We start from the raw sequence: 72,089 nt of genomic DNA on the forward strand, positions 1-72,089 counted from the left end.
TGTGCCACCTATTTGGGACAATCCTTGACGAAGTGTCCAAACTCGCCGCAAGATATGCATGCCCTGGTATCCATCCTGCACTTGGCCTACCCATGCGATCTCCCGCATCTAGGGTACTTTCGCTCTCTACTACTGTAGTGGATTGTTGCTGGAGTGTGTTGCCTCCATGTTGGTACCATGGTTTTTTGGCAACTGGTTCTCGATTTAGACCTCTAACCGCTCTACGAATGCTATTCTTGTCGTCACTCTTCTTCTGAGATCTTAGAGACTGGCTTTTCTTCATAGCCTCCCAATCTGCTTGTAGCAAATTTGCCATCTTGATTGCTTGGTTCAGACTTTGAGATCTACTCCCAAGCACTCTATTTCTCATACTGTCTCTAAGTCCCTACACGTACTTCCTGGTATGGGATACATTGGTGGTATAAGTATTCGAGCAATACTTCTCGAGATGCCTGAATCTCGTGGTGTACTTTGCAACTGACAGTTCATCCTGCTTTAGATTCAGGAACTTCTGCATCTTCTAGTTTTGGGCAAATTGAGGAAAGTAGGTCTCCATAAAGACTTTAGTAAATTGCTCTTAGGTCAAGGCTTGTAGCTACTTCAAGGTGTAACGAACCTTCTACACTGTGTCCCACCAGCTCTTGGCATCCTTTTCAGTCAATAAGTGCCAAACCTAACTTTCCTGGCCTTCAGAACCTCCAAGATTTTGATCAGCTGCCGGATCCAACTCTCAGCAGCGTCTGTATCCTTCTTGCCCATGAATGACAAAGGGTCCATGTCCATGAATCATTTATAGTTCACCCCTTTGCCAGGGTTTTTGTTTCCCTCATTATGACTATGTTCATTGCCATTTCCTCCAGTATTGGTGAGGTTCTGGCACGTCTGTGTTAGTGTGTGAAGAGCTCCTATCATAAAGTCTCTGTGCGGTCCAACCCTGTGGCTGACATCTGGCCATCTATAAAATTAAAATTAACAATTTTATTTAATTTATAGATCCTCAACTATCTACTGGACTTTGACTAACTTGTTTTGCTTGACATTGATCAATTTTAAGATGGCTCTGATACCAAAACCTGTAATGACCTTGATTTATAACTCGATTTTTCTAATAAAAAATTTTTAAACAATGAAATATACAAATCAAGATTGTCACAGTTATTGTATCAAACCATACACTAACTAAAATATAGAAATTAGAGTACATCAATATCAATTGAATTGAATTAAAATAAAGTTCACATTATCCAATTGTCTAGTTACGGAACCATTCCTAAAATCCAATGTCAAAGGCAACAAAACCCTCATAAAATAAAAACCAAAATCCACCACCTTGACATGTAGTGTACAAAGTTCAAGAATAGCTGAATATCATAGGATGACTCAGCCTCCTCAAATCCTAAAAATTATTCAAGTAAAGGAATCAAACAACCCAAGTCTGAATAGGCAATAACATATTTATATAATATACGATATCATAATACATTCAAATACATCCTCATAAATCAATCATGTGACATATCTTAACAAACAATAATATAAAATCATGCTAACAATTAAAATAGCAGGTCAGTTTAATGCACACCCATTCATGCTAAAATTTGCATCAATATAATAAATTATGGACATGCATGAACATTAACAAAATACATAAACTTACCATTTTAGTGTTGTGAGTCCTTCATGCATGAATAAGTTATTATCTTTAATTATCATTTTCTTACTTAAATGATGCATGTTATGTTATATCTATACACAATTCATATTCTTGTTTCACTTGCCATTATATATTTGTGGATACAATAGAGTCTCTCTTATTTTGGAGGTATGACTCAAGTTTGTATTTTCAAGTAATTGTGTCTTATTAACTTGCGTGATGCTCCAACTGTGACTACTCTAGAAAGAGAATATAATTTTATAGATAGAGTTCCCAACTCTTACAACACGATATATCCGATTTTTTTCATAAGTCTTACCTACCACACTGCAGACAAATAATGGTAGTTTCCCTGGTTACGGGTCCTATGGATGGAAAAATAAAATCAAACTTCCGTGCTAAAATAATATCCCACAGAACTGTCAATACTAAGCTTACTCTCTCAATAAGTCATAAGAGAATAGTTTGGATTTGTAGGGAAAAACATCCTCATGAACAATAACATTCCTACTAATGAAAATTTCTTGTTTTGCAAGATAAAAAACCTTATATCCTTTTTCTCCTAAGGGGTAACCCACAAATATATATTTACGAGCATGTGGATTAAACTTGTGCTTTTAATGTATATTATGAGCAAAACAGAGAACTAAAAACCTTTAAGTGAGAGTATTTTGGCTTGCTTTTGTGTAACACTTCATGAAGGGTTTTATAAAACCCATTTTCTAAAGATGAAGTAGGGATATGATTGATAATGCAGGCAACAGTGAGAATGCATTCTCTCCAATAACTTGTAGGTAGATTTGCTTGAATCGTCAAGGTTCTTTCCATCTCAAGTGAATGCATATGCTTTCGTTCCACAAGTCCAGTTTGTTGGGGTGTGGCAACACAACTATGTTGGTGAGAAATCTCATTCTTTTTTAAAAATTGTTAAACATCATGAAAAAAACTCCAACCCATTATCAGATCTAATGCTCTTCACTTAAATTTAGAATTGGGTTTTCACCATCATGATAAAATATTGCAAGCAACATTTCTTTGGTTTGAGACTTAAATCACATTAAAAACACCCATATGGCTCTACTAAAATCGTTAACCATGGTAAAAAAATAGTGAGCTCCCGATTGCGAATGAATGGAATATTCATCCCAAATATCAAAATGCATCAAATCAAAAGGATGAGTAGATCAAGTTTCACTAGTGAGAAATGGTAATCTAATATGCTTGGCCAAGGGATAGATTTCACATAAGCGATAATTAAAAAAATTAGAATCACAAGTGTGTGACAAGAGTTTTAAATGATCAAAAGAAATATGGCTCAAACGCCAATGCCATAAATCAAAATGAATGGACCTATTGGTAGAAACAACTCCCACTTTATTTTTGTCCAAATCAAGATAATAAAGCGCTCCATGCACTCTACCTACTCCAATCGTCTCCATCGAGTGAGAGTCCTGGATATGACAATAAGGATAAAATGTCATGATGTAATTCAATGACTAGATGAGTTTGTAAATGGATATCAAGTTGAATTTGAATGACGAAATACAAAGGACACTATCCAGTTTAATCTTTGATGTCACGTTAACCGATCCCATGTGAGTAACTAGACTATACAATTCATCTAGAAGTTTAACAGGTTTCAAAAATGAACGAACATCAAAATGAGAAAACATAGAAGGGATACAACACATATGGTCGATCGCTTCCGTATTTAGGATCAAAATTTGAGATTGAGTAAGAATGGAATAACCAAGAGGATTACCTATTACATTAGCCATTGGAGATGTTTTACTTGATGACACACAAGAAATAAGGTGAGTGTATTGTTCCATAGTTAACTGAGGTACATTGTTACCTATCGAGCTTTCGCCTCTTTGCGTAGCATTAGTTTTGGTAGGATACCCATGCAACTCGTAGCACCTATCCTTTGTGTGACCCAGCTTTCTGCAATGGTCACATTTTAGACGTTCTTTAAATGTTCTGCCTCGACCTCGGCCTTTCCGTATGAACCATCTACAGTTGCAGCCATCATGGTCATGTCTTTCATGGATCGACTTATGGAGTTATCAACTGCAACAACTACATTAACTTCAAGATTTGGAGCAATTTGAAGTTCTCTTTGACGTTCCTCTTGAAGCAATAGGTTATAGGCCTTGCTAACAATGGGCAAGGTATCCATAATAAAAAACTGACTCCAAATAGTGGCATAAGATTCATTCAGTCTCATTAAAAACTTTATCAACTTTTCTTATTGATACAATTCTGAAATGGCTTTGGACGCCCCACACGTGCAGGTAGGCAAGACAATGTGCATTGCCAAGTCATCCCAGAGGACCTTTATCTTCGTGTAGTAGGTGGCGATCACGTGATTTTCTTGATGAAGCATCACAATGTCATGTTTGGTCTAGAAAATACGTGGTCCATTTGATGGAGAAAAATGTTCCTTCAGATCATTCCAAACTTTTGTTGTTGTTTCCCTGAAGATGACACTTTCGAAAAGCTCGTGTGATAGGGAGTTCAACAATCAAGAGAGGACTATGTTGTTACACCTAGTCCATGCAACGAGTTTGGGCGATAATGTATCCGGTTTGATCATAGACCCATCAATAAAACCCTTCTTGTTCTTGGTCAATAGAGCCATTGTTATCGCTCTACTCCAAGATGGATAATTATCCCCAATCAGAGGACTAGAAACAAGAACCTGACCTGGGTTATCTGAGTGATGTAAAAAGAAGGGATTGTCACTCTATTCACCATTACTAGATCCATTAGATGAGGAACCGATATTCTCGTTAGACATGATGAAATGCTAGGATACAATAGAGAAATGTAGGAACAACCCGCATGACAAGATAAAGGAAAAAATAGTGTGAGGTTGTAAGACTGCTCACTACTCTGATACCATATTGAGCATAGAATGACTTGAAATTCAATATCTTGATATCGTTACATTGGCTCCAAGCTAGTATATATGTGATGTTACAAGCAAAGAATAATTTCCTTGAAAGTAGGGATCCATAAAAGAAAAAAAATAGGAAAGATAACAAAACAAACAGATATAACAAAACAAAAAGATATCCTCCTTAATTCAAGGAGGTTGTTTATTTTGTGGAGGTTGCCCATTACGTCTAACTTTATCTTCATGATAGCCAGACATAAGCGGTTCATTTGGATAACTTTCAACATAGCAAGTCCCTAATTTAAGATGTGCTTGAATCTCAAACATCCTTTAGACTTATCAACAATTTCTAATTCAATCAACTAATTTTGCCAAACTGTGTTCGAGTTTAATGCAATAATTATGATGATTCACTAGATCATGGAGGCCTTAAATTTGTGCAATATAGGTTATTGATTATTAACCATGATTAATGAGTGGTTGTAGATTTATTAGTTATGCTAAAATCTATTGGAACCCATGTCAAACACGTTCATGGTGTGGCTAGATCTAGTTTATAGTGTCAAATGCAAGACCTTAAACTCCAGTCATATGTTGGGATCTGAGATCCAACGATTTGAGGTCATAGAATGGGAGCGGTTTGAGGCAGAAACAACGAATTCTCACATGGGGATTTCATGTCCTCTCTCTCTCTCTGAAAAAAAAACTTTGATATGAGATCTTGTATTTGATACACCTTGGATCTTGGCAGGGGGGGCATGTCACCTTAGATCATAGGGTTTGAGATCTAAAATCAAATGTCGAACTACATCACCAAGTTTCAAGAGTTAGAGCACTACTGCCCTAATGTATACACTATGGAAGCAAAATGTGCGATGAAGTTTGCACATGGGTTGAAGCAAGCATTGAAGACCAAGATCTACATGAGTGGACCAAAGACTTTGGATGAGGCCATCGAGGTGGCTACTCTCTTGAACAGTGATTGGATAGAGTCACAAATGACCCAACCAACCCGAAACATGCAACAATAAGGTGGCCAGAAGAGCTGGCTCAAGAGGAATTTCTTTCAGAAAAAATATGGTGAAAAGAAGTTCACCCTACCTGCAAAGAAGCAACGATTGACTACCATAAGTTTTAACTCAATACCAGGTAGGGGTGGGCAAACAGCCTGATGGGCCAAGTTGACCTGGCCTTCCATGGGCCGGGTTCGGGCCATGATTTTAGCCCCGGGGCCAAAACTCAACCCATTATATACGTGGGCTTGACTCAGGCCGACCCAATGGGCCTGAGTTATTTATTTAATTTTTTAATAATATAAAAATTTTAAAAATTAACTATTACATAGTAACTTGGATAAGTATTAGTATTTACCTAATTAGTTGCATGTGAACTTGCTATTTGTTAATTATTATTATTTACTTAATTAATTATACTAATTAGGAATTAGTTGCATGGGAACTTGCTATTCTCTTGTTAACCTATAATTTTGGTCAAGTATTTATGCATTTTAAGATTGGGTCAAGCCGGGCTGGGCCAGATCCGGCCTGCTTCATATTGACCCGTTGGGCCAATTAATGGGCCGGGTCATGGGCTTCTCTTCAAACCCGAGACCGTTAAGAACTGGGCCAAAACTCGGCCCATTAGTAAATTGACCAGGCCAGCCAAATGCCCACCCCTAATACCAGGACTCTCTCTCTCTCTCTCTCTCTCTAGATCGAGCATTTTTTCACGAATAACGGTGAAACCACCCTCGAGGTGAGAGATCTAGTCACATTGGCTAAGTGCCCTACTCACAGTTGCTTTCTCCACAATGTAAATCCGTGGCAGACCCCTTGGCCCCTAGGTGATGCCTTGCTTTGGCTGGAGCAACCTTTTGTACAAAACGTCCATGAGAATGAAATCCTAACCACCCATCTATCAGCCAAGGCACCTCTCGCAAACGGGGCTTTCTTTGAGCAAGATAGTGATGTCATAAGTTGGCTTTACCAATGACTGATCTGACGTGAAAAAAAAAATAGCGTTCTACAAGAGCGTGATTTTTGCTAAAAGGTTTTGCCCTGGTTGGTAGCGTTCTACAAGAGCGTGATTTTTGCTAAAAGGTTTTGCCCTGGTTGGTAGCGTTCTACAAGAGCGTAATTAGCACCATCAAGCTCTTCATTTTGAAGAATGACCAAATCTGAATTTCAAGTACAATGACTTATAACTACTCTCAAATTTTTTTTAACTCTAAAAAAAAACATAATAACTTATATCAGAGATGTGATGAAAATATTGGTAATCATCCTATTTAATGTAATAGAGAAATTATCACAATATTTTGAAAATGTCATGATATTAACGCAATAAATATACTTTTGAAAACATTGTATATTATCTTTGTATGTTTCATATTTGATATCTTTTGTACTTTTATATGAGCCAATAATTGTCTGCAATTCTCCCTACAAAGCAAGAGTTTTAACTTATAGTGAGTTTTTTCTCACTAAGAAAATCTCGATATTGAGATTTGCGAGTTGGTTTCAAACTATGTGAAGGATAACAATTATATTTTGAAAACGTTGTGATTTGTTGCAATATTGCTTGAAGACAATATAATACCGAAGTGATCTTGGCCATATTTTGATATTATCACGATATTAACATGGTAAAACACATTTGAATTCATCTTTATATTTTCTTTGGTATGTATTTTTTTTAGTTTTATGTTTTATATAATTATATTTTCCCATACTTCTTCAAAAAATTAATTTATCGGATGATTTTATCCCTGGATTAAAATGTCCCGTTACCATGATGCGTGAGCCTACCTAACCTTTTGACAAACTTATGCATAGTCATGTTATGGTGGGTCCCATGTGTCAAACTTTTTATGTCGAGATGTGATCAGGTCAGAGTGTACTGTGATGGTATTACCGTCAGAGATCTTTTGGATGTCGTTGATCTCAAGATCCAATGTGGTAAGCGGGGTCCTGTGCCAAGCTTAAGGCCCAGGTCTGCTACATGGGGCTTAAGAGATATCTATGGGGTCTGACTAACCCAGCTTGCCTTTAAAAAAGAAAAAACACTCGGGTCAGGTCAGATATCTAGCACAAAAGTTGGGTCAGATTAGATATCTGGCAAAAAATCATAATCCAAAACTGACCAGCATAATACTTGGATCGGGTTCAGGTCGATAAGTTCGGCTCAACATTTGTTATGCCCAGATCCAGAAATTAGGCTTCTAGTTGGGCCGAGTACCCGATGCAAACCCAATCCATTGACAACCCTACTTATTAGGAAGCCACCATCTAGGAGAACTTGTCCTGAATAGTTTTGTTCTAGACAAAAGAGTTACACCTCTTGGTGTGCGACCTTTTTTTATTTCTCAAAAAAATGGGTTCCTCCCCTGTTGGTCCACACAGAAAAGGACACATTGGTCCTGTAGAACACTTATGTTCCACCAATCAAAGATTCCCTTAGGGCTTGTTTGATGGTTTGTCCATGAAATTACGGAACAGAACAAAATAAACAGAACACTTGTTATGTTCGTTCTGTAACAACTGTACAAAGTCCAATGTTTGTTTAGACGGTACATTGAAGTTGTGTTCCAAAGTCCAACGTTTGTTTTGCACTGTGTGCGGACAACATGAACACACATGGAAAAACTGTTCTTCTCATTTCTTGCAGCATTAGTCCCGAAACGCAAACCGTGATTTCGATCAGCTGAAGAAACGAAATCATACACAATTCATAGATCAGAACTCCCTAATAACTACACCCAAAAGACCACCATCCAAATTCTAAAAGAAAAAACCCCCAAAAAAAAATAGAAAGAAGATCAAACGCCTCCCGTTCAAAATGGTAAAAACTTTCAAAACTTAACATCTTTGAAAAACAAGAATAACTAGAATCAGAACGACCATCATCCAAATTCCAACAGAAAAAGCCTCCCCACCCCACCCCACCCCACCCAGAAAAAAAAATAGAAAGAAGAACCAAAACCTCCCGTTCGAAATTGTAAAAACTTCAACAACTAAACATCTTCGAAAAATGAGAATTAGGGCAAGAAGGGTGATGGTCTCAAAGGGGAGAAATCTGAAAACCTTAATTTTCAGGATTGGGGGCGAGAGAGAGAAAGGCGATGGGGAAGGGAAGAGAGAGAGAGAGAGAGAGAAATGGGTATCTGGAGAGAAGGAGAGAGAAATGGGTACTTGGAGAGAAGCAGCAGCATATCATTGACGGCCAAGGACAGCAGAGAGAGCAATGATGGACGGTTGTCCTCGTCTTGCTCCATGCTGGCTTTGGTTTCGGTGTTTAGGCCCTTGCCCGATGGCAGTAACGACCGGAACAACCTCGCCCGGCTGCAAGAGAGAGAATCGGGGGACCCTCTCCCCCCCATTTTTTTTTTTCATATTTCATTCTGCCCCTTTCCGTTCTCAACGTAATAGGGGATGAAACAAAAATTACATTGAAATAAGGACGACACGCAGAACGCCGCATCAAACAAACCCTTAGGGTTTGGTTTAAGAGCCGGTGTTAAAGCTGAGTATTAAGTGGGACCCACAGAGAGGTGGGGTTTGTGAGATTGCAGCGTTTTATAGGATCCGCTCTATGAGATGAGAGAGGTGAGGAGAGCGAGGATGAAACGAGATTGGATCGGAATATGATGAGTCCACCCATTTCTGGTGGAGGCCCAACCTGTTGGCAGGCACCCTTACAAAGGAGCCCAAATCCAGTCTGCCTCAGGTCCATTTAGCAACCCATACTTAAATTTTTTCTCAAGGTTCATGTGTCAAGCTGAAGGCTCAGGATCGAATCCCTCAGCTCTTGTTCTGGTAGGGTCCTCCTAACCCGGGCTTGCCTTTAAAAAAAGTATGTTCGTAGCTGTAAAGGAAAGGCTTTATTTATTAAATAATATTGACCAAAGACTTTCATTTCGAAAGGGTCCCTGTCGCTTTTAAGGAAGGAAAAGCCAACATAACTTTTGGGCCCTTTTTTAATGAACACTAGTCAAAGTGGACTTGGGCATCATCTGATTTCTACGGTTGGCAATAATGCGTTTCATAGCAGCCACGGGTTCACAATTATGTCACAGGGACACGAAGTTTCGTGTCCGTAAGCACTGCATGTACATTTTTAGTGGTTGTTTGTAATCAAACATTTTATTAATAGATTTTATACAATCATCTATGTTTTACATAAATAAAGAAAAACCACCTCACCAACAGTGCGGGGGAGGGAGGGCTCCGTGTGGTTTGTAGGAGCTGTCAGTACCCGTCTCCTTGTGGTGGGACGTTGCAGGTTCAAACCTCAGTGGTACGTTCAATAATAACTGGTGGGGTCTGCCTAACCCCAGTTTGCCTTAAAAAAAGAAAACCTCCTCACTCATAGAGTTCATTGGAACTCGACTTCAGCCTTGCAACAAAGGATGCAAACTCATAGGTTTCGAACTCTTGATGTTTTCCCCCCCATCAACTTGATGACATTCATGAGTCGCCCCTACTAGATGAGTGAAGTGCTGGTCTGGTTGTATTATAATTATTAAGAACTTACATATATATATATATATGTTCTCATTTCTTCATTTCATGAAAATCATGTTTTGGTACTTCGAATCCGTGTCGTATGCATGTGTCAACTACATAGCTGGTTGGTAATTCCTCCTAACCCTTGTCTTCATCATTGGACACATAACAATCGGATGGTGTTAGGTTTATCTACACCTACCAACCTCATTTTTTTTTAATGGTAACAGGTGATCCATAAAACCAAAAGTCAAGTTCTATATTCTAATTATCCCAAAAAATATTTAGTTGGATTAGACAAAAAAATAACATCTAATAATCCATCAGATTCTGATTTGGTTTCTAGTTTTTCATTCAAATCCAAATCCGAATTCCTGTTAATGTTCAAATTCTTAATTTATTCTAGAGTAATCACCATATTCACGTTGCTTTAACGAAGGACTATTTTTTTTTTCTTTTTTTGGATGGCGAGGAAGCTGCTTAGGAACAGAGGTTATTTTAATGATCCTCCCCAATGTTGTCAGTATCGGTATCGGCCCTGAATCGTTTTGCCAATGATTAAGGTGAATCGGCCCACAACGATTCAAGTGAATCGGCTAAAAAATAATTAAAATATTTTTTGTGTTAATCGACACATGTTAAAATCATTAAAATAATATTAAAAATTAATTTTAAGTATTTTTTATATTTATTAAAAAAATAGCTGATTGGGGTTAGCATAGCCGATATGCACCGATACTGACAACATTGTTAAATAAAGAAATTTTATCCAAAACAAATATAAAAAAATGATCTCAAATAATCTAATATGGATAATAAAGGATGAAATCTCATCAAATCTTGAAAAGATTATTACAGATGTCTCGTTGTAGTGTTATCTGTTCAGACTAGTTTTCGCTGTCCAAAAGTCAGGTATCCGGCCCATTTGAGTATGTATCCGAAATCCGACCTGATAACATATAGTCAAGTTCAGATTTGAGTTCGCTTATGTCATGTCAAAAAAAAAATGAGAGACTGATCCGACCGATTAAAATACTTATTTTAATATTTTTAGTCTGACCGTAATATTAAATACTTGGCTAACGCGGTTTCTTCACGTTATAAAATCCAAAAAAAAAAGTGCAGTGCCTTGGACTCACATTGATACTGAAACCGAACAGCAATATTGGCCCCAAACTATCCTTGTGGATTTGAGTCTTCTTGGATCAGATTTGGTAGGATTCAAAGCCCACTTCACTATATTGCTATAGGGGATTTCCAACATTGGCCTAGATCCAACTCACAATTTGGCTTCATTTATAGGCATATACTTTGAAAACGGGAGCATGGGTCCCTTTTACTGGTGGGATCCGTAAGGGTTTGGGTGTTGGTGACCCACCCTGAGATTATCTGATTTGGCGGGGAACTCCGTCATCATAATAAAATGAAGCCCTAGTAAGTCATACTTGTGTCATAGTGAGTGAATCTGGACCCCCAACATATCCAGTTGGATTTGAATCCCAACCCTTTTTACATCCAACCCATTTAGAACATGGTCATGTGAATGAATGGAATATCAAAATGTGGACGGAACCAATTGGTCAATGCAAATTTGTTGTTATATAATCATGCAGTTAATTCTCTTGGACTCTTGCTAAATCTTTATGATTTAAATTTATTATAATGTCGCTATGTTGGTTGGTGGTTGATGTCGCAAGAGTCATAAGCTTTGATTTAGTAGGCGGTGCAACATCCCATCCAAATGTCCAGCAGAAAATGATAGTATTGTCCTTGTAAAATGGTACAATTTCGAAAATACCTTACAATTTGCAGAAATCATTTTCATGCTCAAAATTTTGATTCTAAACTTTTTGAAGATATTTGTACCTTTTCGTTACATATTTGTGCATGCCTCGTGACCTTCATACAAATATGTTGTGACGTTCGCACAAATATGTTGTGAACCTCCTTATAATATCTCATAATTTTTTCATATTTTTAAGCTTAAAAATATTATTTTTAATTAAATATATATATTTAATATATCCAAATTACTTTAAAATCGTTAAACATAGCTGACGTCAATGGGGGCCTGGACCTGGTCGGGGCCCCCTTTAAAGATATTTAAATATAATATATAAAATATGTGAAATCTATCTATTTTAACTTTTAAATTTGAGCAAAATTCAGGTTAAATTCAAGCAAAATTCAAGAGTAAAATAGATCTAGGGTCGTAGTTAGATCCGTTATGGAGCGTAGATTTCGTAGGAGATTCATTTTATCGAATTCGGATATAGGTTGATTCAAAAAACACATTTTTTTTATTTGACCAACCTCTATTCTTAAGTCTTTTTCGATTTGGATTGGTGTTAACCCACTCTACTTACATTTGGGATGATATTAATGTGGATCTGGACCTAGTCCAGGATTCATATTGACTAGTACTCATGAATAGGTTGAGATCCAAATGGATATAGATTTGGATTTGGATCATGAGTCCAACTTAGACCCATAATCCATCCATACCTTTTTAAAACAAAAATGAATTTAAACTTTAAAAAACATATAAGTAAAATATATATATATATTTGTTTAAAGATGATATGATAAGGTAGAGTTCTATCTTGGGTCAAACTCTATTCCACTTAATACTCTTTTAAAAGGAGGTGTCCCCCCTAATGTGGAAACTTCTACAAGATAATAAAAAAAATAAACATATAAGATAAATAAAGATAAGAAAAAGGTAGAGGTAGAATTTTACCTTGAGACCTCTCAATTATAAGATAGAGTATCTCTATCTAAAAATGTCACCTAGAGAGAAAAAAAGAAAGAAAGAGAGAAAGAGAAAGGCATTACCTTCTCTACCATCTTCTTCTTCTTCCTCTATTCTTTTGTGTATTTTCAACAAACAAGGTACAAGTTTCTCTTTTTTTTTTATAGAACAAGGGTTAAACATGCCTTAAATCATATGGGTTTAAGGACCGAACATGTTTGAAAATTTTGCATATTGTTTATGTTCTTGATGCTTAAGTCCATGTTTTCGCATCCATAAACATGTTTGAAAAATTTTGCATGCATATTTTGAATATTTTCATCGTTCTTGATTCTTAAATCCATGTTTTTGCAACTCAAACCATGTCTGAAAATTTTTGCATGCATATCATGTATATTTTTTTTACTTTTTTATGCTTAAATCCATGTTTCTGCATTCTGGACCATGGCTGCAAATTTCTACATATATTTGTTGCATGCTTGATGCATAAACATGTTTATTTTTTAAGTATGTTATATTATAAATTATTGCTCATATATATGTATATATATACAAATCTTTACGCAATCTGGTTTCCAATTACAGTACAAATATGTATATATATGCAACGCCAACATGCATATATATATATCGCTACTCATATGTATATATATGTAGCGTCAGCGATGCCTGTCATTACATATCGCTGCTCATATGTATATATATGCATTATCAGCAATGCCTGTCAAATAAATATATCGTTGCTTATATATATGCAGCGACAACAGACATGTATATATGTATCGCTGCTTATATATATATATATATATATATATAGTGACATCAAGCATGTTGTATACATATCGTTGCTCATATATATAGGCAGCGATAGTAAAGCATGTCATATACATATCGCTGCGCATATATATGCAGTGACAGCAATGCATGTCATATACATATCGTTGCTTACATATATGCAGTGACAACATTATCTGTCATATATATATATATATATATATATCGATGCTTATATATATGTAGCAACATCAAGCATGTATATATATATATATATGCAACGACAACAAACATGTTGTATACATATCGTTGCTCATATGTATATATATATATATATGCAGATCTGTACGCAATCTGGTTTTCGATTGTTGTATAAATATGTACATATATACGGTGGGCAACAAGTTTTGTTATGTATCATCGGATGTGTATATATATATATATATATATATATATATATATATATATATATATATATATGTGTGTGTGTGTGTGTGTGTGTGTGTATAGTTTTGGTTACGCAACTCATGCATATGTATATCTGTTACGCATAGTTTGATATGAATTCGCTAAATCGCAGTGATTGTATCATGAATTATGAACGTAAAAATTTGATTGTCTTATATGTGTTTCATGTTCACTGAAAAATCTTGCAATGCTAATTTATTGTGGTAATGTTTGATCCACTGATAGGCCATTAAGGGTTGTGAGCATATGTTGCTTACAAAGTATTAGATTGTGATTTTTGTATTGCAAAATGATTTTTGTTGGAAATTAGTTTTCCTAAGTTAATTAACGTATTGAATTTGATGGGGTAAGGGCACTAATTTGTTATTGCAGATTGATTTGCGTAACTGTTTTTGTGTAAAGAACTTTTAATTGATTTAAGATGGTAAAAGTGACCAAACAGTATAATAATTTTTTTTTACCTGATGTCCTTTTAAATAGGTGGGAACCTTGGATGGCGATCATGGAAGACAGTGAGGATACTAAATACTATATGCAATTATTATCCCAAAGAATCTGATGTGTGGTTAGTGTTCTCAACCACGGTTGTAGGAAACTGTCAGCTACGTTGCTTGGAGGTAGTATTGTTGACTCAACTGTAGTTATTGGTATACCAAAAAAGTGGCATCAATAGATGATGATTTTCTTGATGTTTTGGCATTAGGTGATGATTTCTAATCTTTCGATTGATGGTGATGATTCTTGATATCGGTCGGAGAACAAGTATAATACCTAGTAATTAAAATACAAATTATGTTTTAAGCTATGAACAAATATAAGAGTATAGAAAAGTAAAGTGAGCAATTATTTTAAGTTTTCGATTGATTACCAAAAAGCCTATCAGGTATGTGTAGGCCCTCTACGAAATATACTAGACTACTCAAGTATTTATTATGATATATATTTTAATTTCTCGAGTAACTAATTAAGTCATTCCCCAGGAGCGGAGTCAGGACGAGAGACGTAGCAGCGTGCATCGAGAGACACTATCTTGGAAATGACTTTGTGCTATATGGTGATCGATCTCTCACTTGTGCAGAAGACTCAGAGACATGCCCACCTAGGACAAATTGGCAATCCTGACCCTCCTAAATTCTCTAGGCTGGGGACTGATGAGGCATTGCCTCTCGAAGCATAAAAAGAAAAGGGCCTAAAGAGTTTCATATCACCTACCCTCTCTAAGGTAGACCAAGGGTCATTCCAGTTAAGCATACTTCAATAAAGGCATACCTGAAATCCTACTTAGGATTATCTTATTAATTAGGCCATGGGTAAATGCATCTACCATTTAGGCTAGTGCTTTGTCATCTCATTGTTCTCTTTTTAGAACCTTAATTCAATATTTTATTGAGCATCCATATGTTCTTTCAACCCTATGGGATTTCTATCATCCAGAATGCATTTTATAAATACTACATCATATAGCATCACATGCATTCTCATAAACAATGAATCATGTAAACATGCTATTTAATAATTATTCATGCAGTATCACATAATTTCAATAAATAGAAATCAGCATGCATCATCATTACAAATATACATAATTCTATGAATCATAGTTTAAATCATTGTTAAGTTGTTCAGGTCTCGTGGTTAGAGTAGTCTGAAATTGCAACAACTGAAACATATTTGGTTAAACACATTGCAATCAAACATGTTCGGATTCATTAATCACATTCATTGCAGATAAGATTATGATCATGCTCAATTTATTATAAAATAAATACAATAAAGTTGTCATGAATAAATTTAATCATTAACATCAATCACAATTTGCTTAGAAACCTATTTTTCTGAAACAAGGCATTCATATACTTACCAATCGTGATATAACTCACCTTCATATCAATCATAAATATTTATATTAGACCTGATATAATTTAAAACTGAATTTATGAAATTTTTTAAAGAAACATCAATACATTATTAGAGTAACAAAATCTGACTTTCCCGATAAAAGCTTCCATAAACCCTTATTGAGCAAATCTACATGACTCTAATTAATGTATTGATTTGCAGTACCTCAAATTATATTAGACTTAATTGAAACATCAATGATAACAGATAAAATCAATGAGTTTATTACAACTTACCCATAACCAAAAACACATAAGTTGGTTTTCTAGTCAAGGCCCCCATAACCCAACTTAGAAGACTCATATATTTTTAATTATGTTCAATTGTAGCCAAGCTTACCTAAGGTAAATACACATAATTTAATTCAGTTCATGCTGCAAATAACTTAAAAAAATCAAACCACAACAGTATATGAATTTATAAAAATTGAATTTCAAGAAAAAACTCAAAATCCTAAATCAATTTATAAGAAATAAGGGTTTTGATTCTATCAAATACAAACCATTTAATTTTCATTCAGTCAAGCATAATTTCAGTTATTTAACAAGCTACACATGATGAACACAATCATACATATGAAAATACACTTCTTTGGAATCAATTAAACAATTAACTCGCATAAAAGTCAAACTTTTACAATATCTTTCAAACACAAACTACAAAAATTTGAATTCAGATCTTTTTCAGTGTTTGGGTCTATGCTCATGATTCAGTAAGATGCCTTAATACTGATAATATGTTGAACATGACATAAAAATAGTGAAATAACAAGATTGATACACATTACTACCTAATCACAAGTACAAGTCATCGGGAAAATTTGGATCCCTAATAACTCATTTTTATAAAATCCATCAAAAATTGTAGATCGCATATATAACCATTAAATTTTTACTTTCGCTTTCTTTACTAAACTATGTTCTAATAGAGTTATAAAACAGATTCTGAAAACCGCAGTATTTTTTTCAAATTGAAGAATTTCTTGAGATTTATAGAAAATGTTTTCAGCAAAACTCTTTTTACAGAGTCTTGTATTATATGTTGGACTTCACCCAAAATTTTCATAATTTATTCAGAGTGGTTTTGCATAGGCTTCTATACTTTTCAAAAAAATAGGTCAAAACAGTCTTTTAGCCAGATACTAAAACTAGAGTGTGTGGAAGGGGGTTTATATAGCCCTCTCTCACTTGGCCCAATGTTCTAACTTGGTTAGAATTTTTTCCTCCAAAAACGTGTGGAGGGGGAGGAGTCCTAGCCTAGTTCAAACTCTATATCTCTAGAGCTCTTTTCTTAATTAGTTAATCAACTTCTTTAAAACTCTAGTTAATTAGGACTCTAGTTGTTTAACTTTTCCACAAGCTAACCACTAACAATATTCAATGTATCTAATTGATCCAAGAAGTGTGGGGACATCCCACCCCCTTTGTTTTCTTAGTTAATAATTTAATTAGATTTTTAGAGAAACCTATTTTATTAAATAAAGTCCTAATTATTTTTTTTCAATTAGAACTAAATGAGATTTTAAACTACATGGACTCTTGGATCCAAATGGGATCAACATAAGTCATCTCATATGAGGGTCTAATCCATTGGTATTGGATCAATTAATATTTTAAATTAGATCCAATCCAAATATTACCTCAAAAAAATACTATTTATACTACGAAAATTAAGTTATGTTTTTTTTTCAGAAAACTCTAATTTATTTTAAAAATTTTCAAAACAATGCTTCTGAAAAAACGTGTTTTAGAAAAATACCTTTCCAAAACTAAATAAAATATGACTTAAACACTTCTAAGATAATTAGAACACTAATTAAAAAATCCTAACCAAAATTAAACATTGAAAAACGCAAGAAAGTATTTAAAAAATATGATTTTTTTCTTTATTTTTAATTTAAATGCAATTTATCAAAAATACCAATAAGACTGGGTTTTTAACATGATTTTTCAATGGATCATGCATAAAATTGAATGGATAAAATGCAAAATATATGCATGATCAATGTTTGTATTTTGTTTTTCACTATGAGCAGTACACTATTACAAGGTTGGAAGGGGTTTCGTCTAACCTTAGGCTAGCTTACAAGTTTTAAAACCAAAAAATAAGTGAGCTTCACTCACAACGTGAATACAAGAGATGCCACTGCCTTCAAGGCTACATAGCCAAAATACACTAATCTTCCTCACACTTGACAATTCAAATAGATTAATAATGTTGTTCAGTTGAGGGAGGTTCACAGTCTACTTCAGACTGTGTTGCACCTGCAGACAGAGTTACTGAATATGCAACAGACTGTGGCTAGCACCTATTGCTACGCAGGAGATTTGCAGGTGGCGCAGGGAATGGTGCACTGTAGTGTATTATCTGCTATGCACAAGCTCACTGAAGCGAGCAGTGTGGAAGCAGCACTTGTGCCTTGCTGATGGAGACATCGTGCGGTTGATGCGGCTGAGTGCAAGGATAGAATGCACATGCTGAAGGATGTGCGTGCAAAAATGCGGATTGCAGGAGGCGGCATGGAACCTGACGCGCAATGCAGGATGCACACACAGTCTAGCGCACGATGCAGGAGGCGTGCGCGGTCAAGCGATGCGCAAGCGAACGCGTGCGTGAAGCTACAGAAGTGTTACAGTGTGTTGCACTTGTCCCTTGCGCACAGGCAGAGTGCGTAGGGCGATGATCCACGATCCTAGGCTTGTGTAAGCCCATGGTTGTAAGCTGATGTGCTGAAGGCGATCAGCCTTCAGATCTCCATGCGCTGAGGCAACTCGAGCCGAGAAACCTCCTTTCGCCTAGATAGAATGAGAAAGGCCTCCAGAGTTGATCCTCTTGTGCGGTAGCCGTCAACAATCGTCCAAAGTAAAGATGCAGCACATATAGAAGATGATGAATCAGTGCATGCACCGAATATAAGAGTCACTAAAATTGCAAAGTATCGTCAAGTACTCACCTTTGTGAGAAGGTCAGCACTGCATTCTTGATGTCTTCACTTCAATGTGATGCTTCAAGAGAAATTCGCAAATCACCGGACGTGCAATGAACTCGATCTAGGCACTAAACACTTGATCGAGCTCGAATCCAATCTGATTAGTTTTAAACTAATCGACCTTGGCCAAAAGGAACATGCCTAAGCATAATCCTCCAAGAAAATCCCCGATTAGGAGATCCAAATGCCCTAAGGCACCAAAGAGAGAAACACTCTTTCCAAAAGACCAAAGTCTCCAAATTCTATTTCAAAATATTCAAAAGGTATAAATGGAATGACAATGGCACCTATTTATAGGCCATACAAAACCATAAACCAGCTTACAAAACCACTAGTTGTTTCTTCTAACTGTCTCAAGTGGTCCCATGCGCCCAAGGCTCTCATGCATTGAATCTGGGCTGCTAAAGTGGCGCCCAAGGCTCCCATGCACTGAACCTGGCCGATTGATGTGGTGCAACAGACTTGCGCATTTGGTCAGGCCATTAGGCCTTGCTGTCAGCCTGCTGAAAGTGGCAATGCACTGATGTGCATCATGCGCTGGCCGCACGCCCTGTACAAGAAATCCCACGCTGGCAAGTGAGGCCTTCAGTTGCGTTAGCTGCGCTCTGCGTGACTGATACAACCGCATACCCAACTGCTTACTGCAATAACCGAATGGATTCACTGTGAGACGCATCAGGTTGATACTAAGTTCACGATAAACTGAGTAACTAGACCTCGTCTCCGTCAAAATTCTGCTTGACCTCGTTTACTCATAGAGCGAGCTGTATTTGGGCTTTTAAACATAAACTCGATTAAGTAAACAAGCTCGAGCTCAATTGCCAATTTTAACTTTTAAGGCTTTACTGTACAAGTTTTGTTTATCTTAACACTACAAATACAAACGTGTTTGGTGCGGTGCTTTGTTGGTATGTTGTGAAACAATTGTCACAGGTTCGAGCATGTCCTTTTGCTTTTACATGTTATTAAAAGAAAGAATAAAAATTTAAAAGGCCTTGGCTATCCGCACTTTCTTTGTCCGATCGAGAAGTGAGAAAGCCAAGGTTAGTTTCAGAATATAGACTCTGGACTATCAAAACACACTCGTGTTTCTCTAACAGAAAATCTATGGTGTCTATCTTTATGATCGAGTAAGCCAAAATTTGGTTGGTGACAAAAACATTCATAAAAAAGTATTTGTACCAACATGGTCTATTTTGAATTGTCTTACATCATCACTTGAGTACCTTTTGTAATACAAAGCAGATCAGTGTTCGGGCCGGAACACTTACATAAGTGTAAGTGTTCTGCCCAACTAGGGGGAGCTCATGGGCGTTGTTGCACCTCTGCGCAAGCCAACGCATAGCATAGGCCACGGGGGCAGGGGTCCTCCTCGGAATTTTACACTGCCGGCATGACATCCATAGGTATGGCGGGCTGAGCCAGCTCAACCAGGTCCTATCCAGGTGCGGTTTCCTCGAGTTATAAATTCAAAAAACCAAGGGGAGCTGCCCCCCTTGAAAGTGTTTTGCCTCAAACACAACCACGCCTAGGAAGAAATTGCATATGAGCTTTAGAGACTCTCATGACTTGAGCCAAGAGCGAGAAGCCTTGGCAAAACAAACAAAACTGATTTAACTTAATTGAATAAGTAACGAAAGCCTATGAAATTGACATCCATGTCCAAGATAATCTACGTGATTAAGATATACCTCATAGGTAAGTTGGTATCCACCAAAATCCTATCGTTTTGGTAAAAAACCACAATTTTTAATGCAAAACAAATAATTGCTTTAAAATAATTATTTTATTATTAAATAAAAAAGATGAAAATCACCCTCTAATTTTATCGAAGATAAAACATTAATAATGGAATTTAAGTTATTCGGGTAAATAGATGATGGTACAATACGGTACATGTGAAGGGGGTCGGGATCGAATCCTGCTGGGTAGGAGCGTGCCCTGTTGCTTTCTTGAGGTAGGTCCTGATGCCCAAACCAGTAAACCCATGGTCCAATACATGATGTTAGAGGACCCAAAATACCACTCGATAACAAGCCTATTACAAGTGAATTGTATCTCGGAGCAGTATACTCCAGATTATCAGATCCACCCATACAAAACTCAAAATGGAAATTTTCGCCAATATACTGAAATGACAATAAATGAAAGCCAAAATGACGAGAATAAAACCAAAAAAAGGTAAGAGCCCCACCAGAAATAAATTTGCTTTATATGAACAATAAATCCATGATGCCGCTTAATATTGATGCATGAAAGATAATATATACACAATTACCATCTAAAATGGTAACCAATTTAGTAAACCATGTAATTCCAACTTAAAAAAAGTGCAATTCGAGTTTAGATGGCCTCAAATCAGCGGAATTAACTCTCAAGTAAATGAAAAAACAGCCAATGGATGAGTAAGACATGACAAGAAGATTTTAATATATTAGAGCCCTGAACAAGATTATTATGTGCAAATTGTAGTACTCTTAAGTAGGCATTGATTTCTGAGTACACAGCAACTTCTTCTAAACAAAAGAAGCGAGCTTTGTGTGCTTTCTTGGATCCGAAAGGAGAAATTCTTCCAATCGGCCATCACATTCTTTTCGGATTTTATTCAATTCAGCCTCACCTTTCTCTTTTTCTATGACCTCAAAAATAGTACCAAGAACAACGGATGCGATTCCAGTTTCCATAAGGCAACCAGGCTCTTCACCTCCTTCACGTATCAATCTTCCTACATCGTTTAAAGTAACAATCTTTCCCAAAATTACTTTGGCAAGAATACCACCGAGGAATTCAGGTGCTTTGGGTGCATCATATATGGCATCTGCCAAGGTAGCAAAAACAGACTCGAACCTGGAAAAGAAATAAGTTAAGATACAATTTCACTAAAGAATACTCAACATGCAGCATAATGCAGGTTGCTGAGATCCTTGACAGAATAGGGCTTCCGAGCAACACAATTCAGTGTCCTGAATAGTTACCTAACAAAGATATGTAAATTTGACAATCAAGTGTAGGGATTAGACTCACATCAAGCTGGATTCCAGAAGGAATATGTGTTACTCATCAACAACTGCACTAATGAGTAACCCAAACTCCACACGAAGTCTTGATTCAAGAAAGCAGCTCAAAGTACTCGACACAATATTCACTCAACCAATATTTCATCTAGACATATGGCTCTAAATTAGACTACATACCCTTTGATAATCTGCACTTGACTCAGCAAGTTATTCCTTGTTCTGGAAAGGAAAATAAGAAGCGTTGCTAATCGATCCCTCTCCATATCCCTTCTTTCAAAAGAATCTGTCACCCAAAGCGACACCATTGTGGGGTAGAAATTTGGAACATTTAATTCTTTGATACATGTAGCAACTTCTTCCTCATCATTTGCACTGAAAGTAAGCCCATTAGGAGGTTACAATAGAATCAAAATCAAGAATCTGCTTGATGCAAGTATGACATGAAAAGAGCCACATTCAGGAAAAAGCTACGCAACCTGGGTACACCTGGAAGGGTCCCATACTCATGTCAACACAGGTACGGGCACACATGCCAGGGTGTGGGTCTGACTAGATCAGGTCAAAACCAGACCAGACCCAATAATGATGACCCTTTTTTATTCAAAAGCATGTTTTTTTATTGAAATTAATTCCTTTTGTTATGTATTTTTAATGCTAATTTTCAATACATATATATATATATATATATATATATATAAAACCGTACCCCTACTTTTAGAAATTGTTGTGTCATATCCTTTGTACTTGTAACTATACCTGTGCAACATATGTAAAAAGTATGAAATTTTCAACCTTACAACTATCAAGTCCAATATACTCAAATTTTTTTTAAGACAAAAGTAGAAAACATGAACTTTCCTATCATCTTTATGTGTCATGATTCAATGACGCCATAAACCATAACCAAAGTACAAGTTGTCAAAAGAAAATTGTCCTTTGTTATCCGGTCTCAACAAAAAAAGTTGCATTATTCAAGAGAACCTTATAATAAGTGGAGGTGGAGTCCAATACTTGTTATTCTGCCCAGTGCAGTGAAATTGCATGGACTTAGCCACTGCTAGCATTTGAATGTGAAACTATGAAGGATTTAAAATGGCTTATCACAGAAACTAGCTGCCATGTAGTACGCCCCATATCAACCAATTAACCTAAAACATCTAGAGATAAATTCTTAATTGTTTCCCTTTAACACCCAGTCATGATGAAGAACCTTCTCTACAATAAATAAAAACAGAGAGAAAGAGATCACCTTATTCCTAAATCTATAGCCATTCTTGTTTTTTTTTTTGGTAAGTAAGCCAGGGAATAACCCCATGGGATTCAAACCCTCAGTTATGAGGGTGTGAATGAAGGCGTGACCTAACTATCCAGCTATTCCATTCGACCCTACCTATAGCTATTATTATATAGGGTTATAAATAACAGATAAAAAGACCGCCAAAATTTCAATTGAAATATTCAAAACAAACAAATAAATGCATCATACCTATAAGTACAATCTCTAGCCTTTTGACAAAGGAGTACATCAAAAAAACGATATAAATATTAAAAACAAACAGAAATATGTCACACAGACACCTCACTTAGCATGTGCATCCTGTATGGACACGACATGACACTTGGACACTTCACGGAAATGATATGACACTTCATCTACCTAGTCAAACCAGTTTCACGCACAGTCAACATTGTGTCATTAACTTTATCTATTTCTTTTATGATCTTATTTACTTATTTCATATTCACTTTGAGTTATTTTTCTCATAAAATTTGTCATCAATTACATTACATTTCAATTTCAACTTAATTTCATTATTTGATGTTCTTAAATGTAGTGAATTAAAATTGTTGTTTTATACTTACACACACATCCGTGCATCTATGTGTGTGTACGGCCATGTCCATCAAGAAACTGGCGGGATTGTTCCGTCAAATCGTTCATTCGAATGAATCGAGGTGAATCGTCCCTTCACTCTGATAGAATCCTCCCTTGAACTTCGCAATAGAACCAACCTATGGCTCTTATACCGCTTTGATGTAAATCGAGTCCTTTTGGTTTGCATCAAAGTGGTATCAGAGCCATAGGTTCGCTCGCCTCCTCCATCGCTCGATTACGAAGTTTGAGGGAGGATCCTGTCAGAGTGAAGGGACATTCACTTTGATTCTTTCAAATGAACAATTTGAAAGAACAATTCCGTCAATTTCCAGATTCATCCAAGAATTCAACCCAGGGAGCGATATCACTTATCAGTTACATGTCTTATAACTTACCCAGATCGACAACAAGAATGGCCATCAAAAAGTGGTGTTGCATGGTTGCACGACCAATCAAGACAACCACCCATGGCCACCACTGCAACCAACATCACCACGGGGCCGTCGACCGCTTCAGTCCGACGGAACACCAGCAACCCCACCAACATCTTCCCAGGTGTTTTTCACATCAGGAAACACCCGCAATCATCGAGCAGGTCCAGTGTTCCTGCTGGATGGATCCCATCTAGTGTCCCACCACCAAAAAGGTTCAGTTGTCGAGAGCTCGTCCTACCAACAGCAGGCTTTCTCGACACCTCGACGTCACCCCACTCCCTTCTTCCTTTGTCCTTCTTTCTTCCCCACCTTCAACCGCTCCTCCATCAGCATCAAGCTTATGTGGCCTCTTCTTCCATTGTGTCGACAACACTGAAGCCAACCAACGTTCTTGCTGCAACACTAGGCTATATCTCTCAAAAGGGTACAACCGGAGCAGAGGTCGAGGTGGTTTCGACCGTTCGCCCACCGACAAACCTCCGACTGGCCCAAACGATCGCAGACACCATCCCCCTTGTGGATGGACGCCCGGCGGAAATCGAGGGTATTCCGCAACAAGCAAGGCTCTACCGCCTCATGGGGTGCTCCCTGTCGGCCGGCCACTGACGATGATCGACCGATGAAGGTTGGCTGGAGGTACACCCCCCCCCCCCCCACGCCCAACAGTTGGCGCCCTCCCGACATCGATGCACACAGCGTGGGTGGGATTTTGAACATCACTGACTGTGTCAGATCTTGGAGTATGTGTCGCCCTTCAACCGACGATACCCTGCCTATGGAGGCTGGCCGGGGAAGCCTCCCCACTCCCTATGCATGGCTGCCCCATAGCGGCACGCAGGGTGCGGGTGGGGTTCCTCCCCACCTGTCATCGGGTGCCCTAGCAACAGGGCATTCCCATCGTTTCACACCAAGCAAACTGTGTCTCTTCCGAACCGCCCCATCTACACTGGACATGACTGGTTCCAAGGATCTAAAACCATTTTGCATGGTTCAAGACCCGATTCCGACCTGAAATGAGGCAGGACAGAAAGATTAACCAAGGTGTGACTCGAAAAACCCATGCCCCGGTTTAGTATCCGAGTTCATGGGCAGATTTGATGCAGGACTTCTTTCCAGTTGGACATCATGTGCCAAAGCATTGGAAGGCATTGGCGGCTTCGTCTCGATAGAGGAGTTTGGCCCAGGTGTGGTGGGATAAGTTGCAGACAAAGCGTAAGAACCAAGGACTTTGGTGGATCCAAGAATGGAGAGAAATGAAACAGTTGATGCGGGTCAGGTTGGAGAAGCAACAACCATTTACTTTTGATCCTAAAACGTCTACTGAAACCCAAATAGGTGAAACCGAATTAGGATCCAATTTAGATAATTGTTTTGTAAAACCCACCCAAGACACTCCTAATGACCCATATCCAATTAAAAAATATTTGGATCCAAAATCCCTTATACTTGATCCCAACATCTGAAAACCTTAACTTGAACTTCAACCCAAATCCAGTTGATCCAGTCCCAAGCAGACCTCCCCAAGACTTACCTATACCCAAACCTGTTTTGGATAAAAATCCAATTATCCAAATTCAAACCCTACCTGCCCTCACCTCACCTGAACCATGCTTGCCCCAAGCCCTGAACTTGTTTGGAGTGCATCAGCAGCAGCATGAAGAGTGTGACATGATAGAGTAGAAAATCTTGGTCCTCATCATGTCAACTACTCCACCTAGGATGAAATTGGCACTTGATTTGTTTGATCCCTTTGACCCAGATCAGTATATGGATCCAAATGACTTTGGTTGGTTTGAAAAGAATATTTTTGGTTTTATTATGCATGTTGGGGTGGATGTTGCTTGGTTCATTCAGTTTATAGAGCAATACACGGATTTGGTTTCATATTGTGAGCCCGTAAGTCACAAGATGGAACGATATTGGAAGAAACACAAGTGGTACCCAAATTTGAGGGCAAGTCTATTCCAACATGAGAGAACGGAGCAGAAGACTCAGGTCCATAAGAGTCCATTTGGTTTCATCTGTATTTTGGATCTTTATTTTCTATTTGGATATTTTTTGTATTTTGGTTCATTTGTAATATGAAATTCGGAACGAGGAGATACGTAAGAAGGTAGGCGTTGCACCCATTGAAAATAAGATGAGAGAGAATCGTTTACGGTGGTTTGGACATATTCGACGAAGGCCTAATGATGCTCCAGTTAGAAGGATGGAGAAATGGGAAAATATATTAGTTAAAAGAGGTCGGGGTAGGCCTAGGAAGACATGGATGGAGGTGATAAGAAAGGATATGAATGCTTTGAACCTCACCGAGGACATGGCATTGGATAGAAATGAATGGAGAAGAAGGATTCATGTGGAAGACCCATAATGATTTTCTTTGTTGGTTCATATCGCCGACCCCAATTGTTTTGGGATGAAGGCGTAGTTGTTGTTGTTGTTGTTGTTCGGTTCATTTGTAATGGATATTGAATTTATGTATTAGATCCAATATCCAAATTTTACTAGATTAGGATAAGTTTAATCTTTTTAGAGGGTTATCAAGGTAGGTAGTTTAAGAAAATCTCATCTATTTATAGATGGGGGATCTCTTTAGATGAAAGCTGAAGTTGAGTTGGAATATGAAATTCAGTCATTTTCTTGTTTTCCAGTTGTTTCCTTGCATTTTCCTAGATAATCATAGTTGGGTAGGATTTTGAAGTAAATCGAGTCCTTTCTATTTGCATCACCATGTGTCCTAATTTTTTAAAATTGTCACATCATATTAAGCATATCCACATTGTGTCCCGCTCCCGCATCAGTATCCATGTGACATACGATGTAGCCTATTTATAAAAATACATACAGCAGTTACCTATAGGCCCGGAGGCAGTGATAAATGGGCAAGGGTTGCTAGGTCGTCGCCCAGAAGCGACGCATCACACCGGCGCCCAGGTGTGGTGTCAAATAGGCAAGGGTTCTCTCACTTTGTTGGACAGGTGGGGGTAAAGAAGTTAATCCAAGACCACAAAATTAAGTTAGCCACTTGGACCATAGGGTCTTTTACTGGTAAGTTAGTAGAGTTAGTAGATGTTATGTGTAGGAGAAAGATTGATATTTTATGTCTACAAGAGACCAAATGGGTAGGTGAGAAAGCAAAAGTGATAGAACCTTGGGGATATAAGATTTGGTATACAGGAATAAATAGGAATAGGAATGTAGTAGGGATTGTTATGAGTCGTGAGTTTATAAATAATGTAGTTGAGGTTCGTAGGAAGGGTGATAGGATTTTACTTATTAAATTAGTATTAGATACAGATATTATTAATATTATTAGTGTTTATGCACCTCAAGTAAGTTTAGATGATTCTATTAAGCATCAATTTTGAGAAGATTTACATGGAGTAGTACAAGGGATATCTTATGAAGAAAAGCTTTTCATCGGCGGTGACCTTAATGGACATGTAGGCATTAGTAAGGATGGATTTGAGAGTATCCATGGAGGCTATGGTATAGGAGAAAGAAACGAAAGTGGAGAAAGGATTTTAGATTTTGGTTTGTCCTATGATATGATCTTAGCAAACACTTGATTTAGGAAGAGAGAGTCTCACCTAGTAACATTTAAAAGTGAGGTTAATATGAGTCAGATAGATTTTTTCCTACTTAGAAAAAGAGATAGGGGTTGTTGCATCGATTGTAAGGTTATACCGGGAGAAAGTATAGCTACACAATATAAAGTCTTAATTTTAGATCTTAGAATTAGACAATGCCGCAAAAGGGATAGACATAGGATAGATCCTAGAATTAAGTGGTGGGCACTGAAAGGAGCTAAACAAGGAATGTTTGTAGAGCATGTAGTTAAGGAAGTTGATTGGTGTCTCGAGAATGATTCAGAATCAAAGTGGAGTAAGATAGTGGGTGACATGAAAAAGGTGGCTAAGGAGGTATTGGGTGAGTCTAAAGGCGGTGCACCGCTAGGTAAGGATACATCATGGTGGAACGAGGATGTCAAATTAGCTATTAAGGTTAAAAGAGTGTTATAGAAATCTAAGTAAGAGTCGTGATAATGAGAATTTGGAGAACTATACGATAACAAAGAAAGAAGCTAAAAAAGTAGTTTGAAACACGAGGAATAAAGTATATAAGGAGGTTTATGACAAGTTGGATACCAAAGAGGGCGAGAAGGATATTTATAGGCTTACAAAGATGAGAGATAGGAAATTGAGGGATCTGGGTATGGTTAGATGTATCAAAGATGAAACGCAAAGGGTTTTAGTCAAAGATGAGGAGATTAAGGAGAGATGGAAAGATTATTTTGATAAGCTATTTAATGGAAGTCATGCTCAGGATCATGGAGACTTCTTCATTCTTTTTTATGAGATGAATCGTGATTTCATGCGCAAGATTCAAAAGAAAGAAATTGCAGAGGCTTTGAAGAAAATGAAATCAAGAAGGGCAGTTGGCCCATATGGTATACCTATCGAGGCTTGGAAATGCTTGGGAGAGAAAGGTTTAGAATGGTTGACAAATCTTTTTAACAAGATTTGGCGGACAAATAAGATGCCTAATGAGTGGAGGAAGAGTACTTTGGTGCCTCTATATAAGAATAAGGGTGATATACAAGATTGCACAAACTATCGTGGTATAAAACTCATGAGTCATACTATGAAACTTTGGGAGAGGGTGATTGAGTCTAGGTTGAAGAAGGTTGTCATGATATCGGAGAATCAATTTGGTTTTATGCCTGAAAGATCAACTATGGAAGCTATACATCTTCTTAGACAACTTATTGAGAGATATAGAAAGAGGAACAAAGATTTGCATATGGTTTTTATTGATTTGGAGAAGGCATACGATAGAGTACCTAGGGACGTTCTCTGGTGAACAATGATGAAGAAAGGTATTTCTCTCAAGTACATTAGTATAATTAAAGATATGTATGAAGGAGTAGTAACCAATGTCCGCGCTTGTGGAGGGGTGACAACCAATTTTCCTATAACGGTTGGGTTACATCAAGGATCTGTTTTAAGCCATTTCCTATTTGCTATAGTGATGGATGAGCTTACGAGATCAATTCAAGAAAATGTGTCGTGGTGTATGTCGTTTGCTGATGATATTGTTTTGATTGATGAGTCTAGAGCTGGGGTTAATGCTAAGTTAGAATTATAAAGACAGACATTGGAAGCAAGAGGTTTTAAGTTGAGTTGAGTAAGAGTAAGACAGAATAATATGGAATGTCGGTTTAGTAAGCAACGAAGTAGTGATGGGAGTGTAGTGAAGCTTGGTGAGCAAGAAATACCGGTGGATAATTGTTTCAAATATTTGGGATCTATCATTCAAAAGTATGGAGAAATTGATGGAGATGTAAATCATAGGATAAAGGTTGAGTGGATGAAATGGAAAAGTGCAACTGGAGTGTTGTGCGATCGTAGAATGCCATTGCGGTTGAAGGAAAAGTTTTATAGGACGACTATTAGGCCCGCTTTACTATATGGTACGGAATGTTGGGCTGCCAAGAGACATCATATTCAAAAAATGAGTGTAGCTGAGATGCGTATGCTTAGATGGATGTGTGGAAATACAATAAAAGATAAGATTCGGAACGAGGAGATACGTAAGAAGGTAGGCGTTGCACCCATTGAAAATAAGATGAAAGAGAATCGTTTACGGTGGTTTGGACATATTCGGCGAAGGCCTAATGATGCTCCAGTTAGAAGGATAGAGAAACGGGAAAATATATTAGTTAAAAGAGGTCGCGGTAGGCCTAGGAAGACTTGGATGGAGATGATAAGAAAGGATATGAATGCTTTGAACCTCACCGAGGACATAGCATTGGATAGAAATGATTGGACGAGAAGGATTCATGTGGAAGACCCAGAATGATTTTCTTTTTTGGTTCATATCGCCGACCCCAATTGTTTTGGGATGAAGGCGTAGTTGTTGTTGTTGTTGTTGTTGTTACATACAGCACCTACCTAAGTTTTTACCAACCTGTTGATAAATTGCCATACTAAAAGAACAATGTTATTAAAATGGGCATCAGCTTTATTCTACAATGCTCCACAATCTTTTATAATTCTCTTTTTATGGCTCAAGCTTATTACCGCTTGGACAAAAGTTAGATCCCTTCATTATTCTTAAGTGGAAGTTGAATTGTCCTTTATCACATGTCTAGGGACTAGGCATTTTCGGTATACTTAAAAAATTGTTGAAAAATCCAAAAAGCTAGATAAGGCCCTCTCTGGTGATTGGAACCCTTGCCTCTACCGGCATATCATTAGGATTGCACTTTGACTTTGATAAAGTGAGCTCCTTAATTTTGTTCTCCTTCTAGATCTTGTCTCATTGTTCAACAAATCAAGTAGATACTTCCATCAATTTTTAATCTAATTTTCTCTCGCTAGGCCTCTCAAACTCCTTTTATAAGATTGAATCAATCAAAGTCCAATTTTTACTTCCATCGATCATGCGAAAGTTGACCAACTTCTTGATCAATTGTCTTTGCTCACCATCCAAGCCTCCTCTTATATAACTGCTGAGAATTTCCGAGCAATTGGAAGCCGGCGAGGCCGAGAAATTGATATTACATTATCTTTTCTGTCCATCTTTTTCAGCCAACTCCCCTGTTTCCTTCCAACAAAGACAGATCATAGTACGAGTGTGACCACGGCACTTCATCAATCAAAAGAAAAGAATAGTAAACGGAGTACACCGCGGAAAGATTCTAAATAAGAGAAGTCCCCCATGGATTCGAGAAGGAAATGAAGAATGGGAGGCAACAACCTCTATCGTGGTCAATCTGTGGATATCCTACAGACTCTTTTGCATCTATAAAATATTTTTACTAAATTTTGAACCATACATTCTTGCTGTACTCAACAAGAGCAAAGAAAAAATTCCCAAGCATAACCTCCTGTTAAGGCTGAATAAATATGAGTAGGATACTGCTTGCAACCTACATGCTTCAGTAAACAATCCATTGTTAAAATATATGTAATATATATTTATATATATATATATATAAATATATTTGTCATTCACTACCCGATAAGGGGTAGTTCTGTAAACTCGCCCAATAGGGGCATTTTAGTCTTTTTTCTTTTTCTATTTTTTTCCTTTTACCTTTTTCTATTTTTTCCATTTCTTTTTGTCTTTTTTTATTTTCCTTTTTGTGCATTTAATGCACAGCCATTGGGGGGCCCAACAAAGAGTCGTTGGGCCCCCAATGGTCACAATTGTGACCGTTGGGAGCCCAACGACTCCTTGTTGGGACTCCCAATGGTCCCTCTCTCTTGCTTTTCTCTAACTCTCCCTCACTCCTCTCTTGCCTATAAATAAGTGGGGTCTCCCCCTTTGTAATGTGTGGCTTCTTCAAGCCCTTTAGTGCATTTATAAGATTTTATGCTTTCTAGCCATTATTGGCTTTTGTGTATGTCCTCTTTTGGACTTGTTCTTTGATTTCTATGTGTGAATGTCCATTGTAGGACATACATTTCTTTTCCGCATATTTCATTACATGGTAATGAGCCTTGGTTGTGCTCTTGATTCATATAGCTAGTTGTCTAGCTTTCTCTCTCTCTTTGTTTGTCCTCCATTCTTGACTATATAATGGAAGGAGAACAAAATATTGATCTCTCCTTCAAGCTTAATGGTACGAACTACATGATGTGGGCCGCCGCCATTGAAAACAACCTCAAAGGTAAAAAGCTTTGGGGATATGTGATGGGAACCATTAGGGAACCTCAACTTCAACTTACGAAAATTGATGGTGATCAAGAAAAGGCTCTAGAAGGAAGTGCTCGCATGAAGGCTATTGAAGATCACCAATCCAAGGTAGAAGATTGGGAAAGTAAGCATGCAAAAATTCTTGCATGGTTCATGAACAACGTGGAGCTAAAGATTTGCGCCAACATTGCTAAATTCCGCCTAGCAAATGAAGCATGGTTCTTTATGAAAGGTATGTATACCCAAAAAGACCTTGCTCGTCAATTCTTTATCCAAGAAAAAATTCGTACCATTAAGCAAGGTGAAATGAGTGTAAGAGATTACTATAGCACTCTTGGACCTTTATGGGATGAGCTATCCCTTCTTGAACCCAAATGGGTATCAAGTGAAGATGTTGAAAAGAGAAGAGAACAAATGGAGAAAGAACACTTTTTCCAATTTTTACATGGGCTTAGGCCCGAATATGAGCAAGTTAGGTCCTCCCTCCTTCATAGATCAAAACCACTTCCATTGGAAGATGCCATAGCCGAAATATGCCAAGAAGAAACACGTCTTGGCATGATTAAAGGAGGAGATGAAGTTCTTGCCATGTCTAGACCCGGCAATCATATGAAAGCATATAAGCCTCCACACTTTGGGAGGCAAAATAACTATAATGGCAATTATAGGAAAGCTATTTGCCATCATTGTCAAGAACCGAGTCATATAAGACCTAATTGTCCAAAGATAAATGAGCCTCCAAAAGGTAAAGTTGCTACTATTGAAGAAGTTCCCCAAAAGAAGGAGGAGCCAATGAAAGGGAAAAAGTCCTTCTCCCTTGCTCAACTATCCGAAGCACTTCAAATTCTACTCAAATCGCCGTCAACTTCGGGAGCCGCCATTGCCTCTTCTTCTCCTCCAGGTACGCCTTCTTGGATTCTTGATTCTGGAGCATCTTTTCATATGACCCCTATCGAAAATGGACTATCCAATGTATGTAGCAACTCCAAAAACTCTTTTGTCTCCACCGCCGATGGTACCTCTTTACAAGTTAAAAGTTTTGGAGCCTTAGATTTTTCGAAAGATTTTTTTGTGCCAAATGTAAGAGTAGTACCTCAACTTAATTTAAATCTTTTATCTGTCTCTCAAATATGTGATCATGGATGTGAAATCTCCTTCTCAACCAAGGATTGCTTTATACAGGATCTCCAGTCCGGGAAGCGGATTGGGCAAGGCCATAGGAGGGGAGATCTCTACTACATGACCAATTTGAAACTTCCCACTAACTCTTTTTGTAATCATGTCCAAGATAAAAATATAGAAACTTGGCATCAAAGACTTGGACATCCAAGCTTCTCAAAAATGTACTCCTTTCCCTTTGGAAAGAAATTTTGTAATGAGAAACATTTTGTTTGCAAGAGTTGTATTTTTGGAAAAATAAAATCCACCCCCTTTCCAAAGAGAACATTTGTGTCAAAAAGACCCTTTGAATTAATTCAATCGGATGTTTGGGGTCCTTCTCCGGTCATATCAAAAGGAGGATACTCATATTATGTTACTTTCATTGATGATTTCACTCGATATGTGTGGATCTATTTTCTCAACTTAAAATCCGAAGTTTTTAACTTTTTTAAAAAAATTCATATGATTGTCAAAAATCAATTTTCAACTAATATCTCCATTCTTCGATCCGATTCCGATGGAGAATATCTATCAAATGAATTTCAAGAATATTTGGAAATCAATGGAATTTGTCAAAGGTCTTGTCCTAGGACTCCCCAACAAAACGGTCTAGCCGAAAGAAAGCATAGACACATTTTGGAAACCACTAGGACTCTTCTCATTTCCAAAGAAATTCCTAAATGCTATTGGGTCGAAGCCGCCTTAACCTCCACTTATTTGATAAATAGAATGATATCCTCATCCCTTCAAAATATATCTCCATATGAAAAACTTTTTGAAAGAACACCCGATTTTAATAGGTTAAGAATTTTTGGTGTAAGTGTTTTGTCCTTAAACATAAAAGAGATAAGTTATCTCATAAAGCTATCGAATGTGTATTCTTAGGATACGGAGAAAATCAAAAAGGTTTTAGGTGCTTCGATCCCAAAAGCAACAAACTATATGTATCCAAAGATATTACCTTTTTGGAAAATGAAAACGGCTTTGAGAAAAATAAAGATATTGATGAAAGAGAATATGCTTCCTTATTTGATCTTCTCTCTCAAGAAGATGTGACTCCTCACCTAGAGGATGTTCCCAATGATTTAGAGGATACTCCTCTTAGTAATGATGAAATTGAAAGTAATGATGTTGAAAATAGGTCAATTCAAACCTATGCTAGGCGTGGTCAAGAAATTCCCATAAGTGCCTTAGAAAAATATTCTCAAAATTCCAACATAGAAGAAACCTCTTTAAGGAGATCTAGCCGAATCTCCAACCCTCCTAATAGGTTTGTTTCCTATGAATCCCTAACACCTAAATATAGGGCATGTCTAATCGCATTACACTCTTATCATGAACAATCACACTATAATGAAGCCAAAAACATTCCTCAATGGGTTGAAGCCATGAAACTAGAACTTAGTGCCCTTGAAAAAGCTAAAACTTGGGAAATAACTTCATTACCCACTGGAAAGAAGTCTATTGGATGTAGATGGGTCTTCAAAATTAAAACTAAAAGTGATGGGTCATTAGAACGTTATAAAGCTAGGTTGGTAGCCAAAGGATATGCTCAAGAGTACGGAATAGACTATGAGGAAACCTTTGCTCCCGTAGCTAGAATGACTAGTGTTAGGACTCTTATTGCGGTTGCATCTATTAAAAAATGGCCTATCTATCAATTGGATGTTAAGAACGCATTTCTTAATGGCGAACTAAGTGAAGAGGTCTATATGGATCCTCCACCAGGAGTATCCATTGGTGAAAACAAAGTTCTTAAACTAAAAAAGGCACTATATGGGTTAAAACAAGCTCCAAAAGCTTGGCATGACAGATTTAGCAATGTGATGACTAGCTTAAATTTTCGTTCATGTTATACTGACACTGCGTTATTTGTGAAAAGTGCAGGGTCCTCTGTAGTTATTTTACTACTATATGTTGATGATATGATCATCACTGGAAGTGATGAGCAAGGAATCCATGATATTAAGAAAATTTTAAAAGAAAATTTTGACATGTCTGACCTTGGTTTCTTAAGATATTTTCTAGGTATTGAAGTTGCATATTCACCCCGAGGGTATATTCTCTCTCAGATGAAACTTGCTGCTGACATTTGTGCCAAGTCTGGAATTTCGGATGATAAAAAGACAGAAACCCCTGAGGTTATCAATGCAAAGCTAAGGCTTGAAGATGGGATACTTCTTGAGAATCTGACTCCCTACCGTCAACTCATTGGGTCTCTGACATACTTATCCATCACTCGGCCGGACATAGCTCATGCAGTTCATTCCGTCAGTCAATTTCAACATGCACCTACAACTGTGCACATGAGTGCAGTCTTAAGGATTGTCAGATATATTAAGAACACCATAACTAAGGGAGTTTTTCTTTCTTCTTCATCATCACTTGATTTAATTGCCTATACAGATGCTGATTGGGGAGGAAATCCCAATGATAGAGTCTCAACCACTGGTTTTTGTGTTTTCTTAGGTGACTCTATGATTTCTTGGAGATGCAAGAAGCAGCATAAAGTATCATTGTCCTCAACTGAAGCGGAATATCATGCAATGGCCACTACAACCATGGAGCTTGTGTGGCTTAGGAGTCTCCTCTGTGATATGGGCATCGTCATCTCAACTCCTTCGAAGATGTGTTGCGATAACAAGAGTGCTATCTATATTGCAAGCAACCAAACCTTCCATGAGCGTACTAAACATATTGAGATGGATTGCCATTATGTTCGAGATGAATACCTAAAAGGAACCATTACACTGCCCTACGTCACATCCGAGTACCAGTTGGCGGACTTCTTCACCAAAGCTCTTGCTGCTCCTCGCTTCATGTTTCTTCTCAACAAGCTTTTCGTTGTATCCCCGTAAAGCTTGAGGGAGGGTGTTAAAATATATGTAATATATATATTTATATATATATATATATTTGTCATTCACTACCCGATAAGGGGTAGTTCTGTAAACTCGCCCAATAGGGGCATTTTAGTCTTTTTTCTTTTTCTATTTTTTCCCTTTTACCTTTTTCTATTTTTTCCATTTCTTTTTGTCTTTTTTTATTTTCCTTTTTGTGCATTTAATGCACAGCCATTGGGGGCCCCAACAAAGAGTCTTTGGGCCCCCAACAGTCACAATTGTGACCGTTGGGAGCCCAACGACTCCTTGTTGGGACTCCCAATGGTCCCTCTCTCTTGCTTTTCTCTAACTCTCCCTCACTCCTCTCTTGCCTATAAATAAGTGGGGTCTCCCCCTTTGTAATGTGTGGCTTCTTCAAGCCCTTTAGTGCATTTATAAGATTTTATGCTTTCTAGCCATTATTGGCTTTTGTGTATGTCCTCTTTTGGACTTGTTCTTTGATTTCTATGTGTGAATGTCCATTGTAGGACATACATTTCTTTTCCGCATATTTCATTACATCCATTTCCACTTATGTCATATAATTAATTACCACTGACTAATTCCAAAAAATCCCAAGACAGAGCAAAAAATATATCTCAATCCTTGTCTATGAATTCGATAAAATCCAAAAAATGGTATCACATACTACAAGAAGCTTATGACAGAAAAGAAAAGGAACTCCAATACAAATGAATGCATCAGTCTGAACATCCTTTGCATGGTTCAAACATGATCTCATGGTCGAAACAAATAGAATTATTATAAAGGACAATGAAAGAAAAAAATAGTGCACTTAGAAAATGCCTCCCTGTTTCCTTTGATATGCAAGCTATGCTCATCAATGTACACTTAATCTATGCATCATTAAGTCTTCAGCCGAAGCGTCCCTAAACTGAAAAATAATATACTGCACTATGACAGTAACCTTTTGATGAATAAATTGAGTGTAGAAGAGGAAAATATAGTACCTATAAAATTCCTTGATTGCAGAAATTGATTTTTCTATTAAGTGTTCTTCGGGAACCCTATCTGATGAGTTATGTGCACCAGTTGGAGGACTTTGAATGTGTCCTGTAGCATGAGCCGCAATTGTCGATCTGTCAGAAGGACGATCCACATTTCTTGAATCTCTGCTTACACGATCTTGATTTGATTGATCATAAGTGGGCTGAGGCATGGGTCTATCTTGCAAAATGCCCTTGGAATGCTCCCGTGAACTATAAGGTGTCCTATCTCCTAAAGAATGAGTGGAACTGAAGCCATTTGGACCTGATGCCATTCTTCTGGTATCACCAGTGCTCATTGCAATATCATTCATGGACCCATTTAACCCCGATGGTTGTCCCCGAATAGACATTCCCTTACCAAGACCACCCTGGGGCCCAAGGGTAATGGAGTCATCACCAGTAGACCTTTGAGGCAAGAGAACTGGCAGAGTCCTGCTCTCGAAAATATGTCTATTGTCCAACCGCACATCTTGGGTGCCAAAGTTACGAGCAGACATTGGTGCCCCTCGAATGGAGCCCATCTGCTGTCCTCCTGGAGAAGGCAATACAGTGCACCCTCGAGAGCCATAATCAATAGCTTGTCCTCTCCTTGCCGAGGAACTCATGCCAGAGCCACGAGCTGCCCTTCCTGCCTGGGCTTGGCGCTCCTGAGCTGCGTCACGATGCACCTCCTCAATTTTCTTAGGCCCCTCAACTTTCCTCCTTTGCTGCCATTTGTTCTTTCTAAGATCAATTGTGTCCCTCAGCATGAACCGCACCCTAGAAGATATCTTTTGATTAGTTGATAGCTCCTGCATCATATCAAAATAGAAATCCATGTGCTCCTTGGCTATGGGATGATCAATTATGGCTCCAATTGTGCTCATCAATTTGCACAAGGCTTCAAGATCTTCTTCATCAGGATTATCATACTGACCCAGTAACTTCTTGATGCATTCATGCATGATTCTCTCAGTTAACATCTTTTTCTTGTAAAGCTCACCAATCAGCCGAATATTGCCCAGCATTTGCCTGCGAGCCTTTAGGCGCTTAGCTTCTCTTTCCACTTCAGACTGTTTAGCCTCGCCTTCTTCCTCAACCTTATCAGCTTCTTGTTGCTCCCTTTCCCCCCTCTCAAACTCTTCTTGGCATTTGTTCAAAAGCAATCTTTTGAATGTGATCTTTTCATTATCCTCAACCATATCAGGCAATGCTCCAGCAAGATGAAAACAGAAATCTGCATACATCTCACAAAATGTTGGTTCCATCAAAGCTTTATCAAAAAATTGGGAGATAACACCTCTAAGAGTAACAACGTTGTCAATGTTAACTTCTTTGACTTGCTCAAATAGCTTTTCAAAATTTTGAGGAGTTAGCTTGTTAAGAATGCCTTTCAGTTGTCTCTGCTTAGCTTCCTCCTTGTCAGACACTTTGCCAACCTCATATCTTTTATCAGCTTTATGCATGACCAGCAATTGAGCATGAGGGGAAGGAATCAAGCCTTTCTGAACAGGAGTAGCACGCTGCCACCTATCAGCATCAGCATTAAGCCTTGGTAGTCCACCGGAAGAAGCAAGAGACTGCATGGGGCCAGAAAGGATTCCACTGACATACTGGCCTACTGGTTGCCCACGTGGGTTTTTCAAGACTCCCATATTTCCCCCTTGGCCTGGGCGTAATCCTCCAACTGCTACTCCATATGCAAGATCCATACGTGCAGGTACAAAAGAAGCTGCTGACTTGCTCCACCTGTCTTCCTCCATGGTACCACTTGCACGATGCTCCAGACGAGAAGACCCACTTGGTTGCCTGTCAAACACTCTTGTAGCCACATGATAGGCTTCATGATCAACAAGTGGGAAAACATTTACTTGAATGTTCATTATGTGATCTGCTATATCTGCTCCAATCTCAAATCCTGGAGGAAGATCTTTATATTGCTCTGAAAAGGTCATGAGGAAATCTCTGGTGTATCTTTTACTGCCTACAGATCCACTATCATGCTTATCATGTTGTTTCTTGCTGTGTATCTGTCTACTTTTTTCCAATGCTTTTAATTTGGGGCTACAGATTTCAGCTGCTTCTTCCCAATCATCCAATTCAGATTTTCTCTGGCTATCTTCCTCTTTTGCAGGGGCATCCTTCTCTACATCACCTGCAGGCATATGCTTATCATCAATTCCAGAAGGGACCACATTTTCTAATGTAGCAGCCTCTTGTTTTTCTGCTGGTGTCTTATATGCCATATAAAGATCAGAAGTTATCCCAGCAGCATCCGCTTTAGAGAGCAATTCCCTCTTCTTCTTTTTTCCAGAAACATTTTTGGCCTTGCTTTGTTCCAATGGTATCTTATCCTTAGAGCTTGACAAAGAATTAAAACTCACACCACTACTTATGTTCTCTGTTCCTCTAGCTTCACGTTTAGCCACTTCAGAGGAAACTTGCACACCAGAAGATAAGCCCTGATTTGAGCTAGTGGATTCTGCTGATGCAGCAATTTCGGTACCACAAATCTTGCCCTCCCTTTCGATTTGCTTTTCATACACATTCATGGATGAATGAGGTGAAGAAGACATGTCTTCAGCTTCACAAGACTCTGAACATGTTTGTGAAGATGTAGCAGCAGAATCACCCAATCTCTCTCCATTATTGTCATTTCCAAATCTAGTAACTTTGTAAGAAGGAACAGTAGAGGAAGATGCCGATAGCTCTCCATCAACATTTTCTGGTTCAATTTCTAAATGATTTGACATTACAGCAGCAACTGTTTCATCTACTTTCTCAACCAATGACACCTCCTGCAAAACATCTGTGTTTCTGCTACTATCAGAACGTCCCGAAGGAGGCATGTCTATAGGCTCTTGACTTTCTGGTTCACAATAATTCGGTGTTTTGCTTCTCTCATCTTCCACCTGCAATGTTCCACCAACTTCTTTTCCTGTACCAAAATCATGTTGAGAATGGTCTTCCTCCTTTACAGGACATGTAACAACCAGATTTTCTGAAACAGTTTTCTCTGCTTCAGAATCAAAAGAATTTGATGGCTCCCCAGGACCTCTCTCCTCTGTACCAGAAATATTTGGCACAGTATCATATGCATCAGAGCTGGCAATCTCAGCACTTTTTGATGTTTCAGACACTCCGTCCGACTCTACTGCAGAATTTCCCAATGTGGCAGACATCATACAATCCTTTACAGAATCTACAGCACCTTCAGAGCTGCTATTCTCCAACTTGAAAGATGAAGAAGGAAATGAAGTTGAGGTCTCAATCCCTCCTGATGCAACTTGCATGGACTCCACATTTTTGGCACCATGTCTTGAATTGATATCATCAGTCTCTGCTGATATTACGGAAGAAGATTTCAGGTTACCAGGAGAATCACAAGCCTCTAACTGCAGCAGAATGATGTCCATGAGTAACAAAAGCCAAAAGCCATAACACGAGACCCTTAATGGTTTAGCAAGAATAAAACTTCATAAACATAAAGGTACGCATACAGCATACCTGAATTTCTGGTTCAGAGTGATGCGGTCCTTTTTTGTTCAGCTTTAGCTGATCCTTAAAGGAATCTGACATTTTTAGAGGATCCTGCTTGTGAACTTCATAATTAGTTACATGTTCTGGTTCCACAGCTAAAGCAACAGGATCAGGTGAAGAAATCATGGATGACTGTCTTTGCACCCCAGAAACAGCAGAAAGTGCAGAATGTTCAACTGTCGCATGTAATGAGTTAGAAACTGATGATGTTCCAGAAACAGACTTTGGCTGTTGAACACGAATGTCCGGCCAAACCTCACTAGGCACTGCTGAAGAAACAGTTGTGGAAGGAAGCTGTGCTAATATCTCTCCCATGGCAGAAGAAATCAGTCTAGCCCCCTCAGTGGCCCTTTGAGAATGTGAGAATACAGACTCATCATGATGCCTTGATGGCTTAACTGGTTCACATTGAAGAACAGCAGCACCTTTACTGGCAGAAGAAGAGTGAACAGATGATGTTGAAGAAGACCTCCCAAACTTCTCTGAAATTGAAGTTGGAGGAGGCTTCACTGTTACCTGAATGGAAGCAACCGGAGCAGTAAAATTGGTTAAAGGATGAGAGGCATGACCAGGATAAAAGATGGAAGGAGTATACGAGTTAGGTTGCATTGTTGAATAGTAACTGAATTGTTGAGCAGAACTAAATGAAGGAATAGGCTGCTGTGAGTGAGGAGGCACAGCTGCATGTGACCTAGCAAGTTGCACGTTATGCACTGAGGATGACGCATCAACAAAAGAATCAGCCCTTTTATCTAGTTTCAATTCTTCATGAGTTTCAGGATGAGTTATCTTGACCCTCCTCCGTGGTCCAGCAAATGCATTGCCTGCCTGTTGAGAAAATTGAGAGGCCATGCCAACACCCAAGCTCCCCAACTGAGGCCCAATTTGATGGTTCAGCTGGGGTGCATAGCCCAGTCCTTGACTCTGATGCATCATTGCTTGTGCCTGCAGTGTATGTGATTGCAAACTGGGAGGAACAAATACAGGCTGCTGAACTTGTGCAGCATTACCAACAGAAAGTGGTAATGGCATTTGACGTGAACCACTCTGTGATTGAATTTGTGAAGAACTTGGTGTACCAAATTGTACTGGTACTTGAGGTTGATGAAAAGACATAGGCATAGATGCTCCAGCTGGAGGAAGAACAGAAGTCTTTGGTACAGCAGCCTGAGGTGGCATTGAAATCTGGAGTGTGAGATCCTTCTTTGACTGGGAAGATGAGCTTGTTTCTGCAACATTGGTGAAAGTGCCTGAATCTTTTCTAAGCTGCTGTGGTTGCTGTGGTTGCTGTGGTTGCTGTGGCTGCTGTTTCTGCTGCTGCTTAGCAGAAGCAGATATTGGAATGGGACTAGGCCTGGTATCATGGCGAGCCTATACAACAACAGCAGATGAAGCTAAGAAGCAAAAGAACTCACAAGAGAGAGAGAAAGAGAGAGAGAGAGACCTGGTCGCGCTTTTGTTCATCCAAATTTGGTGGTGCAGAACTGGTCCGTGCAGGTATCTGCACTAGCAAATTGCATATAAAATGGATAAATTCATGGAAGTTTGAAAAGCTAAACACAGAAAAACTGAAGGACAATTGCATATATAACCATATCCAAAAGACACAGGTAAAAATCTTTGACCAAAAAAAAAAATGCATAAGGACCTGCATCCCATTCATGAAACCCGGACTTATGGTCCCAAACTGAAGTGGAAACCCTTTTGAGACATCTCCTGTCATAGCCAATGAGTAATCGTCATTAGTGATAAAAATACTTCGAGAGATGCAAAATAAGCGGATAACGAATCACAAGAAACTTTGTTGGCACTTGCTAGCAGAGTTCTAAAAGGCAAAATTGGGTGGAGATATTAGTCCTAAAGGCCCCTGACCATGAAAGCCATGAGGAGAAACAATGCACTGCAGAAATTTTTCACTTAAGAAAAGCCAAATTTCAAAAAAAAATGAAAAGGATAACATAGTGAAAGCAAGCAGCGATGTTAAAGAAACCAAACACAGCAACAATGTAAACAGTAAATTATAGGTTTCAACATGATGGAACTAAAAAGGCATATGCATGCACACCAACTCAGCTACACACATATATAGATGAACATGACCATATGTGCATGTGCGCACAGCATGTGCATGTGCGCACAGCATGTGCATGTGCGCACAGCATGTGCATGTGCGCACAGCATGTGCATGTGCGCACAGCATGTGCATGTGCGCACAGCATGTGCATGTGCGCACAGCATGTGCATGTGCGCACAGCATGTGCATGTGCGCACAGCATGTGCATGTGCATGCATGTGCACGTTTGCGTATACTGTCACATGTGCACCAGAACATAGCCAGTTTATTAGATAAATTATTATTACCTGAGTCAGCAGATTGATATCGATATTTCTAATGCACAAAAATTATTTAAACAGAGAACAGGTAGTAAGCAATCATAGCCAGAGATCAAACTCAAGTGGTCCTTGTCACTAACTAAAAAATCAACAAACCAGTTAGTCTATGTTCAAGAAAATCAAGGATTCAAGAAGATTCCATTGAAGATCTCAAGCCAAATCCTCGAAGACACCATTTGTTTTTTATTTGTCTTGGTGACTTTGACAACTTGACAATATAAACATCTAAATGAACGAGCCAACTAGTCAATGCCATACAATTATGCAAATTCTCTAAGACAATTTATAATTAAATGTTAATTCTAATGCCTCTGTGTGTTCTCGGTTCTCCTTTACAAAAGACACAGAATGACAGGCAATAAATGTTCTATTTGAGCCTCATTTGCGCCTTAAGCATGTGAGTTGTCTCAGAGGCTAGCATAACAAAATAACAATGAAAACAATTTGACAAAAATGAAACAATAAGCATAAAAAATTAAAAACAAAAAGGAAAAAAGACCTGGTGGAGTAGCCGCCAATGCTGGCCCTGATGATCCAGTACTGGAGTAAGATGGAGGAGGCCGGGGTATGGTTTGTGCACCTTTTGGAAGAGAATGGTCAATCTGCTTTGTAACACCTGGGCTTGCTGCTCCAGAGGTTCCTGCAATGATAACACATAACAGTCAAGCACAGTGACGTACTTTTGCAGATGAAGCCAAAAGAACCATAGAAGATATCTTGTTCTCCTAAGCACGTAAAACAAATCTTTTCATCTAAATATCAAGAATATTTATTTAAAACTTAAGATTAAGAGAAAGTACCAGGCAAAGAAGACACAGCTGGCCGATTGTGTGGGAGTGTGCCATTCTGCACTCCACGACTTACACTGACTTCAGGATTTGCTGCAACACTACTCACCCTTGACTGGCCCCCTTGTCCATTACTCTTCTTAGAACTACAAGCATGAAAGTTTTCTTAGCAACCAAAACAAGAAAATGAATAGCAAGTTGATAAGATTATCACAGAAACCAAAAGCAAGGTTGTAAGTATTGTATCGTTAATTGTATCAGTCGGGCCCAAAATAAGATACATATTGTACTGTATCGTGTCGTATCGTAAAAAATAGTAAATTTTTAATAAAAAAATCAAAAATTCCAAAAAAAAATCATGAAAAAATAGCAAAATTCTAAAAAATCATAATATATGAAACAATGATGAATTGCACAAAACACAACCATAAAATCACATATGAAGCATTTATGTCTCTATGAACTGCATAAGACATCATCAAACATCAACTATCTCACAAGAACAATGTAAAATATTAAATATCTTGCAATTAAAAACATGTCACAAGACTCATACTTTCATATTACATAAACAAAAACAAAATAACCAAGTTTATGAATACTTAACAGTTAAATAATCAAGTTACCTTCCCTGTATTGTAAACAATAACAATAATGTGCCCTATATTACATAAACAATAACAAGAACATGCCCTGTATCGTACCCCAAATCGCTCTCACGACTCCTAGGGTGCGCGGATACCCCTCTAATGGCCTCTACACAAATGAGGGAGTCGACCCTCAAGAGGTCTTTAAAACCCCCAAAAAATATGATTCGGCCCTTTTTAAAGTGCGCTGAAGATGTATCGTACGATACACCGATACAGGGATGTATTGTACGATACAGATATGATACACACTTATATCGCGATGTATCGTATCGTTATTTCCCATAGTAACGATATGGTATGATACTTACACTTGACAACTCAGAAGTCAGAACAAATGGGATTTGGCATGAATAGTGTGTAATTAGGAATAGAACTTCAAGATCTTGAGAAAATAGATACACAAATTCTAATTCTTTGGCAAGAGATGATAATGCTCGTGCTTACTATTACATAAGAGAACCTTGTTAAATCATTTGGAAAATTGAAGAACAGTAATCAAGTAAACCTGAAGAAACAAAAAGTTCCCTTTTTCGGAGTTAAAAAGACACCACGCAGACAAATTACAATATTAATTATCAAAACCATTATCAATCATTCTCTCTTGAAGTCAAAACAGCTTGCAACAGTCACCCATAAAGCCAGTCCCTTTAACTGCCACCATGAAAATCAATTTGCTCAGCGTTGTTGAAGAGAATCAAATAAAAAAATAAAAATCAACATTAAAAAAAATCAAACACATTCAAGCACACACACACACACACACAACATCCAGCTTGACCACGATAACCAATTTTTAGATGCCACAAGTAAATTCTTTAACAAGATATAATAGCAACAAAGAAGAAACCACGCTGCTTATAGTAAACGTGAGCTTGAGTTAACCATCAAAACCAATGTTACAAATTTCAACACAATTCACCAGTAGCACAACAAAATAAAAATAGAAATCCTTCATAAAATCATTTTTTCAGTTCACAACGAAACATTTCCATTGCCATCCACCAAGTACAAATGCAACTATAAAGAAACTGTTTCAAATCCTTAAGATTTGAATCACTTAACTACCATGGGCAAATAAAAGCATATCCAGAGTGACGTAATTTCATTCACCAATGAAACAATCCACCAAACCTTCAAAACCAATATTTTCCACCAAGAACAAAGGCAAATTCAAATACCATGATTTTGAAACAACCTAAACCACATAGACAACTAAATCCTAGAGAAGCAAACCCCAAATTCCAATCTACTCCGAATTAGCAAGCGATTTACAGAAGGTAAAAAAAAAAAAAAACAAGTCAAGGACAAAAACCTCCTGTTGGCGTTCGCGGACTGCAACGAAGAATTGGAAGTAGACGAAGGGGCGGCGGAGGTGCCCGCGCTTCCGGCGCCGCCCTTCACGCTGTTCGCGTTGAGGGAGCTCCTTTGGTGCGCAGGGACGCCAGATCTTCCGGGTTTCCGGGTGTGGGGTTCGCCTTTTTCGACCCTGGATTGATTGATGGACATAAATCCGAATCCTTCACCTCCGTCTTTTCGATTAACTGCCTCTGAAAGACACCAAAACACCAAATGGGTCCCCTCAATTCCTACCAAAAAGGTAACAACAAACAAGCACGAAACGAAACAGAGGAAGCAGAAACCCTAGAAACCGAGATTTGGGTATTCTAGGTAAGGTGGGCAATCGTTGGGATTAGACAAGAGCAGTTGGGAAATCGAAGAACGCAGATAGATTTTGATTATCCTCACCTGAGAGAGAGAGAGAGAGAGAGAGAGAGAATGGGTGTCTTAATGGGCGGGAATCATGACGTGGATAGACCAGGCGGTCGGCACGAAGGCGTTCTGTGTAGAGAGAGAGAGAGAGAGAGAGTCTCGGTTAATAAACAGAAGTGGGCCAAAAAGTAAAGGCTTTGAGTGGGAAACTGAAAAGTTTGGGTGTCCCCCTCAGACCCCCTGTCTCTAACCCTATATCTATATCACAGGGCTGCCCCGTACCTTTTTCAGGATTGACCGACTTGTCACCTTTTCTATCTAATCAGATTTATTTTTTTTGTTTAAATTTTAAAGCATGCAGACACGTATCTGTTGTTTCATTACAGAAAAAAAATACCCTAATAATGCAAAAGGAGCCCATATATTGGCTCGTACCACACGCACTAAAACTCACCGAAAGGCATATGCCAGCTAATGCTCTAGCGAGGTCACATATCCCAGTACTTGGATTGTGGATCCAATTCTTTTTACAATACCAATTTGCTGTCTAGACCAACTTAAGCCAAGCCCAATGTGAGTCTAAGACACTTGGAATGTGGGATTCAATTGTAGATCCCAATACCAATTAGTTGTCTAGAACCAACTTAAGCCAACAAGCCCAATGTGAGTCCAAATCTTGGAATGTGATCGGGCCCAACATGAGTCCAGGTCTTGTCGTGCGATCGAACCCAATGTGAGTACAAGACTCGAAGCATCACGAGACCGAGCCCAATGTGATGTCAAACTTTGAGCGTGTAAAAGATCGCATGGTGCACAGGTGTTCTTATGGTGCTATAGCAAACAGTGTTTACTCGTCAATTGATGGATGTTATTAGCTGATATAAACGGGAAATGATGGTATTGTACAACAAAAATAGCATGTTTTTTTAAATGTCTTATCATTTTATAATCCGCCCAATAACTAAATTCGTAATTTTTTTGTTTTAAAATGATCTATTTACCCTTCACACAATCGAATTTCCTCTGGATATGAGAACTTTCTCTCAAATATCCAAACATGTTAATATCCTCTCACACATTTGCCAATGTCCTCCTGTTGGTGCCCCTTATGTGATTTTATTAAAAGGAAACATATTTTTTAAACCTTCACCTTGAGTTGAGAAGGTCTCTAAAATGTGTGCAATACTTTCACATTTGCGAATGTCATAAACTTCACACGGGAATGTCCTCACACGTTTGTAAACATCCTCCAGTTTGTACCCCTTATGTCATTTTAGTTAAAAAGACTTGTCTTATTTTTGGAACCTTTGCAACTCATGGTTATGAATGCCGTACTATATTTGTGAAGGTTTGGACATGTCAGGCAAAGGACCTCATGTCTGGTATTAGCAAAAGTGATGTTAAAGCCTTTAGCGATACTTCAAAAGTGAATGTCTCTAAAATGTGGTTCTTACACATATGCGAACCTTCATTAAAAAATGGCACAATCAGGAGGACATTCACAAGTACAATGTGACATTAACATGTTTGGAAGAAAATCACATATTTAGAAGAAAAAATGCATATTTGAGAAAAATTTTGTATATTTAGGAGAAAATTTGCATATGTGAAAAGAAATTCACATATTTGGATATTTTGAGAGCAAGTTCGCATATCTCATAAAAGTTCACTTGTGTGAAAGGTAAAAAAGTCATTTTATAATTAAAAATTTGTTAATTGGGCATTGAGTGAATTTTAAAAATTGTAAGACATTTTAAAAAATAAATCACTTTTGGCATTAGGTACAACCATTTTTTGTAATATAAAAGTGTGATTCATTTGTCACCTTGACTTGCTCTTGGCACTTAGTTGCATTGTCAATGGTCAATTGTTGTTGCATATGAAACCACCGCATGATTTGCCAATTTCTACTAAGAAATGATGTGAGATAGGGGATGGTATCCGGACTTGATTAGCAAAGAAAAAAATCAGTCCCTTAAGGTCTTAAACCTTAAAGCGTTGTGTTTAGTTACGTTATTTCTTTTTAGTTGGGAAGGTACTAAAGGCAAGTAGTCATTGGTATACCAACGGAAAGCTTCGCTTGTATGGTAGGAGTTGTACCGCCCTAAAATCTTGAAATTGTAAAATTTTAGAAAAAAACTGGAACTTTACGATCAATCTTTTTTCTAAGTTAAAAATGATAGTTCAGTGGGAAACAATGCTAAAAAAAATAAGTCGATGGACCTTGAGCGAATTACAGGCAAACTTTCTTTTCAACACTTTTATGTTTGTATCTCTATACATTCATTCAAAACCATGTAGATTCAAATCAAGGTTTTTTGATAAACAAAGTTTATACAAAAGTCATCATACAAAATTACAAAACGTGCTCAGAAGCGAACGATAGAGAAAGTAAATTCTTGATATCATCGCATCATCGCCTGCAACATCATCCTAATCGTCACCTTTATCTCATAAAATGGGTCAAGCTCATGAAAACCTAGTATGTGCATTAATATCAAACGTCAGAACAAGACTAACATATGCATTAAGATATTTCACAACATTATGTTTCAAGAGAAGCAAAGTGAAAATAATAATCTTGTTTCGATAATTACAACCTGCGGGTACACACAAGACATTACATAGAAACAATTGATATCGTTCAAAGGGTTTATTATTCCACGTATTTTGATACCCTGGACGACTAGCTAAATCTGCTCCAAAGAGAACAATCTAATGATCAAGAGAGAATTCTCTAGAGGCTACTTGAAAACTGGATGGTGCATTTGAACTTCTGTAGAAGTCAACGAGATCTATCACTTAGGATAATATTTGGTATCCTAGTCCCCTAACTTCGATGATTGGGGATGCCGAGCCATTGCCACTCAAGGAGCATAGTTGTTTACAACTTGTCCATCAGAATTTGTACCTCACATCATCTCTTTTGACAGGAACAAAGGATGAATGGGTATGCCAGATCTTATTTTATCTGACAACCCATTCAATATGCTCTAGTCTATTAAACCAAATCGAACATTTTGCCTGTGAAGGCAATCATCTTAGTTTATGTGATTTCCTTTTTAATATGGTGCAATGTTGCACTACGAGGTTGGCGTAAACCTTTAGTTTATTCATCGACGTACTATCATGTTGTGCATGTTTGATAGTACTACACTGATGAGAAAGATATTGGTTTCTCAAAAAGAAACTCAAACACAACATTAAAAATTATGATATCCCGCGCTTTAGGCCGGGGAGTATCCGAGTCATTCCGGATATGAAAAAAAAGGACCTGATGTACGTACCACTCAAGGCTACGTAGACAAAGCCTTTTCGTTTTGTTGTTTTGAAAACAAAAACTCAGTTGCAAATTTCTGAGTCATGCCAATCTCAACTTATTTTAAAGTTCAAGCCATGTTGGAAAGGTGTTTAGAAGAACCCTCCAATGCTAGGAGGTTTGTCTGATAAGTACGAACGTGACAATATTGATACATGTGAGCATGAGAGTCCTGCTTTATATGTAGGATAAACTATGTATAAAATTGCTGGATATCACAAATATTGGAGCGCAAAACACTTGTTTTGCTTTTTGAGATATCGGGGAATGCGAGCTTAAAACCTCACATAAAGATTCTTTTAAAAATTGAGTTTCAACAAGGATTGCGCAAACCTACGTCTTTAGATAAGCAAGAGTACGCAAAACTGCGTACTCTAAATAGATGTATACGTAATTGAAATATAGAGCAAGAGTATGCAGTTTTGCATACTCTATATAATTATATATGCATATAGGGTATATGTATATTAAAGCAGAAGCCTGTGCACATTACAGCGCGACAAGCAGGGTCCGGTGTGTGAAACCATGTATCAGGCAAAATAAATTGCATAAGCAAGGCTCGATGTACGAAACCATATATCGGGCTTAAGTAATTTGCATAAAACTCAAGCCTATGTACATTATAGCACGATGACAAAGTAAATAGCGTAAAGCAGGGTTCGACGTGTGAAACTACACATCAGGCTAAATAAATTGCATAAGCAAAGGCCCGGTGTACGAAATCGTACATCTGGCTAAGTAAATTGCATAAAATTAGAGTCTATGCAATTACAGTACAGTGGTAAAGTAAATAACGTAATTAAAATGAGACAAGAATACACAAAATTGTGTCCTTGGGTTGAAAGTGTGTGTATATATATATATATTTACGTAAATATAATATGTATATATATCAGAAGTGTTCCACCATCGTTATTGCATGCAACTTTCTCCTATCTCGAAGATGGTCTAAATCTATGATGATTCTGAGCGTAGGTTCTTAAAAGCTTGTGCCTCGGTAAGCATGTCTCGGTTGCTGTGCTGATGTGGTGCACTAAAAGAGTTTTATCATGCTATAAATAAAATGATGTAATAATCTTAATTTAACAAAATAAGCAACGATTGTGTCGCAAGGGTCGAACTCGAACCCAGTTCGAGCTGATCGGATCGAGCCGAGTTTTGACTTGGTTAAAAAGGGGCACATAGACTAAGTCGGGCTTGGTCGACTATTGAGCTGGGCTCGATTTCCAACCAAGTTGAGCTTGATACCTAATCGACTAGGGACCGAGATGAACTCGGTTGGGCCCGAGATGAACTCGGTTGGGCCCGAGCGTAGCTCAGTTCTGGTTGAGTCCAAGGCAGCTGCTACTGTTACATGTGATGGGCAACGACCAGAAAAGGGGGGGGGCTAGGCTGCACAGCTCGATGGCTCGACTGAGTCGAGCCCAGCCCCACCCACTCGAGGCCTTGGGCTTAGTGGGGCTTGTGGTTTTGACTAAGTCAAGTCTGACCTAGTCCAACTGAGACCATCGACAAAGATGGGCTAGTGGGCATAGACCACTCGGAGCCTTCAGTTGAACAAGGTTGGCCCAACCCCACCCACTTGAAACCTTGGGGTAAACATGGAGTGGGTGGGTTCGATAGGGTCGAGCCCCTCCTCCTCCCCGACAGGGTTCAAGGTGCCCTGGGCAAACCGAACCCAAGCTGGCATGGTGGCAACCCTATTGTTGTCGTCACAACTAGATGAGAGAAGAGACGAGGTGGTCGGGCCATTGCTACAGGCAGTGGCCAGCGGCTGTCATGGGTAGTCGAGGTGGAAGGAGAGAGGGGCAGAGGTGAGTGGTGCGCTCAACCTCCGCCCAACTAAAACAGATGGGAGAGGGTGCTAAGCACCTTCTCGTCTGGCGGGCCAAAGACACCCTGGCTGGTGGCTGTATTTTTTTGGCAGCTTTAACACTGGAAGAAAGGGAGAAGGTGAGAGGAGTTTCTCCTGGCCTAAGCAGTGGCAATGGTTTGACGATGGTGTCTACGATGGGGCACAAACGATAATCAGAGAGGGAGAGAAGTGAGGGATAGTGAGGACATGAGAGAGAGGGAGAGGAACAGGGTTAGAAGAGATAGGTAGAGAGAGATGGGGGGGAGGGTGTGGGGAGGGTGTTGTGTGTTCTCCCCCGAAGACGCATTGTTTGCTACAATGCGTGTTCGGGGGTCCAAATGAGTGCCACGTATATATAAGCACGTGGGGCTCGTATTCCTGTGTGTGTCAGCACCACTTAGCATCGGAGTCCGGTGCGGTTGCAAAGACTTAAGTACCCTTTCTTGCTATTCTCGCCATGAAACGACGGTTCGAGAAAATGACAAAAATGTCCTTCATTCATAAAAAGAGAAACTATAATTCAAGAAAAGGACAAAAATGTCCTCCATCTAGAAAGTCGAGGATGATGTTAACTCTTTAAAGTCCAAACAGTGAAACAAACCTGAAGCGATCTTTCTTTCTTTTTCGTTTAAACTTTCTGTAGTCATCTTTTTCTTCCTTCTCTGTAAAACACTATAAAAACCCTCTCTCTCTCTCTAGAGAAGAAATTAAGGGAGGCAAAGAGTCGACGATCCGATAGCGATCGTCGTCCTCTTCCTACTAGCAGTGGCCAAAATGTTGCCCTAGTTTAGTGGGCAACCGACTGCGGCAGCCCCTCCGCCGCCTTCGAGGGACACCTACAACAAAATCTTCCTCCAGTACACCTACAACGGAGTCTTTCAAAGTATAATTTGTCTACCCCTACGTTAGCAATACTTCCAATGAGGGCTATGCCTTCCAGGCTACCCTGACGCTGCTCAACATGGGCATTCGCACCCTCAAGTCCTGGAGGGCATTCATCGGGTTCTGGCACCGTGAGGTCCTCATCTCGACCTCTGGTGTCGTGTTCTCCGACAGGACTCACCTCCCCGCCAATGTCAGGAATGGCATGTTCCTCTCCGTCTTCCCCATGATGGACCTCAAGACTGCCATCGGGATGGCTAGCGACTACAGCCTGATCACGACGAAGATCGTGCTCAAGAGGGCGGAGTTCGGCATCGCGATTTACGATTTACACACAATAGCGATTTATGAAAATCGCGTAGTGAAAAAAAAATGGCAAATCGCTACGCGATTTTCGTAAATCACTATATCGAGTAGCGATTTACGGAAATCGCGTAGCAAAAAAAATGAAAAAAACGCTAAATCAATTAGCGATTTACGAAAATCGCGTAGCAAAAAAAAAAAAAAACGCAAAGCACTACGCGATGTTCTTAAATCGCTAAATCGCGTTGCAAAAAAAAAGGCCCCCAAAAAGAAAGAATTTATATAAGGCCAAAAAAAAAAAAATCTTCTCGGAGGCGCTGCCCCCCAGAGACATGCCAGGGGCGGCCCCCCTGGACCCCCGCCCGCTAAACGCGCAACGGGACCTGTATCGGGGGGAGCTCCCGGACCTTTCCTCATGTAAGGGCAAAAACTCTAAATGAGGCTGCACAACTCATCATGTTGAATCATGCTACACTCAGTGTGCAGGTCAGTCGGTGCTTAATGAAGCAGTGTAGGATCGTCTGTTGGATGTGCACAAAGATAGAAAGAGAAGGGAGAGAGAGAGGGTTGGTGTTTATGACCTTCAACGAGGATTCCTTTCTCGGATAATCCTGCAGTGCAGGGACTGGGTCTTAAATAACCATCTTTGGGGTGTCTTTGCAACCGCTTCTTTTATAGAATCGTCATTTTATGACACCAATGACGGAAAGGGTACTTAAGTCTTTGCAACTGCACCAGACTCCGATGCTGACTGATGCTGACAAACATGGAGATACGAGCCGCACGTGCTTACATACGTTGCACTCATTGGGACCCCCAAACACGCACTATAGCAAACAATGCGTCTTCGGGGGAGGGAGGGAGGGAGGGGGGGACATATAACCTACTTCAGAGGGGGTGCATTGTTTTAAAACCAGAAAAAAGCCTGTAGGGGGTTTAAATAGGGAGTAACGGGAGGGGAGGGGGATGTCGACAAACCTGATCAGGTTTTGATCCGGTCGAATCCAACCTGGATCCATCCCAAAACATTGGTTTGGAGACCCATGACCCAACTCAGTCCTCCAATATACATGTAATATATATATCGAAAAGAGAAAATAAGGAAAAAGCAGTTTTGGATTTGGATCTTTCAAAGATCTAAATAAAAAATAGTCTTAAAAGAGAAGTCTTTTAAAAAGGGAGGCTTTGTAGTCTGATCAGGTCACTATTGGATTCCGATATCCACCCAAGTATTGGTGTTTTTAATTGGTTTGGGTCCAATGATGGACTTCAAATCCATATGAATCTTCTTTTGGGTCCAATGTGATTTGAGGTTAGATCCTTACGACATGGATCCAAACTTGTGCCATTTAGCTTTTGGAGTGCTTCGGATTTTCTCATAGCTCTGTTCTCTCTTTTATATATACTCCGAACTCGGATCGGGTCCTCTAAATGGATCTGAGTTATTGTACAAGCTTTATAAGCTCGGATCCATACTAGATCCGAACATAATAAACCCAAAGATTTAGAGAATCTCTCTGAGTGTCAAAGGTACTCTCAAAATTAGGTTTCATGGATGTCGATCAATGTGGATCTTTTACCGAGATCCAGGTCTATAAAGTGTTTGATTAATTTTCAACCTTTTTAAGCATCCAAAAGTGTCTAAAGAGCTCGTATAAGTTAAATATCTTGATAAACATTAAAAAAATTCATCGATTAATAAATATCGATGAATCTCTCATAAAAATACCGAGAATAATCCTTTATTTAAAAAAAAAAAATCCAAAAAATTCACCAACTTTACAGTAGTGCACTCCACCTTGTTGTTGGGGGCGTTGCAAGTGCAAATCACAATAGTCCGATGTATAACTGGTGGGGGTCTGCCTAACCCCAGCTTGCCTATCAAAAAAACATTGTCCTTAGCATGTGAAGACTAAGGTAATATCAACACACCCATTTCCTCACATTTAAAAACAAACGAACATAAAAGGGTTTCCACTCTATTGTTGGAAAGGTAGTTTGACTTTGTGGACAAAAAAAGGTCACACTTAAAGGCTAAAAGTAAAGGCTGAAACACATTTATAGTGGAGATGGTCAAGAATTCATTAACTAGAACGAGGTTAAGAGATATGAACCTAATTGTTATCTTATCACAATAGTCCTTCCTATATCAAAGGCGTTCTTCAAATAAAGAAGATGGGACTCCATAAAAAGTGGTCTTAAGAGGCAGGATCAGGTGAAATCACATTGCACAAATGCAATGTGCCGCTGCACCTGATCACCATCCATTTGCTTTTGGGCCCCAGTCTGATGGAGGGTGATCAGGTGTGGCGGCACATGGTATTTGTGCATTGTGATTTCACCTGATCCCATCGCTGGTCTTGACTTGGAACAAGGGCTTGTCCTGAGGCAAAGATAAGGTTAGGGTTATGTGTATGGTTAGGGATTGTCTATTTGGTTAATTTGGCTCATTTACCAACCCTACATAGAAGTAGAGCTCGGAAATGAGACTGCTCATGGTTTGGCACATAGGGATTTTGTTCAATCTAATAAAATAGGCTCAGCAAGCTGATCTTGACAGAGTGTTCCAGCTTCACTTGGCTCGTACCGGCTGGTTAAACAGCAATAAATATATTTTGGATATATTTTATACCATATAACGTAGTGTAGAATAAATAGTAGAAGTGCTGCTTGCTACCAATAGGTTTACAATTCAAATCATATTGTTTCCAGCTTTGAAATAATGTTTTTTTTTGTAAAATAGTCAACTTGAGCTTGCTTCCACAGGTCTAGCGTTTGAAGCCTATTATATTTGACTTTGAAACAATGCATTTTTTTTAACAAGCTAGCTCCTGTTCAGCCTCTATAACTTAAACTCTTCATGAGCTCAAACTCATCTCGACTCACCAAAAAAACGAGCCAAGCTTAAGTACCTCAAACTTGGTTCACTGGATTCGTCTACCAGCCATAGTTGGAGGTCCGAGGCTTTCCTTTTTCCTTTTTATCTGTTTGAAAACTAGCAGCTGGGATGAGAGTTTATGCATTTGGTAGATACATGGTCAAACTACCTCGGTGGTGGGGGTTGGCAAGATGATGGCTGGGATGGGAGTTTATGCATTTGAGAGAGAGTGAGACTCACTACAAGAAAACATGTCATTGCTTATGATATTTATCCGGGCTTATATATGATTTATGGATGACAATAATATAAACGACAATAAATCATCACCAAATGAGTTGGCCTTTTACGGTAGTTTATATTATTATTTTCGATGACAATTATATATCATCATTTTTATAGAAAATAAATTCAACGATGGATATTGTCGGCATAAAACCATCAGTTCTAGGATGTTGTCGGTAATATTACCCTTAAAGTAATGATAAATATCATCGGTTATAGTAATTAAATTTGACGATAAATATTGTTGACTCTATTTAACATCAATGGTGATATTTATCATTGGTTCTTTATTAAAGGCGACGATAATTATCATCATATTGATATTGACAAATCATATATGTTGAAATAGCCGCCGACAAATATTATCAGATATGTTAGTTAAAACTGATGATAAAAATCATTAGCTATATTATTTTAAGTTGGCGATCATTGGTTATATATTAAAGTCGATGATAATTATCATCATAAGGATATTGAAAAATTATATATGTTCAAATAGTCGACAATAAATATTATGTGCTATATTAAAAAAAAATGATAATATATATCATTGCCATTGACTATTGAAAAATCACATATGTTGAAATAGTTGCCGACAAATATCGTCAGCTATGTTAGTTAAAACCTATAATAAAAAATGTTAGTTATATTATTTTAAGTCAATGACAAATATCGTCAGTTATATGTTAAAAGTTGATAATAATTATCGTGGTACGGATAATGAAAAACATATATGTTTAAATAGCCAATGATAAATATGGTCATTGATACTAAAAAAATAATGATATATATATATATGAGCCATGGATTTTTTTTTTACAAATATAAACCATGCAACCAATATAAACCCTACAAACAATGCAAATATATCCCTGCAAACGTAAAAAAAAATTACAAATCACACATTCATTATATATAATATAATATAATATAATATAATATATGTACAATGTTCAAATGTTTGATACAATGTTCTCAAAATGTTCAAATCCAAGCCGTGGATCTCCATACACGTGTCCACACCTGCATAAAAAAAACCGAACACAAGGATCTCAATGCATTGTGAACAATCCTAGAACATAGAAAACATAATATATATTTAGTGAACAAACCTGAGCAGCTTGCTACGTAAAGTAATGTCCCTGGGAGTGGATGCCATGGACAAAAATTTGACATAGAAAACTCTCAAAACTTCAATCCAATTAGTACTGGAACTAAAGGAAAATGAATAAAATTAATTTCTAGAATTCCAAGTATTCCTATCAAGAAAGAAAATTTATATAGTATTACAACAAAATAGACTTTTAGTGATAGACCTTTTTGCCAAAAATAATGACTTAACAAAGTTAACTAACTTGTATAGATAAACCATAGGAGAATCAAAGAAGTAGATGACGAAGAACAAGAATCTAAAACTTCATTTGCTTCAATTTTGACGGAGTCAAACAAATCGAATCATGAAACTTCAACGCCTCAAGTTCCCTGCATCCCAAAAGATGAAAGTTTAGAGAGAGTTGCAGTAACTAATAACCGTGTAAGTAATCTCAATCTAAAAAAAATAAAAAATTGGAATCTAAGTATTGTTGACATATTATGTTGTGATCCAGTTCTATGTCCAAGAGAGAGAGAGATGAAACTAAATACTTAGCTGGAACACAAACTAAATAACAAAAATATATATATATATATATAACAGATTAATATATACAATCTCAATAAACATAATTCAATATTACATTTGCATCCCTTTTTCAAACAAAAACAAAATATAAATCCGCAATATTAAATTTACATCCAAGTTATACTCAAATGTCATAACATAAGTAATAACTTAACTATGTCACATGGGTGCGGGTAAGGGGGTGCGGCAAAAATATAAAATATATATATATATAAAGTCCAAAAGTTGGACATAAATGACCCTAGGTGCATTGACTGCACCCAGGGTCAGATTGACCGTATCAGGTGTGGGTGGGACGCGGGTCCGACACCTAATTGGAGAGTCCCTGTGACATAGTAACTAAACTACTAAGAGTTCATGAATCATGATAACTAAAAGCATTATATTTAACTAACTTCTTACAAGCCAATCTTCAACTCTAAACTCTAAACATCTTAAAAGCTAAAATTAAACTATATTAAAAAACTAGAGTCTATTTGTCAAATATTAGGACAATATTTGTTTAGTGTTGCATCCAACCGTTGGAGGATGATATTTTTATGTTAAGCCATTATCTTGGCAATTGGGTCATCATCATCATCATCTTTAGAATTTGTAACAATGGTTGAAAGTCCTTCTTTGCATTGTTCCAATATTCTTCTTCTAATTGTTTCTAGTTATTGAGCAATAATATTAGCACGAACAGTGGACATTATAGTGATTCAAGTCATAGAATTTTTTTTCACAAGCTAATCACATGAATAACGTGTGAACATCAAAATCCAATTCACTTGGACAGCATAATAATTCGAATCACAACTTTTTTTTTTACAAACTAATCCCATGAATAACATATGCATTCACATGAACATCATAATCCAATTCATCTTGACAACATAGTGATTCAAAACACAAATTTTTTTGTATAAACTAATCCCATGAACAGAGCGCAGTCATTCACATGAACAACATAATCCGATTCATCTGGCCAGAATAGTGATTCAAATCACAGAAATTTTTTGGTGGGTATTATTCCCATGAACAACATATGCATTCACATGAACAACATAATCCAATTCATGCCGACAACATAGTGATTCAAATCACTTAACATTTAATTCTCCGTTTGATTACCATCAAAGATTTCATATTACAGTTTTTTGTCCTCCTATATTATGAGTTCAGAACTGAACATAAGTCTTATTTTTTATTTACCTACTTTATTTCTCTATAAGAAAAATGCTAATTAGGGATGGAAATTTGTGACAAATTTTTTTTCGTCACAAATTTGTGATGGATTAGCGAGAGAAAACTATTCATCACTAACATTCAAAATATTTGTGAATTTAGCGACGAAAAAAAAATCGTCACTAATCCATCATAAATTAGCGACAGAATATTTTCGTCGCCAAATCCCAATACAAGAAAATGTTAATTAGTGATGGATTTATGATGAAAAACTTCTATCGTAAATTGCGACAACATTTTTTCATCGCAAAGCCATCGCTTATTAGCGACAGACTTTTTCAATCGGTAATTTTTTATAGGTTGCGAATTTTTTGTCACTCACTTCGTACTTTTCCCCCTTTCACTGTACGCAGGCGCCCCCGGAGCCTTCTCTTCTTCTCCTTTCTCTTCGTCATCCGCGAGTTTCCCCTTCCCAGCCAGACGATCGCGTTCGTCGAAACCAGAGTCACCTGAATATTGCGCCATCCGCGTCTTTTCGACAGCCGGAGCAATGGCGGCCTCGGTTCAGACGCTCGATATCATGGGGGAGCGGCATTCTGGGCAAGACGTTTGCACTCAAAACGATATCCCTTGCCTCTGTTGTTTTCTTTTTCCTTCAAAATGATACCCATTCTCGTTCGAGAGGGTTCTGATCCCTGATCCGGATGTCCCCAAACTTTGCAGTCGTCGCCTGCCAAGCCATCGGGAACATCGTCAAATCGTCGCTCAGGCCCGCCGATCTCTTAAATTGAGGGAACCTACTGATTTTTATGCAATTTATGTCCTTTCTGCTCTCATATTGTAGCTATGGGATGGATCTATTTCCTGTCGATATCCTCGAAATAATTTCTCAAAATGGTTATCATAAAAGTATAAGAGGCTTGAGTTGAGATAAGCAGGACAGGAACTGCGTTCCTGATCAATGAAATTTTTTGCTTTTTTTTTGGCGATGCATTACAAACTACAATCAACGTTTTTCTTTTGTGAAAATAAATCATAAACATGATGAGCGGATCATTTTCATCAATAAAAATGTTTGCCATTTCAATGTTTCAAAATGAACCACCCTTCGGCTTTTGCCATTTTTTGAGGCTTGCTTCAGAGTCAATTTTAAAATCATGGCAGATATCTTGCAGGCAAAACATTGTTGTCGCTCAAATCATCCTTCTTCAATGGTGTTCATGTTTTGTCAGACTGGAATCCTACAACTGCAGATAATTGTTCATGGCATGGGGTCTACTGTGATAACATGACATTCTATGTGGTGTTTCTGTATGTTTTATCTGGCCTCTTGTTTCTTTAGTCTCTGGTTTCTTCCTTTCGATGTTGTCACTGGTTACGTGTTTCGATGTTTTGGAGCAGTAACCCTTCAAACTTGAATCTGGGTGGTGAAATTTCTCCTGCCATTGGTGACTTGAAATATTTGGAATCCATGTACTGATAGCTCTCCTTACTCTTACATTTGGAATTCAAAGCACCATTAAATCTTTATATGAGTAGCACTTTTTTTAGGGTAATCTTCTGTTTTGTTCTGTAGAGATCTTAAAGAAAAACAACTTTCTGGGAAGATTCCTGATGAAGTTGGCAACTGTGTGAAGGCCTATTAAATTGTTTGGATAGCCTGAACAACATGGTCTACCCTGGATCCTGTGGCCTCAAGTAGCTAAGCCTGATATGATGAAACTTATTGTTTGTTTGTCTGGGTCATTTGCTTGAAAAGCAAGTGGTTGTCTTAAAGACCCTTGTTAATATTCTGACCCTGAGAGACTTGAATGACTTGGCAAAGTTCTGACCATTGTGAGATCAAATTGCAGTAGTTGACAGACCAATATAACAAGATCAATTGCCATGGCCACAAGTGGCTGAACCTTCTTATTTTTCTATCTAGGCTATTTGCTTGAAAAATAAATGGTTGTCTTGAAGACCTTGCTGATATTCTGACCTTCAAAGTATCTTCAGAAAAGATCAGAGAAGTAGCGAACAATCCCGACATCCACCGGATGCCAGGCCTCAGCCTCTTCTACTCCGAGCTAGTCCAAGGCATCCCACCAATCTTCAGCCACTATGTGTCCAACATCACATCTCTTCATTCGATCCTGGTATTTGTTGCTATCAAATCTCTTCCAGTAAGCAAAAATAACTCCAGAAGAGCGTTTCCTTTTCCGGCGAGTTGAACCCCGCGAGCTTCGCATGTTTAGGTGCATTGTCAGGTATGGCTATACTGATCTGAGAGTAGTGATGTCAGGTATTTTCATTCAAGGCTACTCACCGTGGATATATCTATGTGAGATTGGATAAACTCACAAAAAAGTAAGAATCTTATATATATATTCCTTGGTTATTTTTCGGGATTCCTAAATATTTCAGCTTGCAAAATGGCTACCTACCATTTCAATGAACAGAGAATTCGAAGCTTTATGACTTGGAAACCTCTTAATTCAAAACATGTTAAAAAGCATTTGATGGATTTTGTGCATGCTAAAACTTTGGGTACTTTCTGTTTCAAATTATCTTAATATGGAAGGCCTTTTTGGGACTTACAAAGCTTCATATGAATGTTGCTTCTTATTTTTTAGTCAAGCTGCAGGTTTCCCCCAATGTTATTCAAACTCAAGGCCCTTTAGCTAAGAATTATAACAAACTAGCAGATTTCTTTTATACATACATTTTGGCTTCCATATGTTGTTCTTGTTACTCTAGATGCTATGATACATTTCGCTGCAACATGTTCTTTGGTCATTGCAAATGAAGGTTGGACTGAAACTTTGCAAATAATAGCTCAAAGTCTGACGAAACAATGAAATTACTCTTCCAAATCTCATACTCACTGCATTATTTTTAGATCTGAAGATTTCTTGAGAAAGCCAGAAAGCCACTTTTTTAATTCAACCAAGGAAAACCCTTGTCAATGTTATTGCAAGACCAATATTGGTGACTATATATTTGTCTGCATCTGTGTTACCAAATAATTTGGTACCGCTAAATCATTTTTTTGAGGCTGAATATTTTAGCATTCTATTATATTAGCCACTCAGTCATTATATATTGATGGATGGAGAAAGGCCAATATGGAAATGACCCAATGTGGTGATAATGAAAGTAACTTGAGGATGAATTCGGTACACCTTCCATTATGATTTTACAACATTGAGATATATATGGTGCTATGTAGCAAGTTCTTTAGAGTAATTCAGCACTAGGTAGAACCGTAGAAGTTTACCGTGTAAAAAACTTGTAGAATTTTGGATTTAGAATGCTAAAGGATCCTGTAAAATTGGCTTCTGTTTTCCAAAGAATGTTCTATTTCTCGTGTCAGTACCCTTTCTGGCGAAGACACTAACTCTGAGAAGTAAATGATGGTGCCTAATGGACTTAATCTTCACTGATGGGTTGAAGCTCTCATCCATATTTTTGAGTAAGTTGGCAAGAGCAAAAACTATGTCTCTGTGATTTACACCTTCCAGTCTTTAAGACAAGGCTCAGATAAGTTAATGACACTATGTTACATGTGATCCTGCATATCTATTCTTTTCAAGTTAGACTAGTTGTGATTTTCTATTTTTAGGAAGCTTTTGAGTTTTTTGGAAGCATACATGAAGCTTATTTTAAAGAAAATTTTCAAGGAATCAAACTTTTTTAAGCAGATAAAGCGAGCAGCTTAATGGCTTACATGGTTGATTTTATATTGCAAGTGCAGGTTTAAGCCTGAGCAGGTTGAGCAAATAGACAAAAAATAAGCTGTGGTCATGGGCACTTGATGGTTCTTACAGTCTGACTATCTCCCTAGAATGGTGATTAGCTAGCTCTTTGTGTTGTGCATTTGAAAACTTTGGGGTTTAATGATGTTTTTTTATTTAATTTAGTTTTATACATCTGAAAAACATAACATTTGTTGTATTTTTCTCACAGGTGGGCCTCAATAACATAAAGAAAACTAATTTTGTGAATGTTACAATTCAGTCTCTGATGCGTGTTACACCCTTAACGAACTTCTTTCTTATTCCTGAGAACTACCAAAGCTGCAAGTCACCACTTGTTCAGCGTTTTGGAGAACTCAGACGTAAAATCTGGCATCCCAGAAACTTTAAGGGTCAGGTATTGACTCATGATATCCCTTACAGGTACTAGCTTTACGGTACGAAACTTGAATGCAATTTTACATTAAATTGAACTTACCTGCAGGTTAGTCCTCATGAGTTCTTACAGGCAAAAATGAAAGCTAGTAAAATTATTTTTTTATTTTTTTTTTAAATTTGCGACGGATATTATACGTCGCTAATTCATTGCCAATTTCAATCAGACAATGTTTTGCGACAAACTTTAATCCATTGCTAAATTCCTGACCAACATCTAGCGACGGTTTATATCCAGATATAATAAGTCGTTACGCCATCGCTAATTAGCGACAGATTAGCGATGGACATAATCTGTCGCTAATTCATTGCCAATTAGCGGCGGATTGACGACAAATAAATTCTGTCGCAGTTTAGCAACTAGGATTATGCGACAGACGCTTTCTGTCGCTAAGCCATCGCTAAACACATTAACGATGTTTTTTGCGACGGATTAGCGACGGAAAGCGTCCGTCGCTAATACACATTTTTCTTGTAGTGTTTGTGGACCAAGCATCAAACATGGGGCAAATTATATGAAGATCTAGGCTTCCACCATGTGTTTTGAATCAGATCTGGATCGAAAACCAGAGCCATTCACATCCACATTGGGGTCAAGCTACCCTGACTCATGCAACCCATTCAAATCATATTGTTTCCAGCTTTGAAATAATGTTTTTTTTTTGTAAAAAAGTCAACTTGAGCTTGCTTCCACAGTTCTAGCGTTTGAAGCCTATTATATTTGACTTTGAAACAATGCATTTTTTTTAACAAGCTAGCTCCTGTTCAGCCTCTATAACTTAAACTCTTCATGAGCTCAAGCTCATCTCGACTCACCAAAAAAATGAGCCAAGCTTAAGTACCTCAAACTCAGTTCACTGGGTTCGCTTACCAGCCATAGTTGGAAGTCCGAGGCTTTCCTTTTTCCTTTTTATTTGTTTGAAAACTAGCAGCTGGGATGAGAGTTTATGCATTTGGTAAATACATGGTCAAACTACCTGGGTGGTGGGGGTTGGCAAGATGATAGCTGGGATGGGAGTTTATGCATTTGAGAGAGAAAGTGAGACTCACTACAAGAAAACATGTCATTGCTTATAAAATTTATCGGTGGTTATATATGATTTATGGATGACAATAATATAAACGACGATAAATCATCACCAAATGTGTTGGCCTTTTATGGTCGTTTATATTATTATTTTCGATGACAATTATATATCATCATTTTTATAGAAAATAAATTCAACGATGGATATTGTCGATATAAAATGGTCAGTTCTAGGATGTTGTCGGTAATATTACCCTTAAATTAACGATAAATATCATTAGTTATTGTAATTAAATTTGACGATAAATATCATTGTCTCTATTTAACATCAATGATGATATTTATCATCGGTTCTTTATTAAAGGCGACGATAATTATCATTGTATTGATATTGACAAATCATATATGTTGAAGTAGCCTCTGACAAATATTATCAGCTATGTTAGTTTAAACTGACGATAAAAACCATTAGCTATATTATTTTAAGCTGACTATCGTTGGTTATATATTAAAGTCTATGATAATTATCATCATAAGGATATTGAAAAATTATATATGTTCAAATAGTTATATTAAGAAAACCGATAATATATATTATTGCCATTGACTATTGAAAAATCATATATGTTGAAATAGCCGCCGACAAATATCGTCACCTATGTTAGTTAAAACCTATAATAAAAAATGTTGGCTATATTATTTTAAGTCAATGACAAATATCGTTAGTTATATGTTAAAGTTGACAATAATTATCGTCGTACGGATAATGAAAATCATATATGTTCAAATAACCCATGATAAATATGGTCATTGATACTAAAAAAATAACGATATATATCATTCCCATTGACTATGGGTTTTCATGGCTCATATATATATATATATATATATATATATATATATATATATATATATATATATATATATATATATATATATATATATATGAGCCATGGATTTTTTTTTTTTTACAAATATAAACCATACAAACAATATAAACCCTACAAACAATGCAAATATATCCCTGCAAACATAAAAAAAAATTACAAATCACACAATGCAAGCCGAGGATCTCCATACACGTGTCGACACCTGCATAAAAAAAATCGAACATGAGGATCTCAATGCATTGTGAACAATCCTAGAACATAGAAAACATAATATATATTTAGTGAACAAGCCATAGCAGCTAGCTACGTAAAGTATCTAGCTATGTAAAGTAATGTCCCTGGGAGTGGATGCCATGTGAGAGAGACCATGGACAAAAATTTGACATAGAAAACTCTCAAAACTTCAATCCAATTATTACTGGAACTGAAGAAAAATGAATAAAATTAGTTTCTAGAATTCCAAGTATTCCTATCAAGAAAGAAAATTTATATAGTATTACAACAAAATAGACTTTTAGTGATAGACTTTTTTGCCAAAAATAATGACTTAGCAAAGTTAACTAACCTGTATAGATAAACCATAGGAGAATCAAAGAAGTAGATGATGAAGAACAAGAATCTAAAACTTCATTTGCTTCAATTTTGACAGAGTCACCCAAATAGAATCATGAAACTTCAACGCCTCAAGTTCCCCACATCCAAAAAGATGAAAGTTTAGAGAAAGTTGCAGTAACTAATAACAAGGTAAGTAATCTCAATCTAAAAAAAATAAAAAAATTGAAATCTAAGTATTGTTGACATGTTATGTTGTGATCCAGTTCCATGTCCAAGAGAGAAAGAGATGAAACTAAATACTTAGCTGGAACACAAACTAAATAACAAAATATATATATATATATATATATAATATATATATATATATATATATATATATATAAACAGATTAATATATAAAATCTCAATAATCATAATTGAATATTAAATTTGCATTCCTTTTCCAAACAAAAACAAAATATAAAACCTCAATATTAAATTTACATCCAAGTTATACTAAAATGTCATAACATAAGTCATAAGTAAACTATGTCACATGGGAGCGGGTGCGGCCCGTGCGAGTGTGGGGTTGCAGCAAAAATATAAAATATATATATATAAAGTCCAAAAGTTGGACATAAATGACCCTAGGTGCATTGACTGCACCCAAGGTCAGGTTGATCGTGTCAGGTGCGACACCTAGTTGGAGAGTCCCTGTGACATAGTAACTAAACTACTAAGAGTTCATGAATCACGATAACTAAAAGCATTATATTTAACTAACTTCTTACATGCCAATCTTCAACTCTAAACTCTAAACATCTTAAAAGCTAAAATTAAACTATATTAAAAAACTAGAGTCTATTTGTCAAATAATAGGACAATATTTGTTTAGTGTTGCATCCAACCGTTGGATGTTAAGTCATTATCTTGGCAATTGGGTCATCATCATCATATTTAGAATTTGGAACAATGATTGAAAGTCCTTCTTTGCATTGTTGCAATATTCTTCTCCTAATTGTTTCTAGTTATTCAACAATAATATTAGCACGAACAGTGGACATTATAGTGATTCAAGTCATAGAATTTTTTTTCACAAGCTAATCACATGAATAACGTGTGAACATCATAATCCAATTCACTTGGACAGCATAATAATTTACACCACAATTTTTTTTTTACAAACTAATCCCATATGCATTCACATGAACAGCATAATCCAATTCATCTCGACAACATAGTGATTCAAACCACAGAATTTTTTTTATAAACTAATCCCATGAACAGCATAGTCATTCACATGAACAGCATAATCCGATTCATCTGGCCAGAATAGTGATTCAAATCACAGAAAATTTTTGGTCGGTATTATTCCCATGAACAGCATATGCATTCACATGAACAGCATAATCCAATTCATGGGGACAGCATAGTGATTCAAATCACTTAACATTTTTAATTCTCTGTTTGATTACAATCAAAGATTTCATATTACAGCTTTTTGTCCTCCTATATTATGAGTTCAGAACTGAATCTAAGTCCGATTTTTTTATTTACCTGCTTTATTTGTGGACCAAGCATCAAACAGGGAGCAAATTATATGAAGATCTAGGCTTCCACCATGTGTTTTGAATCAGATCTGGATCGAAAACCAGAGCCATTCACATCCACAGTGGGGTCAAACTACCCTGACTCATGCAACCCATTCAAATCATATTGTTTCCAGCTTTGAAATAATGTTTTTTTTGTAAAATAGTCAACTTGAGCTTGCTTCCACAGGTCTAGCGTTTGAAGCCTATTATATCTGACTTTGAAACAATGCATTTTTTTTAAACAAGCTAGCTCCTGTTCAGCCTCTATAACTTAAACTCTTTATGAGCTCAAACTCATCTCGACTCACCAAAAAAATGAGCCAAGCTTAAGTACCTCAAACTCGGTTCACTAGGTTCATCTACCAGCCATAGTTGGAAGTCCGAGGCTTTACTTTTTCCTTTTTATCTGTTTGAAAACTAGCAGCTGGGATGAGAGTTTATGCATTTGGTAAATGCATGGTCAAACTACCTGGGTGGTGGGGGTTGGCAAGATGATAGCTGGGATGGGAGTTTATGCATTTGAGAGAGAAAGTGAGTCTCACTACAAGAAAACATGTCATTGCTTATAAAATTTATCGGTGGTTATATATGATTTATGGATGACAATAATATAAACGACAATAAATCATCACCAAATGTGTTGGCCTTTTATGGTCGTTTATATTATTTTTTTCGATGACAATTATATATCATCATTTTTATAGAAAATAAATTCAACGATGGATATTGTCGATATAAAACGGTCAGTTCTAGGATGTTGTCAGTAATATTACCCTTAAAGTAACGATAAATATCATTAGTTATTGTAATTAAATTTGACGATAAATATCATTGACTCTATTTAACATCAATGATGATATTTATCATTGGTTCTTTATTAAAGGCGATGATAATTATCATCGTATTGATATTGACAAGTCATATATGTTGAAATAGCCATTGACAAATATATCAGCTACGTTAGTTAAAACTGACGATAAAAAAAACATTAGCTATATTATTTTAAGCTAATGATCGTTTGTTATATATTAAAGTCGATGATAATTATCATCATAAGGATATTGAAAAATTATATATGTTCAAATAGCCGACAATAAATATTGTGTGTTATATTAAAAAAACCGATAATATATATCATTGCCATTGACTTTTGATAAATCATATATATTGAAATAGCCGCCGACAAATATCGTCAGCTATGTTAGTTAAAACCTATAATAAGAAATGTTGGCTATATTATTTTAAGTCAACGACAAATATCGTTAGTTATATGTTAAAGTTGACAATAATTATCATCGTACGGATAATGAAAATCATATATGTTCAAATAACCAATGATAAATATGGTCATTGATACTAAAAAAATAATTTCATGGCTCATATATATATATATATATATATATATATATATATATATATATATATATATATATATATGAGCCATGGATTTTTTTTTACAAATATAAACCATGCAAACAATATAAACCCTACAAACAATGCAAATATATCCCTGCAAATGTAAAAAAAATTACAAATCACACGCTCATTATATATAATATAATATAATATAATATATGTACAATGTTCAAATGCTTGATACAATGTTCTCAAAATGTTCAAATCCAAGCCGAGAATCTCCATACACGTGTCCACACTTGCATAAAAAAATTTGAACACGAGGATCTCAATGCATTGTGAACAATCCTAGAACATAGAAAACATAATATATATTTAGTGAACAAAGCTGAGCAGCTAGCTACGTAAAGTAATGTCCCTCGGAGTGGATGCCATGTGAGAGAGACCATGGACAAAAATTTGACATAGAAAACTCTCAAACCTTCAATCCAATTAGTACCGGAACCGAAGGAAAATGAATAAAATTAGTTTCTAGAATTCCAAGTATTCCTATCAAGAAAGAAAATTTATATAGTATTACAACAAAATAGACTTTTAGTGATAGACTTTTTTGCCAAAAATGATGACTTAGCAAAGTTAACTAACCTGTATAGATAAACCATAGGAGAATCAAAGAAGTAGATGATGAAGAACAAGAATCTAAAACTTCATTTGCTTCAATTTTGACGGAGTCACTCAAATAGAATCATGAAACTTCAACGCCTCAAGTTCCCCGCATCCAAAAAGATGAAAGTTTAGAGAGAGTTGCAGTAACTAATAATCAGGTAAGTAATCTCAATCGAAAAAAGATAAAAAAAATGGAATCCAAGTATTGTTGACATATTATGTTGTGATCCGGTTTCATGTCTAGGAGAGAGAGATGAAACTAAATACTTAGCTGGAATACAAACTAAATAACAATATATATATAATAGATTAATATATAAAATCTCAATAATCATAATTCAATATTAAATTTGCACCCCTTTTCCAAACAAAAATAAAATGTAAAACCTCAATATTAAATTTACAGCCAAGTTATACTAAAATGTCATAACTTAAGTCGTAACTAAACTATATGTCACATGTGTGCGGGGGTGCAACAAAAATATAAATATATATATATATATATATATATATATATATATATATATATATATATATATATATATAGTCCAAAAGTTGGACATAAATGACCCTAGGTGCGTTGACTGCGCCCAGGGTCAGGTTGACCGTATCGGGTGCGGGTGCGATGCAGGTGCGGCACCTAGTTGAAAAGTCCCTGTGCAATAGTAACTAAACTACTAAGAGTTCATGAATCATAATAACTAAAAACATTATATTTAACTAACTTCTTACATGCCAATCTTCAACTCTAAACTATAAACATCTTAAAAGCTAAAATTTAACTATATTAAAAAACTAGAGTCTATTTGTCAAATATTAGAACAATATTTGTTTAGTGTTGCATCCAACCATTGCAGGATGATCTTTTTATGTTAAGTCATTATCTTGGCAATTGGGTCATCATCATCATCATCTTTAGAATTTTGAACAATGGTTGAAAGTCCTTCTTTGCATTGTTGCAATATTCTTCTTCTAATTGTTTCTAGTTATTCAGCAATAATATTAGCACGAACAGTGGACATTATAGTGATTCAAGTCATAGAATTTTTTTTCACAAGCTAATCACATGAATAACGTGTGAACATCATAATCCAATTCACTTGGACAGCATAATAATTCAAATCACAATTTTTTTTTTTTACAAACTAATCCCATGAATAACATATGCATTCACATGAACAACTAAATCCAATTCATCTCGACAACATAGTGATTCAAACCACAGATTTTTTTTTTATAAACTAATCCCATGAACAGCATAGTCATTCACATGAACATCATAATCCGTTTCATCTGGCCAGAATAGTGATTCAAATCACAGAAAATTTTTGGTCGGTATTATTCCCATGAACAACATATGCATTCACATGAACAACATAATCCAATTCATGTGGACAGCATAGTGATTCAAATCACTTAACATTTTTAATTCTCCATTTGATTACCATCAAAGATTTCATATTACAGCTTTTTGTCCTCCTATACTATGAGTTCAGAACTGAATCTAAGTCTGATTTTTTATTTACATGCTTTATTTGTGGACCAAGCATCAAACAGGGGGCAAATTATATGAAGATCTAGGCTTCCACCATGTGTTTTGAATCAGATCTGGATAAAAAACCAGAGCCATTCACATCCACAGTGGGGTAAAACTACCCTGACTCATGCAACCCGTTCATGTTTTTCAAAATTGTGGGAAGTCATGGGTGCATTTGATGATCATGCACATGAAGTAACAAGGTGGTAGTGCGTCCATGCTAAAAGACAATGGTTAAATTCCATAATTTATGCTATGAGTCCATCAATGATTATTTATTCAGATACTAAAGTCAAATCCGATTGTGGCCACAGTGTATGGTTTCCAACATTAAAATCCTCTAGAATCTTGTCAGAGTCATATGCTCATATGCCAACCACCACTTACATACGCATAAACACAACATTTGCTTCATGAATGTGGGGTTGTGCACAAAATCAATGTAATAAGTTTAGACTGCTTAATAAAACCTGTAAACATGTAAAATCCTCCCAAACCCACAAACAACCTTCATATATATACATGTTATTTAATAGCTTGTCCCAAGACACAGTTAAGATTTCAATTTTTTGCAACCATTACCATTCTTGTAACATTCATGATTTGTCCCACTAATTGATAAGGATTTGTACAAGGATAAAACATTGATGCATACATTTTCTAATAACACCAAAAAAAAAGCACCTAACATACGCAAGAGAGGGTCAAGTTCCCGTTGGAATAAAATTTCACCGAAAACTAAAAGAGAAGGATTGAATACATGTTCTCGTTAAACCATTGAAATGAAGAACAGAGACCAAACTTGATGCGGAAGCGTACTTGAATCCGGTGGTGCTCCGGTAGATCGTTGATGGTATGATCTTCCAAAACTTGTATATGTGGCCATTTTCCGTTCTCTAAACCTAATGAGAGAGAAGAACTGAATTCTCTTTCTGACTTTTGGGGAGCCTAGAGAGAGGGCCATTGAATAAGGTTTGAGGATTATAACCTAATGTGTTTAGGAGTATATCTCCAATTCAGCCTATTACAAAATTGTAGACAGGGCAAGTCTCTCTACATAATGTACCATACCATATAAGATATCACAGGGCCCAACCGAATTAGATCACATAAACTGGGCCCAAACCTAGGAAAGTTTTACGATGTGTGGTTCAACGTATGTAGGCTCACACGATTTTTTAACAATCTCTCACTTGGGTCACATACGTAACCTTATAATCACACATTATAACCTTATGAGCCAAAAAATATTGTCTTATCAATTGATATCTCTACCAATCTGGTCTATTGATCATGTCAATATAGAACCAAAGCGGTCTTTATTACAAATAATGTAATTGGACCCATCAATGATCACGTATATCGACATAACAAAATGACATGGATCAAGTATGGATGTGAAGCATGAAAATTACATGAAATATGATGAAACATGCTTATTTCCAACTGGTCATTTCTGAAAACTTTAGTGAGATCAAAGCATAATGAGTACAGAATGAAACTGAAACTTTAACTTTATACCAAAGTGGCAAAAGAAACTTTATTACATCATAGAACGTCCAAATATAAATTTTCATTAAACCAGTATATCATAAAATGATAAAACACTCATGCCAGCAGTATGATCATGAAAGACCTTGGGTGGCAAACCTTTAGTAAGCAGATTCACAATTATGGAGTTTGTGTCAATATGTTATATCGATATCTGATCATTCTGCACTCTTTCTTTAACAACAAGGAACTTAATATCAATATGCTTTGACTTCGAGAAACTCATGTTGTTATTAAAATATAACACTGTTGAATTATTGTCACAAAATAACTTTAATGGTCTTTCAACATTATCCAAAATCTGCAGTCT

General features: G+C 37.3%; 1 protein-coding gene across 1 annotated transcript; it reads right to left on the bottom strand.

Moving 5' to 3' along the window:
- Positions 1–21,345: 21,345 nt before the first annotated feature.
- Positions 21,346–46,240, bottom strand: LOC149845310 (eukaryotic translation initiation factor 4G-like). The gene is made up of 10 exons (XM_089995684.1): positions 46,121–46,240; positions 45,687–45,921; positions 43,737–43,870; positions 43,436–43,576; positions 42,191–42,258; positions 41,987–42,043; positions 40,510–41,913; positions 36,985–40,397; positions 22,134–22,328; positions 21,346–21,786 (listed from the first exon to the last, which is right to left on the bottom strand). The coding sequence occupies exons 2-10, from the start codon at positions 45,878–45,880 to the stop codon at positions 21,456–21,458; spliced, it is 5,937 nt and encodes a 1,978-aa protein (XP_089851810.1). The 5' UTR covers positions 45,881–45,921; positions 46,121–46,240; the 3' UTR covers positions 21,346–21,455.
- Between the last annotated feature and the right edge of the window lie 25,849 nt (positions 46,241–72,089).

This window comes from Nuphar pumila, chromosome 2, assembly GCF_984573655.1.
Source record: "Nuphar pumila chromosome 2, dmNupPumi1.hap1.1, whole genome shotgun sequence".
In the NCBI taxonomy this organism is placed as follows: Eukaryota; Viridiplantae; Streptophyta; class Magnoliopsida; order Nymphaeales; family Nymphaeaceae; genus Nuphar; species Nuphar pumila.

Excerpts from the sequence above, each read along its gene's own strand:
- LOC149845310 (XM_089995684.1), bottom strand. The coding sequence starts at position 45,880 with ATGTCCATCAATCAATCCAGGGTCGAAAAAGGCGAACCCCACACCCGG. Across the intron at positions 43,577-43,736 it reads AGCTGTGTCTTCTTTGCCTG|GAACCTCTGGAGCAGCAAGC; the intron begins GTACTTTCTCTT and ends TTATCATTGCAG. Across the intron at positions 42,044-42,190 it reads GTTTCATGAATGGGATGCAG|ATACCTGCACGGACCAGTTC; the intron begins GTCCTTATGCAT and ends TTGCTAGTGCAG.